Raw genomic sequence first — 72,089 nt, 5'->3', positions numbered from 1 at the left:
ACTCTAAGATGTTATTTGTACTCCTCCCAGCTACGGGAATAGATCAAAATATCATCAATGAAGACTATCAAGAACAAACAAGTAAGGCCTGAACACTCGATTCACCAAATACATAAAAGCTGATGGAGCATTTGTCAACCCGAATGACATCACCAAGAATTCATAATCCCCGTACCGAGTGCGAAAAGCTGTCTTAGGGACATTGGATGCCCTAATCCTCAACTGATGGTAGCCAAATCTCAAGTCAATATTCGAAAATACCTTGGTACCCTGAAGTTGATCAAACAAATCATCAATCCTCGTCAATGGATACTTATTCTTGATTGTAACCTTGTTCAACTGTCGGTAATCAATACACATTCTCATCGATCCATCCTTCTTCTTAACAAACAATATCGGCGCACCTGAAGGCGAAACACTCGGTCTAATTAAACCTTTCTCAAGCAAGTCTTGCAACTGCTCCTTCAACTCTTTCAACTCATGTGGGGCCATACGATACGACGAGATAGAAATGGGCTAGGTTCGTGGAGCCAAATCAATGCAAAAGTCAATATCCCTGTCTAGTGGCATACCCGGTAGGTCTAAAGGGAATACTACAGGAAACTCACGAACAATAGACACAGAATCAATAGAAAGAACTGCAGCACTAGAATCATGGACATAGGCCAAATAGGCCAAGCACCTCTTCTCGACCATGCGCCGAGCCTTCATATATGAGATAACACTACGGGTAGAATGACCAGGAGACCCTCTCCACTCTAAACGAGGTCAACCCAGCAAGGCTAAGGTCACAGTCTTGGCATGACAGTCCAAGATAGCGTGATAAGGTGATAACCAGTCCATCCCCAATATGACATTGAAATCAACCATGTCCATAAGAAGCAAATCTACACGAGTCTCAAGACCCCCAATCACAACTACACATGAACGATGGACTTGATCTACCACAATAAAATTACCCACCGCTGTAGACATATAAATAGGAGCACTCAAAAATCACTAGGAATGACCAGATATGGTACAAAATAAGATGAAACATAGGAGTACGTAGATATCGGATCAAATAAAACTGAGGCATCTCCGCTACAAACCAGAATAGTACCTATGATAACTGCATCGAAAGCCTCAGCCTCGGGCCTGGCTAGAAGAGCATAATATCGGGGTTGTGCCCCACCACCCTAAACTACATCTCTGGGATGGCTTGCTACTGGATGGCCTCCACCTCTAGCATCCTGAGCTCCACCTCTAATACCTCTATCTCCACCTCTAGCACTTCTACCCCCACCTCTAGCTGGCTGGGTGGGCTGTGGAACACTAGGTGCCTAAACCATGTCATAGAAACCCTAATGCTGAGAGCTACTCGGTGCCCGAGGGCAAAACCTAGCAATGTGACCCATATCACCATAAGTGTAACAAGCCCTTGGCTGCTAAGACTGCTGACCTTGACGACCTAAATGACCACCCCAAAAACTGTGAAGCGGCGGTGCACTGATAGGAGCTGGTGGTGCACTGTAGGACTACTGATCAGAATACTATATATAGGAACCACAACCACCTGAAGCACCATGAGAAACCTGAAGTGCTGACTGAAAAGGCCTAGGAGGATGACCTCTACCATACGAATCTCTGCCTCCAGATGAGGTACCACTGAATTGGCCTGAATGATGAGGCCTCTTATCAGACCCCTGAACACCTCCCTGCAATAGAACTATCTCAACTCTCCTGGCCACATTGGCCGTCTCCTGAAAAGAAATCTCACTCCCTATCTCCTTGGCCATCTGAAGCTGAATAGGCTGGATAAGTCCCTCAATGAACCTCCTCACCTTCTCTCTCTCGGTGGGAAGTATGATAAGAGCATGATGAGCCAAGTCGATAAATCTGGTCTCATACTGAGTAACAGTCATAGAACCCTACCGGAGACACTCAAACTGCCTCCGGTAGATCTCTCTCTGAGTGTTGGGAGAAACCTCTCCATAAATGACTAAGTAAACTGATCCCAAGTCAAAGATGATGACCTAGCTGGTCTAGACAATAATCTCTCCAACAAGTATTGGCAGATCCAGATGAGCGAAACGTAGCAAAGTCGACCCCATTGGTCTCCACTGTCCCCATGTTCCTGGGAACCTCGTGACAGCTGTCTAAATAATCCCGGGTATCCTCAGAAGATGCACCGCTGAATGTGGTAGTGAAGAGCTTGGTGAAACTTATCCAACCTCCATAAAGCCTCCGAAGACGTAGCTGATCTATCACCAGTCTGTGCTGCTGCTCAGCCGAAGAAGCGGTACGCTACCTCGCCATTTGCAAAAGGACAAGAGTAGAGGTTTGGATTTAGCATTGAGACAACAAAATCGCACGACAAAAAGAATAGATGTGAAGCTTTTTCCTAACTCAGTAGCCTCTGGGGATAAATACAGATGTCTCTGTATCGATCCCTCAGACTCTGCTAAGCTTGTCTGTGAACTGTGAGACTCATGTAACCTAGAGCTCTTATACCAACTTGTCACGACCCGGATTTTCCACCCTCGGGAGTTGTGATGGCACCTACTAATGTGAGCTAGGCAAACTGACTGTTTGGACAAATTACCTTTTTTACCAATTTATATTCCTTAACAATTATAAAGCAATAACGTGTAGACAACGGAAATTACAATAAGCGGAAGAAAGCAATAAATTATCTGAATATGTATCTAATACAATTGTTTGAGTATCGACTACCCAGAACTGGTGTCACAGTTTCACAGACAATCTAAGAATACTACATACAAAGTCTGAAAGATAAAAGATACATTGTCCCTGAACTAAAGAATTGAAACAAGAGTAAAGGGATAAAGGGAGACGCCAGGGCCTACGGACGCCTGTAGGACTACCTTGGATCTCCGCGTGGACTGAAGGCAGCCACCCAATCTATGGTCCAAAAGCTGCTGCTCCGGGATCTGCACACAATACAGAGTGTAGTATTAGCACAATCGACCCCATGTGCTGGTAAGTGCCTAGCCTAACCTCGGCGAAGTAGTGACGAGGCTAGGACCAGACTACCAAATAAACCTGTGCAATTTAGCTATATACAACGGAAAAGAAGAAAATAAATATACAGTCAAGTATGGGAGGGGTAACATGATGCGGGGGAACTATCAATTTAGAATAGAAAGACAACAGGTAATTGAAAGAAACAACATATCTCAGATATCAACAAAGAATCAGAAATCAATAAGTGCAAGGCATCACCCTTCGTGCTTTTACTCTCTTCCTCACCAAAACAATCAAGTAATGAAAATGTGCACGACATCACCCTTCGTGCTTGTACTCTCGTCCTCACCAAAACAATCAAGTAATGAAAATGTGCACGACATCATCCTTCGTGCTTTTACTCTCGTCCTCACTATATAATCAATATAATCGACACAGAATGATACATTGTGCGACACGGCATCACCCTTCGTGCTTTACACTCTTTCCTCATAAATCATACACGGCATTACCCTTTGTGCTTTAACACTCTTCCTCACCCAAACAATAATCATAGTTAATGGGGCAAGGGAATAAATGAAATTACAATAAGAATCCCGGAAATGGAACAATAGTTCTACAATCAAGTCAAGGCAAGGGAATAATATCAAAAGAAGCATCAACATCCCGGTTATGGAGATAACATTAAAAATAACAAATTCCCGGCAAGGGAGATAATATAATGATTCTCTTCTTTTTTTCACTTTTACTTCTCAACTCACTTCACAACTTGAGCCAATGCTCTAAAAGGATCAATTACCACTTATACTTTCATATTTCATTATACAACTTGAGCCAACACTCCTCAATATTCAAATGTCACAATTACTTCCACAAACTTTACCCAACAATCGAAATCATTATTAAAGCATGAATAATACTACGAAGTCATAATAATCACAATATACAACTCTCGAGCATGCTTGACACCAACGTATATATACTCATCACCATGCCTATACGTCGTACTCGACAAATACCTCATAGTAAATAGGACTCGACTCCTAATCCCTCAAGCTAAGGTTAGACCAAACACTTACCTCGATGCCACGAACATAATTCAAGTCTCTACTGTCGCTTTACCTCTTGATTCCACCATCAATTCACTCGTATCTAGCCACAAGTTACTTAATTACATCAATAAAATGCTAAATAAATCAATTCTAATGCATGAAAATAAGTTTTCCAAAGTTTTACCCACAAAGTCAAAAATCGCTTCAGGCCCACATGGTCAAAACCCAAGGTTCGAACCAAAATCCGATTAGTTGTTCCCTCACGAACCCAAATATATATTTGTTTTGAAATCGGACCTCAAATCGAGGTGTGAATCCCCAATTTTTGAAAAACCTAGGTTCTACCCAAAACACTCAATTTCCCCCATGAAAATCATTGATTTTGAGTTTAAATCATGTGAAAAATATTAATGATTGAAGGAAACGAGTTAAAATTGAGTTACAATTGATTTGGAAGAAGAGTTGTCTTTGAAAAAACGCCTTAGAATGTTTTGGTTTGGAAAGAGTGTGAAAAATGAAAGATTTTCGGCTAAGTTATAAAATTGCAGGTTGCAGATGTCGCAATTGCGAACCCAGACTTTGGCTAACTTCGCATTTGCGAACATGGGTTCGCATTTGCGAACCCTGAGAGATACCAGGCCTATTCGCATTTGCGACTATGCCTCCGCATTTGCGACCATTTCTTCGCATTTGCGAATAAGGCAGCCTAAGCCACTTCTTGCATTTGCGAAACAATGCTCGCATTTGCGAGCATGGCTTCGCAAATGTGCGAAGCATGCAGGCCTGCAACATACCAGCAAATTCCTAAGTGAAAGTTTCACTCCATGGTCTATCCAAAACTCACCCGAGCTCTCGAGGCTCCAAACCAAACATGCACCCTAACCTAAAAACATCATGCAGACTCGCTCGTGCAAATCACTAAAATAAAATCAACAACTATGAATTTAACATCAAACTCATGAAATTTCTTATGAACTTCAAATTTCCCAATTTCCTCAAATAAGGTCTGATTCATATCATTTCAAGTCCCTTTCTTACCAAATTTCACACACTTATCTTAAATCACATATAAGACCTGTACCGGACACCGAAAACAAAATACGGGCCTGATACCATCAACTTTTAAACACATTTTATTTCCAAAACTCATAAATAATTCCAGAAAATAATTTTCTTTAAAAATTCATTTCTCGGGTTTGGGACCTTGGAATTCGATTTTGGGCATATTCCCTAGTCCCATATTTTCCTGCGGACTTTTCGGGACTGTCAAATTACGGGTTCGGGTCCGTTTACCCAAAATGTTGAACGAAGTCAACTTAAATCCATTTTAAAGTCAAAATTTATCATTTTTCACAGATTTTTGCATAATGGCTTTCCGGCTATGCAGTCGGACTGCGCATGCAAATTGAGGTGATGTCGAAAGAAATTTTTTGAGGCCTCGGAATGCAAAATTTACTTTTAAAACACAATTCACTCTGACTGATTGAGTGCTAGAAGGTGTGGCACTTTAGTGGATACATATTGAAAGATTCAATTGTAGATTGTCTTTGAGGTTAGGCTGATCTAAAAGATACTCCAGAAATAAGAACAAAAAGAGGGGCCTACAAAATGAACCAATGAGTTAGTAACACATAGGATTCCACATAGGTCCATTAGCAAATTTGGAGGGGTTATGTATTTTGGTAGCAGTGTTTAAAATATTAGTAGTAGTGGGTGGTTGTGTTTTTTGCTATTGTCATCATTCATCACTTTTATAGAGACCTATTAGCCTTTTCTTCCAAATCTATTTAAGTACTATTTAATTTGGTTCTCATTTTAATGTAAATGGAAGAAGATCTTTGCACTTAGTCTTTCGCTTCATACAAGCCGTGCTAGTATTGACTGTTATGGGTGGGATCGAATTTAGTAATTTTAGTCCAAATTTAAGTATTAGTGGCTAAGTTTTATATTTGTTTAAAAATAAATTCATTAAACATATATAAAATGCATCTCACGAGATGATAAGCGTATTAAGTAATATTAGGTATTTGTTATAAATAGAATTCTCTTTAAGGTGAATATTTATATTTTAGACAGATATAGGGTTTGTTATTTGGTGGCTAAATTGCTTTTTCCCTATAAATAGAGGTGTTCTATTCCATTGTAAATCATCCCAAATCAATAAGAATTCTCTCTCTCTACTTTTCTCTGCAATATTCTTTTCTTCTTTATTGTTTTATAACACGTTATCAGCACGAGATTCTAACCAATTGAATAAAAGCTTTGAGAGTGACCATAATGATTGTGAATTGTTCCATGAACTTCCTTCATGATTAAATTCTGGATTTAAAGTAAGTATTTTACTTTATTTTTCTCTTTTAAATTCTTGAAATTCTATAATTTAATTTTAAATCCAAGAAAAGACAATAAATTTTGATTGTAACTCCAATGGAGTTTATAAGAAATTATAACTATCCAAAGTGGTAAAATTTCTATGTCTTGCAATGATCAAAGTCATGTATGATCGTGAGTACAAGAAGTGGAATCCTGTCCCATTGAATTTGTTTCATTCTCATTCCCTTAAGAGAATGTAAAAGCAATATATAATAAGTCTGAAAGAAGACAAAATTATTACCATGAAGGTAATGGATATGGACGTGGTAATAGACGAAATTATAATCGTCATCATTGTGGTAATGAGAATAATAAGGATTCTCAAAATAATCCTTCATTCTGTGAAAGTAATGTTTGTCATCGATTTGACATGAGATTTTGTAAAGCACATATAAATAATTATGACCCATTCACGATGTAAATGTGACAACATGTGATTTACGAATACATATTCATTTTTGGAAGAATATGAGTATGCTAGTAGTATATACCACACTCACCTCTAGAAGGAGGTTTGAGAGGAAATAAGAAAATAATGTCATTATTATGGCATACATAGTCATTGGTCACGTAATTATTGTACGCTAAAATATTTTGGCGTTATGATTATTAAAAAACAACGGTAATACAAGAAACAGATCTTGCATATAATTTTGACCATAACAATAATGGTATAACTTTCTCTTTAAATGAGATATTCACCATATGGATGTTGATGAATATGTGGTACTACAAAATTAATTGAGTGTTCTGGAAGAGCCAATTATACTATTTTGGAGAAACACAATTGATTACCAATAAGGCATTGTGTTGTAGTAAGTGTCAAAGAAACTTATTCAGTTTCCAATGTGTACACGAAAGCGGTTGATTATATTGAGACTATAAATAAAGGAAAGATTTAATATCTTCTATTACTACAACTTGTAACAGGATAATATATATGTGAAAAGCTACCCGCTTTATTCTCCAATTTATGCTACATAATTAAAAGAATGCCACAATAAAGTGGATGTTTATTGATATAAAAACTAATATCATAATAAACTTGGAGTTTATTGATATTGCACACGTCATGGTGTAAACCTGAAATTTATCTGTATTGATAATTTATTCAGTTTGCATAATTGTTTTAGTCATAATAATTTAAGTATGACGTGCAAAAATAAAAGAGAATTCACATGGGTATATATTAAAGAACTAGAATGTTCTTTACGAATTCTCTTACACTGCTTGTTCTTATTAATTAATAGACTAACTAAAATTGGGATTGAATCCCATGAATGCTGGAAATAACAAAAGTGAATATGGGACCATTCACCTGCCATTTATATCACATAAGATGCATCTATGAGATGGTTACTGTCACGACCAGGATTTTCCACCCTCGGGAGTCGTGATGGAGCCTACTAGTGAAAGCTAGGCAAGCCAATCATTCCAAATATTTTACCTTTTCTATTTTTAATCCTTTATCAGCTGTGAATTATTATATAAACAGCGGAAATAATAAAGCAGAAGAATGAAATGTAACAGTTTATTAATAATACTGATACCAATCCATAAACATAAGCTACCCAGAACTGGTGTCACAATCTCACATACTATCTAAGAATACTACAAATAGGGTCCGAACAAAATAGATACATGTCTGTCTCTAATATAATAAAGAACAGAAGAAAAACTAGATAGGAAGGAGTCGCCAAGGCCTGCGGACGCCTGCAGGACTACCTCGGGTCGCCTGATGGGTTGAAGGCAGCAACCTCACTGTGGTCCAAAGCTACAACACCGGGATCTGCACACAGTAGAGAATGTAGTATCAGCACAACCGACCACATGTGCTGGTAAGTGTCTAGCCTAATCTCATCGAAGTAGTGACGATGCTAGGGACAAGACTACCAAATAAACCTATGAAGTTATATCATATACAACAAGTAATAATGATCGAAACCAGCAGTTAAAGATGGGAAGGGGAAACATGCAGCGAGGAATACCATGTACAACCGAAATTTCAGTAAAGAAGTGAAAGGAATACGAAAATCCAACTGTAAGCAAGAATAAGAAAATCAATCACAAGTACATGACATCATCCTTCGTGCTTTTACTCTCGTCCTCGCCATAAGAATCAATATAATCGGCACGGCATCATCCTTCGTGCTTTTACCTCACATAATCATGGCACGGAATTATCCTTCGTGCATTTTCACTCATATTATGGCACAACATTGTACATTGTGCGGCACGACATCACCCTTCGTGCTTTTACCTCATAATATCGGTACAACATCACCCTTCATGCATTAACCCTCTCAGAATCATGCACGGCATCACCCTTTGTGCTTTACACTCTTCCTCACCCAAGCAACAATCACAAAGCAATTTGGGCAAGAGAATCAATAATATCACAATAAAATCCCGGCAAAGGGAACAATAGCATAAAAACAATAGCCCGGCAAGGAAAACAATATCATGAGTAATAACATCCCGGCAAGGGAGATAATATCAAAAACAATAACATTCCAGCAAGGGAGACAATATTATAAACCTCTTCTCTTTTCCACAATTACTTCACAACTAAATTCTCAACTTGAGCCAACACTCTACAATGTTCAATTACCAATAATAATTCCACAAGCCTCAACAATAGAATTTATCATATAAAGCATGAACAATATGAAATGGAGTCACATCAATCATAATTGTGATTACCTAAAAGGTCATCACTTGTTTTAAAAATAAATTCTATGTTCCGAGGCCTTAAAAACCTTTTTTTGTCTGACCTCAGTTTGTGTACGCAGTCCGGGCGTGTAGCCGGAAAGCCAATATGTGAAAATCTGTAAAAATGATGAATTTTAACTTTAAAATGAATTAAATTGACTTCGGTCAATATTTTGGGAAACTGAAGGGTTCGTAGGAAAATATGGGACTTGGGCATATGCCCGGAATCGAATCCTGAGGTCCCAAGCTTGAGAAATTAATTTTTGAAAGAAATTATTTTGCTGAATTTATTATGAACTAAATGTCACGACCCCGATTTCCCACCATCGGGTGTCGTGATGGCGCCTACTATCGGAGCTAGGCAAGCCAAATATTTAAAACACCTTTCCTGCTTTCTTTCAAACAATATAATGAACGAGACAAAATTTAAGCGGAAGACTTTAAATATAAAACAACTGAAAACCAAAAGTGCGGAAGTTTAATACACATCACTACCCAAGGTCTGGTGTCACTAGCTCATGGACTACTACAGAATACTACAAACCATGTCTGAAAGGAAATACATCATGTTTGTCTGATACAAGGTGCACAAACGAAAAACATGGAAAGGGACTTCGGCCTGCGAACGCCAGTTAGGCTACCTCGAGAGTCCCTGGACTGAAGATCGCTCCCAGAAGTCCTACTGCTGTGGTCCGTAAGCTGCTCCTTGATCTGTGCACAAAAATGCACAGAGGGTAGCATCAGCACAACCGACCCCATGTGCTGGTAAGTGTTTGGCCTAACCCGGCGAAGTAGTGACGAGGCTAGATAGGACCTACCACAATTAACCTGTACAGATATATATATACAAGTGCAAGAAAACAATAACAAGATAATACAAAGTAAAGCTAGGAGGGGACATGCTATCGGGGAGTAACAGATAAAAATGAAATATCAGAAATAAACAGAAGAAACTCCGGTTCCCATGATATATATATATATAGTGGACGACGTGCCACACGATCCCATAATATCATATATAAGTGGACGGCGTGCCACACGATCCCATAATATCATATATAAGTGGACGGCGTGCCACACGATCCCATAATATCATATATAAGTGGACGGTGTGCCACACGATCCCATAATATCATATATAAGTGGACGGCGTGCCACACGATCCCATAATATCATATATAAGTGGACGGCGTGCCACACGATCCCATTATATAATTCGAAACATCTGATTTTGTAAGGAGAGTCCCATTAGGGGAAATCAACACATATCACTCTAACCCGGCAAGGGTACAACTAACAGCCCAAAATATCTTGACAAGGGAGAGTATGTATATCGGTCTACACATCCCGGCAAGGGAGTAATCACAACACATTCTCTTTTTAAATCCCTTCTTCCTCAACTAACGCATTCATGTTCGAGCTAACGCTCCAAAAGTACACCAATCACAATTTTACCTCAACCGTTCACATTATATGAAACTCATCAAATAAACAAGGAGATTGTGTCACGTTATTCGAATTAAAAGCAATCAAGACGCACGGTCATGCTAGACTCCGGTGCATAGATAACCGTCCACATTAGCAAGTAGCAAATAACATCCTAATCCTATTCCCTCAAGCCAAAGTTAGAACATATATTTACCTCGAATGCTCCAAACTTAGTTAATAATTACTAAATGAATCACTCCCCATGAATGAAAATAAATTTTACAAGGTTTTTCCCAAAATGGTCAAAAACACCTCCGGACCCACGTGGTCGAAACTCGAGGTTCGGACCAAAATCCGGTTACCCATTCTCCCACGAATCTAAATATATGATTTGTTTTGAAATCGGACCTCAAATTGAAGTCCAACTTCTCAATTTGTAGAAAACCTAGGTTCTACCCAAAATACCCAATTTCCCCCATGAAAATATTTGATTCTAATTTGAAATCATGTTAAAAGATGTCAAGGAATAAAGAAATTAAGTTAGAAATCACTTACCAATCGCTTTGGAGAAGAAAAGTTGTTTGGAAAATCGCCTCTTAGGTTTTGGATTTTTGAAAAGTGGAAAAATGACTGAAATTCCCGAATTTATATATTTTTGCTGGGGGCTTGCGCTGACCGCGCAGAAATGCACCGCGACCGCATGGCTGCCAGCGCGGACCGCGCGAAAATGTACCGCGGCCGCGCTGAGGGAGGGAAGAAGTGGGCTCTCTGAACCCACCCAGCGCGGACCGTACTGATTTGGTGCGCGGCCGCGCTGGTCGACCTGGCTACCGACCCTCTGAACCCCCACCACGCAGATCGCACAGAAAAGCACCGCGGCCGCGTGGCTGCCAGCGCGGACCGCGCGGAAACGGCCGCGGCCGCGCTGGGCCTGCAACACCTGAACCTGCATTTTTTTTAAGTCTAAGAACTCCCGGGCCCCACTCAAAACTCACCCGAGCCCTCGGGTCTCCAAATCAAACATACATATGATCTTAAAAACATCTTACGGTCTCATTTGTGCGATCAAATAGCCAAAATAACATCATATACATAGAATCAAGCCTCAAAACACATGATTTTCTTTCAACTTTTATAAAACTCAAATTCCCCATTTTAAGTCCGAAATACGTCATATGATCTGTTTTCAGCCAAAATTTACAGATACTGCTTAAAACATATTTAAGACTCGTACCGGGCGTCGGAACCAAAATACGGGCCCGATACCACAGTTTTCTGATCAATTTCCTTCTTCATTTTCCTTAATTAATTTCAGAAACAAATTTCACACAAAAATTCATTTCTCGGGCTTGTGACCTCGGAATTTAATTCCGGACACACGCCCAAGTCCCATATTTTTCTACGGACCCTTCGGTACCCGTCGAATCACAGGTCCGGGTCCGTTTACCCAAAATGTTGACCGAAGTCAATATTATGCATATTAATATCAAAATCCATCAAATGTTTCACATAATTCACATATTCTAACATAAAAACTTTCCGGCTATGCGCCCGAACTGCGCGCGCAAATCGAGGCAACTAAAAGCGAGGTTTTCAAGGCCTCGGAAGCGTGGAACAAGGAAGAACTACGGTGATGACCCTTTTGGTCGTCACACTAAAGAAGAGAATTTATGTTTGAAACCATCGGTATTGGGCCCGTATTTTTGTTCCGGAGCCCGGTACAGGTCTTATATGTGATTTAAGATGATTATGTGAAATTTGGTAAGAAACGGACTTGAAACAACGTGAATTAGACCATATTTGAGAAAATTGAAAAATTTGAAGTTCTTAGGAAATTTCGTGATTTTGATGCTAAATTCATAGTTGTCGATATTATTTTGGAGATTTGAATGCACAAGCGAGTCTGTATGATCTTTTTTAAGATGGTGTGCATGTTTGGTTTGGAGCCCCGAGGGCTCGGGTGAGTTTTGGATAGGTCATGGAGTAGAATTGGACTTGGAAAAATTGCAGGTTTCAGTTGTTCAATTGCAGGCCTGCAGGCTTCGCATTTGCGAAGCATGGCTCGCAAAGGGCTGGGTCGCAAATGCAAACTAGCCCAGGCCAGCCTTCCCTCGCAAATGCGATGCCTCCCCCCCCCCCCAATTACTGCCATAGTCAAAAATGCGACTCATGTATCGCAAATGTGACTTCGCATTTGCGAGAGGTCTATCGCAAATCTGACTTCGCATTTGCGAGAGGTCTATCGCAAATGCGAAGAAGACAGAAAAATAGACTGGGTCACAAATGCGATATTTTGTTCGCAACTGCGAAGGTCTCAGAATTCTAAAGGGTTCGCAATTGCGAACCCTCGTCACAATTGCGACATCAGAGACCTGTAAATTTACACTTAGACGCATTTTCAACCACTTTTCACATCTTCTCAAAACATAAACTCTTTTGGGCGATTTTCCATAGAAAATTTCCCCTCCAAATCAATTGTAAGTCATTTCTAACTAGTTTTCTTCAATCTTTAACATCTTTTCACATGATTTCAACTCAAAATCAATGATACTTATGGGGAAATTGGGTGTTTTGGGTAGAACCTAGGTTTTTCAAAAATTGGGGATTTGGACCTCGATTTGAGGTTCGATTTCAAAACAAATTACATATTTGGGTTCGTGGGGGAATGAGTAATCCGGTTTTGGTTCAAACCTCGGGTTTTGACCATATGGGCCCAGGGTCAATTTTTGACTTTTTGGGAAAAACTTTAGAAAATCTATTTTCATGCATTGGAATCGATTCATTTAGCATTTATTAATGTAATTAAGTAAGTTGTGGCTAGATACGAGCGAATTGGTGGTAGAATCAAGGGGTAAAGTGATAGTTGAGACTTGAATTGTGTTCGTGGCATCGAGTCAAGTATTTGGTCTAACCTTAGCTTGAGGGATTAAGAGTCGTGTCTTATTTGCTACGTGTTAATTGTGGAGTCCGACATATAGACATGGTGACGAGTATCTATACGTCGGTGTCAAGCATGCCCGTGAGTCTTGTATTGTAATTGTTATGACTCCGTTGTGGTTTATTGCGCTTCATATGAGGATTATCATAATTTTTCCCTTGCTGGGACGTTATTATCATTATTGTTCCCTTGCCGGGATGTTATTATCATTATTGTTCCCTTTATGGGATGTTATTATCATTATTGTTCCCTTGTCGGGATATTATTATCATTATTGTTCCCTTGTCGGGATGTTATTGTCATATTATTGTTCCCTTGTCAGGATGTTTGTTTTGATATTATTGTTCCCTTGCCGGGACCCTTTTATGATTGGTGTTGATAAAAGAAATGGGAGTGGGTTTCACGCCTGCAACGGTAATATGTGAAATAGGAGTGGGTTGCACGCCTGCAACGGTAATATGTGAAATGTGAGCGGGTTGCACGCCTGCAATGGCAATATAATAAATGGGAGCGGGTTGGACGCCTGCAATGGTATCATATGAAATAGAATCGGGTTACACGCCTGTAATGGTATACGTGTGTACCTGTTTCTTCTATTTCCTTATTTTTGCTGGTAATTGATTTATGGCATTCGTTATGTTTCTCAATTGTCGTTCTGTTGCTACATGTTACTCCCCGCAACATGTTTCCCCCACCCAATTTTAATTGTAATTATCTACTTCTATTTCCGTTGTATATGATTTAACTGCACAAGTTTATTTGGTAGTCTGGCCTAGCCTCGTCACTACTTCGCCGAGGTTAGGCTAGGCACTTACCAGCACATGGGGTCGGTTGTGCTGATATTACACTCTACACTGTGTGCAAATACTGATACCGGAGTGCTTGGACAGCAGTGAGGGTGCTGTTTTCAGTCCAACAAGCGATCCGAGATAGTCCTGCAGACGTCCGCGGGCCTTGGCGTCACCTCCTATCTTTCCACTTTCTGTTTTTACTTATTCAGAGACAGACTTATGTATTTCATTCAGACATTGTTTGTAGTGTTCTTAGACTGTCTGTGAAGCTGTTACTCCAGTCCTGGGTAGTATTGTACTTCAAATTATGTAGCAGCGTTCGGTTGGAATATTAAGTTTCGGCTTCCGCATTTTCCGCTTGTTTAATCTTATTCCGTTGTTTAACTACTTAGTATTTTACATTGTTTAATATGTTTAAATAAAATGGGAGATAAATTCGCAATATTCGGCTTGCCTAGCTTCCACGAGTAGGCGCCATCACGACTCCCGATAGTGGAAAATCCGGGTCGTGAAAAGTTGGTATCAGATCTCTAGGTTACATAGGTCTCACAGTTCACAGACAAGTTTACGTCGTACTCAACAATTAACACTTAGCAAATAAGACACAACTCTTAATCCCTCAAGCTAAGGTTAGACCAAACACTTACCTCAATGTCTCGAACGCAATTCAAGCCTCAACTACCATTTTACCTCTTGTTTCCACCATTAATTCGCTTGTATCTAGCCACAATTTACATAACGATATCAATAAATTCTAAATGAATCAATTCTAATGCATGAAAATAAGTTTTCTAAATATTTTCCCAAAAAGTAAAAAATTGACCCCGGGCCCACATGGTCATAACCCGAGGTTTAAACCAAAACCCGATTACCCATTCACCCACGAACTCAAATATATAATTTGTTTGAAATCGAACCTCAAATCGATGTCCAAGTCCCCAAAAATTGAAAATCCTAAGTTCTACCCAAAAACACCCAATTTCCCCAATAATAATCCTTGATTTTGAGTTGAAAGCATGTAAAAAGATGTTATGGATTGAATAAAACGAGTTAGAAATAACTTACAATTGATTTGGAGAAGAATTATTCTTTAGAAAATCGTCCAAGAGAGCTTAGGGTTTGAGAGAGTTTGAAAAATGAAGAAAAGTGTGTCTAAGTCCTAATTCACTGGTCGCAGATGTCGCAATTGCGACCAACGTTCGCAATTGCGAACCCCTTCAGGACCTGTTGCCTTCGCTTTTGCGAGAAATCAGTCGCATGTGTGACATCGCATTTTTGATAGAAGTGTCGCATTTGCGACCAAGGCCTGCCCAGGCTAGGTTCACATTTTCGACAACCGGGTCGCAATTCCCATGCCTGAGGACTTCGCAATTGCGAAGCCTGATCTCGCAATTGCGAGATCAAAGGCTTAGGCAAAATATTAGATACCAGCAACTTTTTCCTAAGTCCAATTTCACCCCGTGGCTTATCCAAAACTCACCCGAGCCCTTGGGGCTCCAAACCAAAGATGCACGCAAGTCCAAAAACATCATACGGACTTGCTCGTGCGACCAAATCATCATAATAACATCAACAACTATGAATTAAACTTCAAATTCATGAAATCACTCAAGAACATCAAAATTTTCAATTTCTCTAATAAAGGTCCGATTTATAATAAACGAACTCCGATTCTTACCAAACTTCACAGATTCAACTTAATTATTATATAAGACATGTACTGGGCTCCGCAACGAAAATACAGGCCCGATACCATCAATTTCAAACATCTTTTTCATTTCCAAAAACTTTTACAATTTCAGTTAAATAATTTCTTTCAAAATTTTATTTCTCGGGCATGGGACCTCAGAATTCGATTCCAGGCATACGCCCAAGTCCCAAATTTTACTGCGGACCCTACCAGATTGTTGAATTACAGGTCCGGGTCCGTTTACCAAGAATATTGACCAAAGTCAACTTTATTAAATTTTAAAAGCCAATTTTCTTATTTTACTTTGTTTTCACATAATCTTTCCGGAAACGCGCCCGGACTGCGCATGCAAATCGAGGTGAGACAAAAAGAGGTTTTTAAGGCCTCGGAATATAGAATTTACTTGTAAGGGTCATCACATTCTCCACCTCTAAAACAACCGTTCGTCCTCGAAAGGACATAGAAAAGAATTACCTAAGTCGGAGAAAAGATGGGGATATCGGCTCCGCATATCGAACTCGGACTCCCAGGTCGCTGCCTCAATAGGCTAACCTCTCCACTGAATACGAACAGAAGGGAAACTCTTCAATCTTAACTGATGAACCTGTCGATGTAGAATAGCTATCGGCTCGTCCTCATAGGACAAGTCCTTGTCCAACTGGACAGTGCTGAAGTCTAACACGTGGGATGGATCGCTGTGATACTTTTGAAGCATGGACACATGAAACACTGGATGCACTGCTGATAAACTCGGCGGCAATGCAAGTCTTTAAGTCACCTCTCCCACTCGATCAAGAATCTCAAACGAGCCATTGAATCTAGGGCTAAGCTTGCCCCTCTTCCCAAATCTCATCACGCCCTTCATAGGGGACACCCGAAGCAACACCCGCTCGCCGACCATGAAGGCCACATCTCAAACCTTACGGTCGGCATAACTCCTTTGCCTGGACTGAGTTGTACGAAACATATCCTAGATGATCTTAACCTTGTCCAAGGCATCCTGTACTAGATATGCACCCAACAACCGAGCCTCTGCCAGCTCAAACCATCCAACTGGCGACCGCCACCGCCTACCATATAAAGCCTCATAAGGAGCCATCTAGATGCTCGACTGGTAGCTGTTGTTGTAGGCAAACTCTGCTAAAGGCAAGAACTGATTCCACAAGCCTCCAAAGTTAATGACACAAGCTCAAAGCATATCCTCCAAAATCGGAATAGTACGCTCGGACTACCTGTCCATATGAGGATGAAATGTTGTGCTCAACTCGGCCCGTGTGCCCAACTCCCACCGAACTGCCCTCCAGAAATGTGAGGTAAACTGCATACCTCGGTCTGAAATGATAGACACAAGCACACCATGAAGACGAATAATCTCTCGGATATAGATCTTAGCTAACCTCTCAAAAGAATAGAAAACTGCCATAGGAATGAAATGTGCTAACTTAGTCAGCCTATCAACAATAACCCACACTACATCGAACCTCCTCTGAGTCTGTAGGAGTCCAACAACGAAGTCCATAGTGATACACTCTCACTTCCACTTAGGATTCTCAATCTTCTGGAACAAACCACCATGTCTCTAATACTCGTACTTTACCTACTGACAATTCAAACACCGAGCCACAAATGCAACAATATCCTTCTTCATCCTCCTCCACCAATAATGCTACCGCAAATCCTGATACATCTTAGCGGTGCCCAGATGAATAGAGTACCGAGAACTATGGGCCTCAACTAAAATCAAATCTTGAAGTCCATCCACATTAGGCACACAAAATCGACCCTGCAGCCTCAAAACTCCATCATCTGCCAATGTAACATGCTTGGCATCATCGTGCCGCACTGTGTCCCTAAGGACATACAAATGAAGATCATCATACTGCCGATCTCGGATACGCACAAATAATGCAAAACGAGCGACTGTGCAAGCTAACACACGGCTGGGCTTAGAAACATCCAACCTCACGAACTAATTGGCCAAAGCCTGAACATCCAAAGCAATCGGTCTCTCACCGACCGGAATATACGTAAGACTGCCCATAATGGCTGACTTCCTACTTAAAGCATTGGCCACCACATTGACCTTTCCCGAATGATATAAGATGGTGATATCATAGTCTTTAAATATCTCCAACTACCTTCTCTGCCTCAAATTTAGCTCCTTCTGCTTGAACAAATACCGTAGACTCTTGTGATCTGCGAACACCTCACATACCACGCCATACAAATAATGCCTCAAAATTTTCAATGCATGAACAATGGCTGCTAACTCCAAATCATGAAATGGATAATTATTCTCATGAATCTTTAACTGTCGCAAAGCATAAGCAATGACCTTGCCATCGTGCATCAACACCGCACCAAGTCCAATACGAGATGCGTCACAATAAACTACATATGGCCCTAAACCTGTGGGCAAAACCAACACCAGTATTGTAGTCAAAGTTGTCTTGAGCTTCTGAAAGCTAGCCTCACACTTATCCGACCACTTGAACTGGGCACCCTTCTGGGTCAACCTGGTCATCGGAGCTGCAATAGAAGAAAACCCCTCCACAAACCGACGGTAATAGCCTGCCAAACCAAAGAAACTCCAGATCTCTATAGCTAACGTGGTCTAGGCCAGTTCTTGACTGCCTCTATCATCTCCGAATTCACCTGAATACCCTCTACTAAAACAACATGAACCAAGAATGCAACCGAACTCAACCAGAACTCACACTCCAAAAACTTAGCATACAACTAACTATCTCTCAAAGTCTGAAGAACAACTCTCAGATGTTGCTCATGCTCCTCTCGGCTACGGGAATAAATAGAAATATCATCAATGAAGACTATCACGAACGAATCCAAGTAAGGATTGAACACTTGGTTCATCAAATCCATGAAAGCTTCTGGGGCATTTGTCAATCCGAATGACATCACCAAGAACTCATAATGCCTGTACCGAGTGCGGAAAGCTATCTTAGGACATCGGATGCCCTAATCCTCAACTGATGGTAGCTAGATCATAAGTCAATCTTTGAAAATACCTTGGCACCCTGAAGCTGGTAAAACAAATCATCAATCCTTGGCAATGGATAATTATTCTTAATTGTAATCTTGTTCAACTACCAATAATCTATACACATTCTCATCGATCCATCCTTCTTCTTAACTAACAACACGACGCATCCCAAGGCGAGACACTAGGTCTAATAAAGCCTTTATTAAGCAAGTCTTGCAACTGGTCCTTCAATTCTTTCAACTCAGGCAGGGCCATACGATATGGCGGGATATAAATGGGATGAGTGCCTGGAGCCAAATCAATGCAGAAGTCAATATCCCTGTCGGGTGGCATACCCTGCAGGTCTGAAGGAAATACCCCAGGAAACTCAAGAACAATAGGCACATAATCCATAGAATAAACCTCAGCACTAGAATCACGAACATATGCCAAATAGGCCAAGCACCCCTTTTCGACCATACGCCGAGCCTTCATATATGAGATAACCCTACGGGTAGAATGACCAGGAGTCCCTCTCCACCCTAAACGAAGTAAACCCGGCAAGACTAATGTTACACCCTATATTTTCGTACGTAAAGGTACGCCATCAGTAAATTGACGGAAGCTCGAAAAATGAGATATTACATTCTGCATGTTCCGTACGTTAATGTTTCGTCGTAAGTTAATCAACGTAAGTTCGGGAATGGGATTATTTTGAGATTATAAGCATTATGCTAATTCAAACAAGTAAAAAGTAAATTCGTGAATGTGAGAGGGGAAGCAAGTCAAAGCAAACAAATTTTCGTCCAAGTTTGGCATTTGGGGTAAAATACGGGTCGAGCGATAATACCCGATAATTATGAATTAGTATCATGCAAGGTATCATATGACCACAATAGTACGATGTATAAAATATATTAAAAATAAATAGAGTTTTAAGTAATTTGGGGAATTTTTTAAATTATGCAGGTAATTGATTAATTACCGGGTAACAGGACATTACCCAATTAACTAATAAATGGATAAAAATTTATAAAATATACTCATCTAAAATGTGGCAGAAAAACCACCATGACAAAAATGACTCATTAGTCATCATGTCATGTGACAATGTAAGGACATTTGTTATGCCATGTGGCTACTTAGAGTCATATTAAAAATCTTACTAACATAAGACTTATTTTCTCCATTCCTTCTTAGGTTCAAGTACATGGAAAGATCAGAAATATTTTTCTTCATAAAAGATGGGAAAAAATGTTAGAATACTTTGAAAGTCTCAAATCAACCAAGAATAGTAGCCATTTCAATAGAAACACTTTCATATCCTGGTTCAAGGTCTCAAGAACAATAACTATTTGAATCTAGTTCATACAATTTTAAGTTCAATCCAACGTGCAGCAACACGGTTCCAACGCGAATTTGGTAGAATCGTAGCAACGTAAAATTTACGATCCTAAAGGAGTACGTGCAATCTTCTCCAAGAGTATTATACGGAGTTTTCTCTACTCCAAGTATATTCTATCCCTTCTTTCTTTTTGGCATTATCCATACGATACGAACGAAACGTGCAAATGCACAAATTCCATGAATGACTGTATTCATAGAAGTATTAAAGATATCTTTGTTCTTGAATTTTCGTCTGTCATAATATTTTATCATCTGTTCATGGGTATCAGAAAAATACGAAAATTGAAAAGAGTTTACTTTATGATATTACTCAAAGGCAAAATGGTCTTATGAAGCTCCGAAAGATTTTATTAACGTACTTTTCATGCATTGCATTCATGTGCATTGACCCATGACCAGATGGCGTTATATACACGTATATATGTATGTATATAGGATAGGGAAAAAAGGTTACGGCGTTATATATGCACCACCACCTGATCAACTGGTATATGATGATGATGTTTCCCACAGTGGCTGAAATATGACTCAGACAGCGTTATATACGTGTATATATGTATGTATATGTATATGGGATATGGGAAAAGGTTATGGCATTATATACGCAACACCACTTGATCAGTTGGTATATATTGATGATTTTGCCCACAGTGGCCGATATGATATGATGGGATGCCCTCAGAGGCTGATGATGTTGTGAAATATGTACCTATGTACGACATGACATTCATACGCATATGCATGACGCTAAAAGTAATTTATGATTTACAGAGTTATCTAGACTTACAGGTTAAGTCAATTACTCTATATTTCTTTCATGTTTGTTATGTACTAATTTATGCGCCTTACATACTCAGTACATTTTTTGTACTGACGTCCCTTTTGCTTGGGGATGCTGCATTTCATGCCTGCAGGTCCCGATAGACAGGTCGAGAGCCCTCCAAGTAGGTTATCAGCTCTACGGAAGATGTTGGTGCGCTCCATTTGCTTCAGAGTTACTTGTTTGGTTAGTATGATTTAGACGGGTATTGTTTGGTATGACGGGACTTTATCCCGACCTTTATGATATTTATGTACTCTTAGAGGCTTGTAGACATATGTCGTATACACGAAAGATTGTATGGCCTTGTCGGCCTATGTTTTGAGTTTATAAATGATTATGTTGGCCTATTAGGCTCGTATGTCACGTGTATATGATGATGTAATAATAAAAATATGTTATGTTGGTGCTCGGTTGAGTAAGGTACCAGGTGCCCGTCGCGGCCCATCGGTTTGGGTTGTAACAAAAGTGGTATTAGAGCAGTTCTGTCCTTGGGAGTCTACAAGATATATCTAGTAGAGTCTTATTTATGGGTGTGTCATTCACCACACTTATAAGCAAGAGGCCACAGGGAATTTAGGATTATCACTCTTTCTTCTACTCTAGATCGTGTGGTAGAGCTCACTTATAAGAATTCAAATTCCGAAATTCTATTTTATTCATAATAAAACGATACCTACATCCAAAAAGAAGGCTGGAAAGAGAGATAGTTGTTGAAGAGCTGAGTCAGAGGAATTGAATTTTTGTATAATGCCTATGATAAGTAAATGTGAGGTCTTTAGCAGATCATGGGTATACTGAAAGGTATAAGCTTCCTGACAAGAAGCCATAAGGCAAGAATGCCTATCCATCTTTATAGTGAAAGATAACGAGAGATTAAGAAGATAAATACAAGTTTCAACAAGTAAATGAAGCAAGATAAAAAAGGGTACGAGGCGCCTAGTAAATGAAGGTTAACAACATTTATAATGAGGCAGAAGAATATAAGATTTTCGAGTTATATTCAACAGTAATAGAGGTATATACAATTGGTTGCACCCGTTCCAGATATGCCCTATGGGTATTAACAGAAGTAGTATAAGAAGATATGATGGATGAATTGTTTGCGTCAATTGACACTTCCAAAGGATATTGCAAATATGCTAATAGATCTCTTTATGAGACATCAAATGGTGCACTCTGAAAAAGTGCAGCCAGATATGAGTACTACAAAGACATGCACTATAAGCCTTGAAGGGATAAATATTACCTTAGTGTAGCTCGCGTCCCTAGTAAAGCGAGAACGTTAAGCAACTTGAAGAGCCATTAGATAGAGCAAAGGGAAGCTAAGAGCAAAAGAATGTCTTGTTCAAGTTTTCAGAATAAAGTGATCGGCATAAATATTAGAGGGAAATAAGAAAAGAGTTAATAAAGCATTACGAGTAAGATGTGATACATGGATGACAACGGTATATCAAAAGATGACAATATTACAAAATCTATGGTCAAGTGAAGGAAGAAACGAGAAGTGATAGGCCTTAGGACAATAAAAGAGTATAGGCCATACAATCATGTCCTCATTCCAAGAAATAAATTCGCAACTCTAGTGTGATTAACAAGAGGAAAAGTTAGATCCCAGAGTAATAGAACCAGTATGGATTGGTGAACAAGATAAACTAAACATGAATTAGGGACTAAGTGACTGGTGATAGTCGCCATCATAAGAACTTCATATTTTGTTTCGCTAATACTAGAATGGACGACAAAAGAAGATTCATGAGAAATTCAGAGAATGATCATTCAGGAAGATGCTTCCCTATAGCAACCAATGTGAGCAAACTTTAGCTTAAGGGACTGTATGTGCCACACTACAGGAAAATAGGTCTTTAGCAATGGAAAATTCGGTCGTTAAAACTCCAAATCCAATCGTTATCAGTCAATTACGATGGGATAAAAACCGGTCGTCGCAGGTAATTAGTGCCTCCATCGTTAAAGATAAACAACCGGATTTTGATCCCGTCGTAAAAACTCTTTTAATGATGGCAAGGAATCTAGCCGTTATAGCAAGATTAGCGAGGGGATTTTCCGGTCATTATATGTCGTCCCAGTCGTTAAAACCTTCACTAACGGTAACTAATTTTCAGTAGTTGTTAGTGTATGGCGACCGGAATTCCATTGGCTAATTGTATGTACTTTTAATGACATACTTTTTAAAAACCAAAATTTTCCTTTGTGAATGTGAACTTTTAAGTAATAAATATATTACATGCATTCGAAATCATACAAAGAATGAATTTAATATTGACATAAAATATCTTTTTTAATTATAGATAGACAACTAATCAAAGTAGCACTAATATTACATCTAAATTGCATGATCCATGTTTTCAATTCCTTAAATAAAACAACAAAATTAAAGAGAAAGTAAAATAGTAGTTTGTACGAATGACGACTACAACTCCTAATAAAATATAATAAATTTTCCTTGTTCTTCAACAATTCTAGCTGCTTCAACTTGCTCGGAACTATCTTTATGGAAGATTCTTCAAACTTCAGGCCTTTTATCTGATTTGTTAAAAAAGGTTCATATTAGTTGAGTAAGAAAACAAGATTTAAGACTGATAAGTTGCTACAACACAGTAAAATGTAAAACCACGAAGCGCAGAGCATCTCAAAATGCTATGAACAATCAGTGCTTCTTACAACTACATTACTAAAATCCACCTTTTTTACAATTACATTTTCTATCAATCAATATGCATATGTAATGAGAATGAGCATTCACCCTCTAAATTGAAGTCTTCTCTTTCCTGTATCTATGAATGTCTGCAGAGTCGACCAAGAGACACATATAAATTGTAGTATGAGCTGTCAGCAATAGCTTGTATATGGGTACTATTTCTGCATTTCAATAAACTAGCAGACAATAGACAACTGAAGATCCTATAAAACTCTACTTTTGATTCAATGACAGAAGTGGATCTCAACCAGAATCACTAAAAGGGTCAACATTGGGCATTGAAGTAGGGCAATTAAGGAAGTATCACCATCATTTCTGTGTTGTAGCCTCATATCACCATTATCCTTACTACCCATTTCCAAGAATTGAAAGATCTACAAATTTTATTGGGACTCAGTTCGTGTGCACCTTCAAAAAGGCAACACCAATGCAATGGAGATTAAGAAATCTTCATTGCGGAGATTCTGATGCATTTAAGTGAGGCTGCTTCATCTTCTTAATTACTTGAAGTAACTACATGCACTTCTCAAAGTGTATCCTAGTCCATACATATTTCCTCCACCCAGATCCTGAACTTCTATGATATTAGTGTTCCGTGCCTTTTTTATGACCTTTACTGAGCTGCATTCATTCCATTCTCTAGTGCATCAATACCTGCAACTAGTTTAAATTCCTACTGGATCAAACCGGTTATGTGGTATAGATTTGACAGAAAATTGTGGTTGAGCCGCATCCATATCTTGTGCATGTTTTTCCACTCTATTTAGTGTAGTAGTAATGATTACTTCTAATTTATCAAAGCTTGTTGTTGTTCTTAAGAATACTTAGTGAACAATATGAAGGGCATAAGGGGTCTGGAAAATGAAGAAAAATAGGGCTTCTATAAACAAAGGTAGAAAAAAAGTTGCACACAAAGTATTGATCAAAATATAACAAAAGAAGAGAGTACTTTTACACTTCCTTCCATTTCCAATGAGTTGTCATGTTGGGGTATGTTCTTTTTGGAAGTTTATTTCATGCAATTAGAAGAAAATGGAGTCCTCTTTTTACGACAACAGTTTTGTTCCCCCCCCCCCTCCAACCCAATAAAATGACTCCTGAATATTAAGCTTTATCAGATTATACCAGTTCTTGTATTACAGTATGGGGAGAGTTACACTAGCATTTAATGAACTCAATTTGGATAGTCAGTTCTGTATCTGTTACTCTGCTTGGCTAAGCATCACCACTGAACAATGTTGGGCAGAAAACTTGCTATACAGTATTTGACAATATAATATTAGCACATTGGATACAAAGTGGAATAAATACCAATGCAACATGCTATTACACCAAACCAATATGGAATACAGGCAAAGGTTTCAAGGGGAAGCAGAGAGATGACACACAAAAATGATCGCAAATATAGTGTACTGTTTCGTTGTTGTACGGTAAACTTACTCAACAGTATGTAGCGCAGAACTATTCTTTCTTACATATGCAAGAACTACTGGGAGGAAAAATGGAGCAGCAGGAATGGAAAGCCAATAGAAATGACATTAAAATCTCAACGAAGGGAGTTTCATGAGTTTGCTCTTTAAGTCATCTCTGCCTTAAGTAAGATTATTTTTGCACAAAATGTGTTCCAATGAATTTGTTATAATTGCATCTTGTGGGTGCAACAATTTTTACTGGTTATTGAGTCTGTCATGAATAGCTTGTAGACCTCGTTTTGAGTTTTGATGACCAATTACTTTTCAATTAAAACCTTCTGGAGTTATCTTTTGCATTTTTCTCTTATGTATTTTGCAGTCTCTCATTTGTCTGCATTGCACCTAACTATAACAGCTAATGAGATGTTTTGAGTATCTATGTCACAGTCACTTAGGAGGGAAAGAGTTATACGTACTTTCAAATAAAGTACTGGACATGACGATCATGCTATAATATTTTTGGATGACTACTTTAGTCAGGTTGGTGGCTTGACGTTTACTTTCTGTAAAGTATCACATGATTTCATAACTTCATACACCCTTCCTTTACCTCTCCGCAAAGTGCGTTTCATAATTTTCCTCCTTGTTTTCTTGTTATTGCCTATTTTCTGGTGTAGTTTCTCAAAAAAACTTTAATTTCTAAGTACCCTTTCACCCTGCACATCAGTGCCACCCAGATGTTTAACTATTTCATTGTCACTAACCTGCACATTGATCAACATTTTGCAAAAAGTATTTGGCTATCCGTGCAAGCAACGGAAAACAGATCTGGACCTCAAATCTCAAATAATGTTATACGTTCAAACAATGAATCTGAGATGCACATATCTAATTAGATTTCAATATTAGAGTAATTGTACATATGTCAAGGTCAGTACATTATTTCTGGTGATTCTTTTGCTTTTTTAGTTGCATTTAGCTCGGTCTGTTGTGATTTTTTTTCTTTTCGAACTGCATTCAGCTCAGTCAGTATTGCAGCCTTTGAGGAGCTACCGCCTTTTAACTTCTTAGTGGTTATACCACCCCCTAATCCAACCACATGACTCTTGTTTTGAGGTCCGAAGCATCTTTCTACTACCTCAATATTCGTAAGAGATGGCTCAGACTGTACCAGTTCTTATATCTCAGCCTATAAAATATAAGAAAAATTAAAATAATATAATACATCAAAATAAAATGAAGGATGTAAAATGAAGTTCATCAATAAACATACATATTTTTCACCAGCTTCAGGTTCTACAAGCGTATCATTTTTCTTGTGAGTCTCAAAGAAGATAGTCACCATGTTCGGTGGATTACCATCTTTGCCTCCCGTCACATTTAAATAAACAAGTCAAACAAAGACGAGATTTATTTTATAGGATTGCACTGTGCACTTACCAATTCGTAAATAATTTCTCTAATCGGCTTGCTACCCATACGATGAGGCATTCTCAACTTAGACCTATTGATCGAGTTTCTAATACTTGTTTCCTATATTAAGAACAAACCATTGAAATCATGAGATATTACTTACAATAATAAAAAGTTACTTACAATAATAAGAAGTTAAAAGTAGTTATGAAGTCTTACCTTAAATTTTTCACTTAAAAAATGTTCCTGACCAACCATTCCCAATCACTCTTGTCTACCTCATCCAGGACATCTTTTAGTGCTTCATGCAATGGCTTAAACTTCTCATACTTATGCAATGATCCTCTCTACTTGGTCCATAACTTTCTCATATGATTTAACACATGATCTCTTTGATGATTCATGTCATCACTGTCAAATTTGTCCTAGATATTTTGCAAAATCATTAATCAAGAAAGTAAAAAATTCATGTAAACTAAAGATAGTTTTTACTGTTTCAAACAAAATGTGTCTATTTTCAGTTACATTGCTTAAGACCTAGGATCTTCAGCATTCACAAAGATTCATAAGTAAAGCATTTTCTAAATTACGTAGAGCTTAGAGACTTCAGAGCAGCAACATGCCTTAGAAACTACACGCCAATAATATATACAAAAAATGACTTATTGTGATCAAACATTCTATAAGAGGCAACAGAAAAGTCAACAGCCAATAAGCTCTAGTACTTTACAGTGCTATAAACCTAGCTTCCAGTATGCAAATTCTTGGATTTCAAGAAGAAATAACAAATATGTCCCAAGTAATCAAATGTAGCATTCTCTTCCCTTTTTAGCCTAACCCTTATAAGTCATAACATTATTTGAAGCAGTAACTTATAATCAAATCCTATGCAAAGAATCAAACTAATTCCCCTCCACACCCAAATACCCCGTGCAGAAGGGTAATGTAGAAGCAGGTGTCACTGTGCTAGGTACACATTGAGAAACTATGGAGAGCCTTCATGTTAGTCACTTAACAAATGTAATCAAGTAGAAGTTTTGACATTGAATGTGACCTTACAGACTAAGAGATACACAAAAAACTTGCAATAAAGGCTGCAGCTTTACAACATAACATTACAATATCTGTAATAATTCACTAACCCTCATAAGTCACAACATTATTTGAAGCAGTAACTTATAATCAAATCATACGCAGAGAATCAAACTAATTTCCCTCCACACCCAAATACCCCATGCAGAAGGGTAATGTAGAAGCAGGTGTTACTGTGCTAGGTACACATTGAGAAACTATGGAGAGCCTTCATGTTAGTCACTTAACAAATGTAATCAAGTAGAAGTTTTGACATTAAATGTGACCTTACAGACTAAGAGATATACAAAAAAACCTACACTAAAGGCTGCAGCTTTACAACAAAATATTACAATATGTGTAATAATTCACTAACAACATTATTGTGAGAAGACTATAGAGGTGCTTGCTATACTACCTGTTACCTACATTATGGGAAGTCCAAGAAGTTATTACGATTAGTTATTGCAAAATACTACGGATGGTGTCATTAACAAAAAACCAATATTTAAAATTAGGAGTGGAAGTGCTGAACCATTTTCCATGAGATCTGGAACATGTAATTAGGGCAAGGAACACTAAAATCTCCAACAGTTTTGCTTCCTATAGAGTTTTATCTAGAGAATAAGAAACATGCTCCTTGACTAGCACCTTAGATTTTTCCTTCTTATTGATTCTTTAAAATTGGATCATTAGAAATTTGCCAAAAGGGGAATGTGCCTCTGGAAAATGTAATTGGATTTGTACTTGTAGGCAAGATTGGGATAAGGTTAGATTGGATGGGAGACTGAAGATAGCCCTTGGAGCAGCCCGAAGTTCGCAGTATCTTCATGACCTTGTTAATCCTCATATCATACACAAAGACATCAAGTCCAACAACATCTTGCTGGATGAACGCCTAAACGCAAAAGTTGCTGATTTTGGTTTGTCCAAGCTTCTAAGTGACTCTGAAAGGGCTCACATTACCACTCAGCTCAAAGGAACAATAGTGAGTAAAGATTCTCTTCATGCCTGCCCAAACTTGTTTTATTTGGAATATTGTATTCTTATATCCTAGCATTTTCTGATGTCCACAAGTTTAGAAATTGTATTGTCTTGATAATTTCTAGTACAGTAGGAACCATTTGGGAATTTTTAAGGGAGAAACATCTGCACTTAGGGGCATCATACCTTTGTGTCAATAAGACATAAGGGGCATCATACCATTGTGTCAATAAAATGCAGCTTAACTCTCACACCAGAAGAATTATTCAACAAGAACAACTACTGCCAAGTGCTGAATGATCAGCTATGACATGGGATTTTGGTGTTCGAAAATGGGATCGATGAGTACATTCTAGACTAAAATCTCAGTGCAATTCATTATCCCCATATACCAGGAAGGCTACCGAACAAAGTTGGTCTCAGAATTTTGCTCGAACTCATAAGAGATCTGCAGTAAACTATGCAAACTCACTCATGCGCACAATTGCTGGTATAAAGATGTCATATTTTACAGAGCAGCTGCAATGGATCACAAGGTGCTACAGCTGGTACAATGCATTTGCATTAATCATATACAACACAAAGGATATAATGAACGTGGCTTCTTCAGCTCATCACCACAAATCAGGATAATGCAAGATGCAAAAATTGCTTACTCACAAACTCAAGGAAAATGCAGATACAGGTTTGGACATTAATTTGGAAGATTCCCCGGATTCATTATGTTCAAAGCTGGGGCAACAATGGTGATACAAAAAGATCTATTTGAGGTTTTTCTAAAATTCTAACTAACATCTTAGTTAGATAACACTTCATAGTCACAGAATACACTGTCTAAGTTAGACCTAGAGATTCAAGAAGTGATCCTGACAAGGGATGCAGTGAAACTAATTGAATATAAAATGCAACAGATCATTTGTGGAATTAGCATTGATTAGAACTACTTTAACAAAAATTTCCATCCACCATCAGCATATCTAATATAGACCATAAATAGAGTTGGAACGGTAACAAAAATTTCAAGTACTTTCAATTAAAATATTGCTTTATAGTGCTTTAGATTCTTACCGTAACAGCTCGCCACATGTGTTCCAGCTTATCTTCTCTGATGTCCTTCCATGAATGTACTTGCAATGGACATATATTACGATCACGAACTAATATACCCAAGTGTCTCGAAAATGAGGCTTGATGCTTCCCAACAACCCGATTGTGGTAAAAGTTGACTCTAAACTTTTCTCCAGATTTGAGTACCGCAACATCTTTATTCCTATTCTTTCCTCTCACCTTTTTTGGGTTCTCAGATTAACATAGATCTGCAAATTTTAATTTTTATCATAAATTAAATTCCAATCTTATAACAAAAAAAATATTAAACTTGATACCTTGCATCATTTCATCTTCTTGAGCGAGAGAAACATCGTCTTTCATCGGATCGAAACTAGGAGGCATAAGATTATTACTATTATGTGCTAGCTTATTCTGCTCAGAAGCTGCTGAGTTGTGATTTTTACTTTCCCTAACAACATTTCTCTTTCCAACGATTCCTTTTACCGAGCCCACAAATCTAACGTTTTGCCCGCGTCCCCTTGCTAAACCACCAGGTTGATTGTAAGTGTCTCGTACATTCTTCGAAGTAGCTATAGTTTCTGCAGATTTTGATTAGAGTAAAGCATAAAATAACTTCTACTCTTATAACAAACAAAAAAGAATAATTAAAGCTTGAGACCCCGCATCATTTGAGCTTCTTGAGTGAATGGAATATCTTCTTCCATCATATCAAAACCAGGAGGCATAAGATTATTACTATTATGTGCTAGCTTATTCTGCTCACAAACTGTTGAGTTGTGATTTTTACTTTCCCCAACAAGATTTCTCTTTACAACGCTTCCTCCTTTTGACGAGCCCACAGATCTAACATTTTGCCCGCGTCCCCTTGCTAAAGCACCAGGTTGACTGCAAATGTCTCGTACATTCTTCGAAGTAGCTCCAACTTCTGCAGATTTTAATTTGAGTAAAGCATAAAATAACTTCCAGTCTTATAACAAACAAAAAAGATAATTAAAACTTGAGACCATGCATCATTTCAGCTTCTTGACTGAAGAGAATATCTTCTTCCATCATATCAAAACTAGGAGGCATAAGATTATTACTATTATGTGCTAGCTTATTCTGCTTAGAAGCCCCTGAGTTGTAATTTTTAATCTCTCCAAACAGATTTTTTGTGCCAACATTTACTTTTGCAGAGCCCAAAGATCGAAAGCTTTGCCCTCGTCCCCTTGCTAAAGACGTAGGTTGAATGTATGCAAGATTTACATTCTTCAAAGCTCCTCCTGTTTCTGCAAATTTTGATTTATGTGAAACATTAAACCAATACTGGTTCAATAAGAAACAAAAAAAAATTATAACTTAAGAGACCTTGCTTCGCTTCTGAGTCTTGATCAAGGGGAGCATCGTCTTCCATCGAAGCGAAACCAGAGGGAACAAGATTATTAGTATGTGCAAGCTTATTCTGCTCAAAAGCTGTTGAGTTGTGATTTTTACTTTCGCCAATAAGAGTTCTCTTTCCAATACTTGTTGTTATAGATCCCAAAGATCCAAAGTTGTGTCCTCTTCCTCTTGCTAAAGCACCAGGTTGAATATATGCATGATGTACATTCTTTGAAGTTGCTCCCATTTCAGACTTTGATGGATTCATGTCAACCTAAAATAAATAAAAGTATGGAGTAACTGTTAGCTGAGAAGAAAAGTCAAAGCAAATAGTAGATCTCTTTTACATACACAGGCACCATTCAAAAATTCTATCTTGTTAAGTTTCCTGATATACCCAAAACAGACTACTATATGAACCTGAAGTCAAAACCCCAGTTATTATACAATCATAAATAGTATCACATATTGAAGTAAATATAAAAACTTTACCCAATATTTTCCTTTTACACGTACATAACCATTAGCAGAAAACTAACCACATGCATTCAATATTCAATAAGCAGAGAATTTGAATAGTGCAACAAAACATTAGCAACATGTCAAAGTTACTCCATAGGCTATTCCAACTACAACAAGCTACTTTTAAGGTAGGTTTTTCACCATATTGCCTTCTAGCGATCTAACTGCATTGTTTTCTAAAACAGGATTGGAGTAGAAAGATTTTCATTTTCACCAAAAATCGACCAATCTCATTATATGGCCCAGATTAGCGAAAATTAGCAAAAAGCATCAGTACTACATAGAATTAGAGCAAGTATCTAACTTTCGTGATTTACTCTCAAGCAGATGAAAATTATGAAAAATCTGACCCCAAAATTTTTTTTTAGACGGGATTAGAACATGCAACAAGAAAGCATCCTAATAAAATGCTGAAAATTTGAATAGTGCAACAACACATTTGTTATTACATGTAATTCCTCGAACACAATAATTGCAACACATTAATACCAACTTCAATACCCCTATTTGCTTATTTTCACTTTCTATTTTCCCTTGCAAGTCGATCGAAGGGACTACTTTACAATTGAATCCACTCAAAGCAGAAGACATATCACATCCAGTAGCCAAAATTTATGACAATAAAGCAAAAGGAGAAAACTCAATTGTCACTCACCAGAGAAGGCAAGAAAGGTGGAGCCTCAATGAGTGATGTCTTCTTGTGGAACACCTAGCAATTCTTAGCCTGATATTGGAAATCGTTTTGCTATGAATAAATAGAATTAACAACACTAAATCTAATAGAAAAAGCTTACCGAGCTTCAGCCTATGAATTTTGACTGTCTATTTGTCATCTAGACCAGATAGAGGACTAGAGCTTCACCCAAATCTATTGCTTTTTCTATATAAAAGAAATTGACATTCGAATGCTATCAGGTTTAGGATTTTGTCACGACCCCAGTTCGCCCCCGTGAACCATCGTGATGACACCTAGTCTCTACGATTAGGTAAGCCTAATTTGCGGAAGAAGAACCAAAATTTGCGGAAGTAAATAATTTAAAACAGAAGTAAAGCAGTAATAGTGTTTAAATGTGTCGTTCGGAAAATACCATGTTTAACTCTCAATACCAAACACAAATCCAAGACCTGGAAATCCATGAAACATAATCTAAGATCAATACTACATAGCTCGAACTCCGGAATGTCTAATAAGAACAGGAAGGTACAAAACGGCTAAATACTAAAAGAAGGAATAGAAAGGGACTTCTCGGTCTGCGGACGCGGCAGATGTACCTTGAAGTCTCTAGAGAGGTCGCCTCCCTCAAGGATAGTAGACCTGATCAGCGGTACCTGGATCTGCACATGAAAAACATGCGAAGAAGAGGCATGAGTACACCACAGCGGTACTCAGTAAGTGCCAAGCCTAACCTCGATTGGGTAGTGACGAGGAAGGTCAAGGCCCTACTAAGATTAAATAAATATAAAGATGACAGGATAAGATAAGCAGTACAATTGAAAATCTACAGTAAGAATATACACAGGATAATAAGAGTACAATAATGGAAACAGAGATGAAGGGAAACCACAAGGAAGTAACCGGGGATCTCACAGTATCAGGAGGATATCTTAGTACCCTCAATATATGCCAGGGATCTCTTGGTATCCCGAGAATCTCTCGGTATCCTCAATATATACTAGGGATCTCTTGGTATCCCGAGGATCTCTCAATATCCTCAATATATGCTAGGGATATCTTGGTATCCCAAGGATCTTTTGGTATCCTCAATAAACGTGCCAGGGATCTCATGGTATCCCGCACCTCAGTCCAAATCATAAATACGTACAGAGGATCTCCTGGGATGCCGTCTCGTAGTCCCAAATTAAAAATACATAGAAGCAATACAAGAATACTCAATTAAATGCAAAATTTTGTACCAAGTAAATAGTTAATTCTAGGCTAACATACTTCACACAATGCAATTAAGGCAATTTAAGCAAATAAACAATTAAATCAACTAAACATGCTTTTCTTAACTACAACAGGTTAAATTCGCAAGTAGAATAAAGCAAGAAAAAGGTACTCAATTGAAATACTTAAAGTAAAATCGGGTTTTCAACAATTAGTTCACGTACGCACTCGTCACCTCACGTACAAGGCATTTCAATTACCAAATATATCATATCCTAAGGGGAAGGTCCCCCGCACAAGGTTAAACAAGCCACTTACCTCGAACCGACTCAAAATCAACCCAACACCACGTCTTTTCCACGAGTACTCGACTCCAAATGGCCCAAATCTATTCATTTCAATTGTATAATGTAAATAACACTTCAAGTAACTGATTCTACAATTAAATTCTAAGCTAATACACAATATTATGTGAAATGACAAAACGCCCCTCAGGCCCGTGTCTCGGAATCGGGTAAAATTTATAGTTTCAAAATCCTCACACTCTCACGAGTCTAACCATACCAAAATTATCCAAATTTGATGTCAAATCCCCAACTAAAACTCAATTTCTTGGCCTAAGAACTTTTCCCAAATTTTCATACAAATTCTGAAATTAAAGGATGAATTCATGTTTAGATTAATGGGTTATAAGAATAAATGAGTTAAGAATCGTTACCCAATCGATACCTCTGAAAATCCCTCAAAATCTCGCTCAAATCCGAGCTCCCAAGCTTAAGTTTTGATAAAAATGGCTAAACCCTCGATTTTGAAATCTTATATCTGCCCAGAAAATTCCTTCTTCGCGAACGCGGTAAAAGCCTCGCATTCGCGAAGCATAAAATAACTTTGACCATTTTTCCTTCTTCGCGAACGCGTCCCTCACTCCGCGAACGCGATGCCTTGCACAAACGAACTTTCGCGAACGCATTCCTCTCATCGCGAATGCGATGAGTAAATTCTACTAGGCCAATTTTCCTCCTACGCGAAGCCCAATCGCGAATGCGGTTCACAAGTTTCCAGCCATTCGCGAACGCGGAGTCTTCCTCGCGAACGCGAAGAGTAAATATCTGCAAAAGCTAAACCTACAATTCTGCAACTTTTTAACAACTAAAAATGATTCGTCGAGATTCGAAACACACTCGAGGCCCCGGGACCTCAACTAAATGCATCAACATATCCTAAAACTCAAACCTTTACCAATCTTGAAAACACCTCAAACGACATCAAATCAACCAAAACACATCAGATTCAAGCCTAAGTTTTCCAAAATCTTCCGAATTACGCTTTTGATCAAAAACCCAATCAAACCACCTCCGAATGACCTGAAATTTTGCACACACATCCCAAATGACATATAGAACTACTACAACTCTCGAAATTCCATTTTGACCCTAGGATCAAAATCTCACTATCGAATCGGAAACTTAAAATATTCAACTTCCGCCATTTCAAACCTAAATTAGCTACGGACCTCCAAAACACACTCCGAACATGCTTCTAACCCACAAAATCACCCAACGGAACTAACGGATCCATCGAATTTCCATTCCGAGGCCGTCTTCTCACTGTTATAACTATGGTAAACTTTCCAACGCTTAAGCTCTCTTTTAGGAACTAAGTTTCTCAAAACTCTCCGAAAGTCAAAACCGAACATCCTGGCAAATCAAAATAGCAGAAATAAACTTGGGAAAAGCAATTAATAGGGGATCGGGCATTAATTCTTAAGACGACCTGCCGGTTCATCCCATCCTCTTACACTTAAACATTCATTCGTCCTCGAACGAGTATAAAGACATACCTGAAGTAGTGAAAGATGAGGGTAACGACTACACATATCCTGCTCGGTCTCCCAGGTCGCCTCCTTGACCTGCAGACCCCGCCATTGGTTTGACCTCAACTTTTTAACATGTATGTCCAATATTGCCACTGGCTCCTCAATATAAGATAGATCCTTGTCCAGCTGGACTGAACTGAAATCCAACACATGCGACAGATCGCCGTGATACCTCCGAAGCATCGAAACATGAAATACCGGATGAACTCCTGTCAAGCTGGGAGGTAAGGCAAGCTCATAAGCAACCTCCCCAACATGCCTCAATATCTCAAAAGGGCCAATAAACCTCGGACTCAACTTCCCTTTCTAACCGAATCTCATAATGCCCTTTATAGGCGCAACCCGAAGCAGAACCCGCTCTCCAACCATATAGGAAACATCACGAACCTTTCGGTATGTATAGCTCTTCTGTATGGACTGGGTTGTACGGATTCTATCCTGAATCACCTTAACCTTCTCCAAAACATCCTGAACCAAATCTGTGCCCAATAGTCTAGCCTCACCCGGCTCAAACCAACCTACCAGAGATCTACACTGCCTACCATATAAAGCCGCATAAGTGCCATCTGAATGCTGGACTGATAGCTATTGTTGTAAGCAAACTCCGCCAATGGCAAAAACTGATCCCAAGACCCTCCAAACTCAATCACACACGCACGGAGCATATCCTCAAGAATCTGAATAGTGTGCTCGGACTATCCATCTGTCTGAGGGTGAAATGTTGTACTCAACTCTACCCGAGTACCTAACTCATGCTGAACAACTCTCCAAAACCGTGATGTGAACTAGGTACCTCTATCTGAAATGATGGAAACCGGAATACCATGCAGACGAACAATCTCCCAAATATAAATCTCTGCCAACCGCTCCGAAGAATAAGTAATACACACAAAAATAAAGTGAGCGGACTTGGTCAGCCGATCCACAATTACCCAAATAGCATCAAACTTCCTCAACATCCATGGGAGCCCAACTACAAAGTCCATGGTGATCCGCTCCCACTTCCACTCTGGAATCTTTATCTGCTAAAGCAACCCACCCGGTCTCTAGTGCTCATACTTTACCTGCTGACAGTTGAGACACCGAGCTACGAATCCAACTATATCTTTCTTCATCCACCTCCACCAATAGTGCTGTCTCAAATCCTGATACATCTTCGTGGCACCCAGATAATTGGAATACCACGAGATACGGGCCTCTTCTAAAATCGACTCTCGAAGCTCATCAATATTGGGTACACAAATCCGACCCTACATCCTCAATACCCAATCATCACCAATAGTCACCTTTCTAGCATCACTATGCTAAATCTTGTCCTTGAGGACAAAAAAATGAGGGTCATCATACTGCCGCTCCCTGATACGATCAAATAAAGACAACCGAGAAACCACGCAAGCTAGAACCCGACTGGGCTTCGAAAGATTCAATCTCACAAACTGGCTGGCTAAGGCCTAAACATCCATCGCCATAGGCCTCTCTGATGCTGGTAAATAAGCCAAACTCCCCAAACTCTCTGCCCGGCAACTCAAAGAATCGGCCACCACAATAGCCTTGCCCGAGTAATACAAAATAGTGATATCATAGCCATTTAGCAACTCTAACCACCTCCTCTAGCGCAAATTTAGATACTTTTGCTTGAACAAGTGCTGCAAGCTCCGATGGTCAGTATAAATCTCATAAGGAACCCAGTATAAATAATAGTGCCAAATCTTCACGGCGTGAATAATGGCAGCTAACTCAACGTCGTAAACAAGGTAGTTCTTCTCATGTATCTTCAACTGTCTGGACGAGTAGGCAATCACCCTACAGTCCTACATCAACACCGCTCTGAGACCAACCCTCGAGGCATCACAATAGACCGTATAAGACCCCAAACCTGTAGGTAGTATCAAAATTGAGGTTGTGGTCAAAGCTGTCTTGGGCTTCTGAAAGCTCGCCTTACACTCTTCCATCCACTGAAATAGAGCACCTTTCTGGGTCAACCTGGTCATAGGGGCTGCAATCGACGAAAACCCCTCCATAAAATGACGGTAGTAACCCGCCAAACCAAGGAAACTGTGGATCTCTGTAGCTGAGGATGGTCTGGGCCAACACTGCACGACCTCTATCTTCTTCGGATCCACCTGAATACCCTCACTCGATACCAAGTGGCCTAAAAATGCCATTGAATCCAACCAAAACTCACATTTCGAGAACTTAGCATATAACTTCTTCTCTCTCAGAGTATGAATCACAGTCCTCAGGTGCTGCTCATGATCTTCCAGACTCCGGGAATACACCAGAATATCATCAATAAAGACAACGACGAATGAGTCAAGATACGGCCGGAACACACTGTACATCAAATGCATAAAGACTGCTGGGGCATTGGTCAGCCCAAATGACATAACAAGGAACTCGTAATGACCATACCAAGTCCTGAAAGCAGTCTTCGGGATATCTGGCTCCCAAATCTTCAACTGATGGTAACCTGAGCGCAAATAAATCTTAGAAAACACCTGTGCGCCCTGAAGCTGGTCAAATAAATCATCAATATGAGGTAAAGGATAACGGTTCTTCACTGTAACCTTGTTCAACTGACTATAATCAATACACATATGCATAGAACCATCATTTTTCTTCACAAACAAGACAGAAGCACCCCTAGGTAATACACTGGGTCGAATAAAACCCTTATCAAGCAATTCCTGTAACTGATCCTTCAACTCCTTCAACTCAGCAGGAGCCATACGATACGGAGGAATAGAAATGGGCTGAGTGCCCGGCAATAGATCAATGCCAAAATCAATATCTCTATCAGGCGGCATTCCTAGAAGATCAGCTGCAAATACATCGGGAAAATCCCGTACTATTGGAACTGAATCAACTGAAGAAGTATCAATACTGACATCTCTCACATAAGCTTAATACGCATCACACTCCTTCTCAACCATATGCTGAGCTTAAAGAAAAGAAATAACTCTACTGGGAGTGTGATATAAAGTACCTTTCCACTCAACACACGGTATACCTGGCATAGCCAGCGTCACAATTTTGGCGTGACAATCAAGAATATCATAATGGGGCGACAACTAGTCCATGCCCAAGATAATATCAAAATCAACCTTGCTGAGTAATAATAGATCGGGTCTAGTTTGAAAACCACTAAAAGCAACCAAACATGACTAATAAATGCGGTCCACAACAAAAGAATCTCCCACATGAGTAGAAGCACAAATAGGGGAACTCAAAGGATTCCTAGATACACCCAAATGGCAGAGTAAAATAAGAAGACACATAAGAGTTAGTAGATCCTGGATCGATAGAACCGATGCATCTCTATGACAAACCATGACAATACCTATGATGATAGAATCAGAGGCAACAACCTCGGTACGAGCAGGAAGGGCATAGTATCTAACTTAGCCTCCTCCTCGATGGCGAGCTCTACCTCCCCGACCTCCATGTCTAGCGGGCTGAGCAGGTGGGGTAGCAACTGGAGCTGTAATCATAGCCTGAGAACTCTGGAGGCACGTTATGGCTGAGAAGTCTGTAGAGGTGCACTGCTCCCAAGCATAGGGCAATCCCTCACCACGTGGCATGTGTCACCATATTCAAAACAAGCCCTAGGAGGACGCGGTGACTGTGACTGGCTAGTGCCAAGTCTGCTGGACTGACCTCTGAAAGCACCCCGCGTAGAAGGCGCACTAGAAACCGGAGGTGCATAATAAGGCTCCTAAGGCCTAGGAGGAGCTGGAGCACTAATGGCTACTGGAAGAGCTGAATGAATAGGGCGACTCATATAACCCCTACCATGACGACCTACAGCTAGGGTACGGGCACCAGAATAATAGCCCGACTCTCGAGACGTCTTGGCCTCCCTCTCCTCTCTCTCCCTAGCATGCATACCCTTAATCCTCATAGCAATGATCACCACCTGCTGATAGGAAATATCCATCTCCAACTCACGAGCCATGCTAGATCTGATACTGGGAATAAGGCCCTCAATAAACTGGCGAACCCTCTTGCGGACAGTCGAAACCAAAGTTGGTGTATGCCTAGCCAAACTAGTGTAACAGACAGCATCCTCTGAGGAAGTCATAGCACCCTGGTGCAAATGCTCAAACTCAGCGCGCCATGTATCCCTGAGGCTCTGAGAGACATAATCCCTTAGGAACAGATCTGAAAACTAAGCCCAAGTCAGTGAAGCAACCTCATCTAGACTGTCTAACTCATAGGTGCGCCATCGCTCATAGGTGGCTCCTCGAAGATGGAAGGTAGTGAAGGAAACCCCGCTCGATCCTGAGATACCCATGGTACGGAGAATGCGGTAACACACATCAAAAAACCCCAGAGCATCCTCCGATGATAGAACACTAAATACGGGGGGCTTGTACTTCTTGAACCTCTCAAGCCTTAACTGCTCATCCTCGAAAGCCGCTGCCTTGTCCTCGGGCTGAACTGGCACTGCAGGCGGTCCATGAATAATCTCAAGGACCTGCTCAACATGCACTCACTGCTCAGGAGTGCGGGCGGCGGGAGTCTGTGCTCCTCCCTCGGCCTAGGATGTGGCTGTAGCAAGGGGAAGCAAACCTGCCTGAGCCAAAGTGGTGTACATGCTCATGAACAATGCCAACGTCTCCTAAAGAGCTGGAGTAGTAGTAGCAGTAGGCATGTTAGGTTCCTGGACTCAGGCTGGATCCGATGGTGGTACCACAGCAGCAGCTCGCATAGGTGCTCTGGCTGCACCACGTGCGCATCCTCGGCCTCTACCCCGGCCCCAGCCTTTGACGGCTGTAGTACAGGGCATGTTTGCCTGATCATCTCGGGTAGCACGTGTTCTCACCATCTATGAGAGAATAGAAGACAGAAGTTTAGAATAGTGATGTCAAAATATCGCACGACAAGGAATCAAATGAAGTGGAAATTTTCCAAAGAGTTACATAGCCTCTCATAGATAAGTACAGATGTCTCCGTACCGATCAGCGAGACTGTAATAAACCGGCTTATGATCCATGACTCCTATGAACCTATAGCTCTAATACCAACTTGTCACAACCCCGGTTCGCCCTCCGTGAACCATCGTGATGTCACCTAGTCCCTACGACTAGATAAGTCTAATTTGCGGAAGAAAAATCAAAATTTGCAGAAGTAAATAATTTAAAACAGAAGTTAAGTAGTAACACTATTTAAATGTGCCACTCGGCATACACCATGTTTAACTCTCAATTCAAAAAACAAATCTAAGACCCGGAAATCCATGAATCACAAGCTAAGATCAATACTACATAGCTCTAACTCCGGAATGTCTAATAAGAACAGGAAGGTACAGAAGTGCTAAATACTAAAAGCAAGAATAGGAAGGGACTTCTCGGTCTGTGGACGCGGCAGATGTACCTCGAAGTCTCTAGAGCGGTCGCCTCCCTCAAGGATAGTAGACCTGATCAACGGTACCTAGATCTACACATGAAAAACATATGCAGAAGAGGCATGAGTACACCACAGTGGTACTTAGTAAGTGTCAAGCCTAACCTCGGTTGGGTAGTTACAAGGAATGTCAAGGCCCTACTGAGATTAAATAAATATAACGATGACAGGATAAGATAAACAGTAAAATTGAAAATCTACAGTAAGAATATACATAAGATAATAAGAGTACAATAACGGAAACAGAGATAAAGGCAAAACACAAGGAAGTAACCGAGGATCACATAATATCACGAGGATCTCTTAGTACCCTCAATATATTCCATGGATCTCTTGGTATCCCAAGGATCTCTCGGTATCCTTAATATATGCTAGGGATCTCTTGGTATCCCGAGGATCTCTCGGTATCCTCAATATATGGTGTGGATCTCTTGGTATCCCGAGGATCTCTCGGTATCCTCAATATATGCTAGGGATCTCTTGGTATCCTGAGAATCTCTTGGTATCCTCAATATACGTGCCAGGGATCTCTTGGTATCCTGCACCTCAGTCCAAATCATAAATACGTATAGGGGATCTCCGGGGATGTCGTCCCATAGTCCCAAATTAAAAACACATAGAAGCAACACAAGAATACTCAATTAAATGCAAAATTTTGTATCAAGTAAATAGTTAATTCTAGCCTAACATGCTTCACATAATGTAATTAAGGCAATTTAAGCAAATAGGCAATTAAATCAACTAAACATGCTTTTCTAAACTACAACCGCCTAAATTCGCAAGTAGAATAATGCATTAAAAGGGAACTCAATTGAAATACTTAAAGTAAAACTGGATTTTCAACAATTAGCTCAAGTATGTACTCGTCACCTCACGTACAACGCATTTCAATTACCAAATATATCATATCCTAAGGGAAAGGTCCCCCGCACAAGGTTAGACAAGCCACTTACCTTGAACCGGCTCAAAATAAACCCAACACCACGTCTTTGCCACGAGTACTCGACTCCAAATGGCCCAAATCTATTCAATTCGATTGCATAATGTAAATAACACTTCAAGTAACTGATTCTACAATTAAATTCTAAGCTAATACGCGAAATTATGTGAAATGACCAAAACGCCCCTCGGGCCCGAGTCTCGGAATCGGGTAAAATTTATAGTTTCAGAATCCTCACACTCTCATGAGTCTAACCATACTAAAATTATCCAAATTCGATGTCAAATCCCCAACAAAAACTCAATTTCTTGGCCTAAGAACATTTCCCTAATTTTCATACAAATTCCGAAATTAAAGGATGATTTCATGTTTAGATTAACGAGTTACAAGCAAAAATGAGTTAAGAATCGTTACCCAATCGATACCTTTGAAAATCTCTCAAAATCTCGCTCAAATCCGAGCTCCTAATCTTAAGTTTTGATAAAAATGGCTAAACACTCGATTTTGAAATCTTATATCTGCCTAGAAAATTCCTTCTTCGCGAACGCGGTCAAAGCCTCGCGTTCGAGAAGCATAAAATAACTTTAACCATTTTTCCATCTTCGAAAATGCGTCCCTCACTCCGTGAATGCGATGCCTTGCACAGACAAACCTTCGCGAACGCGTTCCTCGCATCGCGAACGCGATGAGTAAATTCTACTGGGCCAATTTTCCTCTTACGCGAACGCGAAGCCCAATCGCGAACGCGGTTCACAAGTTTCCAGCCCTTCGCGAACGCGGAGCCTTCCTCACGAACGCGAAGGCTAAAATTTCACTAACCTCCACTGAATCTTTGCGAATGCGAGGGTCCACTCGCGAACGCAAAGAGTAAATATCTGCAACAACTGAACCTGCAATTCTACAATTAACAACTAAAAATGATCCGTCGAGCATCCAAAACACACCCGAGGCACCTGGGACCTCAACCAAAGACATCGAAATATCCTAAAACCTTATTCAAACTTGTATCAATCTTCAAAATACCTCAAACAACATCAAATCAACTAAAACACATCGGATTCAAGCCTAAGTTTTCCAAAAAGTTTCGAATTACGCTTTTGATCAAAAATATAACCAAACCACCTCCAAATGACCTAAAATTTTCTACACACATCCCAAATGACATAACGGAACTACTGCAACTCTCGGAATTTTATTTCGACCCTCAGATCAAAATCTCACTATCGAACCGGAAACTTCAAAAATTCAACTTCCGACATTCAAGCCTAAATTAGCTACGGACTTCCAAAAAACACTCCGACCACGCTTCTAACCCCGAAATCACCCAACGGAGCTAACGAAACCATCGAATTTCCATTCTGAGGTTGTCTTCATATTGTTCGGACTACGGTCAACTTTCCAGCACTTAAGCTCTCATTTAGGGACTAAGTGTCCCAAAACTCTCCGAAACTCAAAATCGAACATCCTGGCAAATCGAAATAGCATAAATAAACTTGGGGAAAGTAGTTAATCGGGGATCGGAGCGTTAATTCTTAAGACAACCGGCCAGATCGTCACAAATTTAAATGAGGTGTGTTGATAAAACTACTTCTTTGTTTATTGGGTAAAAGGGAAAAACACATGTTTTACAGTCATTGACATTACATCCTAAGTCTAAAGTATGAGTTTAATCTGAATTGACAATTCAAAACTACCCATGCTCGTACACCCAAACTCTCATTTCTATTTAAACTGTACGTCTACTATGTTGACACAAATATATTTAAAATACATGTCACTGCAACAAAGAAAAAAATGCTCTGGAACCACAAAAAAGGCCACTAAAAGTTGCCATAATTTGTTAAAAGCAAAATTATTTTCATACTCCTGAGTTAGCAAAAGATAAAATCTACAGAACTATTTTAAAAAACCTCAACTACATCCTTGAGATATGAGGAGAAGAAAAATTTAACCTCAAAATAACACACATGAGAGGGGAAAAGGCAATTTTCACAACGTACAAGGCGAAGAAACTCGGAATGTAGGCTATATCTCGTATGGTCACCAGCTATTTAAGCTAAGCTTATCTTTATGCTATTATCACCCTATGCAGAAGTTCAGTCATTGTACATGAATACAATCCAAGAGCTAAATATGATAGAATAGAAGAAATCTCTCAATTAAATGAACTTGTAAAAGAAATTTGATGGAACCACATTTTCCATCAACTCTTAAGCGAAAAGGAGGCAAATTCTTCCTCTTTTGGCTTGGAAATAGGTCTCGAAGAAGCAAAATCAAAACAAATGATTCAGTGACTTTAAGATATAGAAATTTATAATAGAATCATGAAGAAAGACCATCGCCTGCAATGGATCCCTTCAAATGAATCACAAGGAGGAATATTTTTCACAGAGAAAGTATATTTCTAAGTGCAATGCATAAGAAATCAAAAGAAATTCAAGCTTGTAATATTCCAATTCCAAAGGATAAAGAAAAAGGTCGATGGGAGTCTATTATATCATCAGTAATTTTTACAGTATTTTCAGTATCAAGATGTTCCTCATATTTTCTCAGGTGAGTAATTAAGTCTATAAGAACAAAAAAGGGATAGTGCGCAAACCGGCCATTAATACTACACTGGATTATTTGTGTAATCTTACTGTTCTGCAATTTCAAAGGAATCAGGTAGAACAACCTACCAAACAAAGAAAAAAAATAATATCAATAACATGTAACTAACAATCATACCCTACATATTTAGTGTGTGGAAGATGGTAACAGTCATATGGTTACTCAAGTCCATAAATTGGCCCCAGAGTGCTCAAAGAAAGATAATACTTTCTTCTAAAAGAGTCCATGCTCAGACGCTCCTAGAGATTTCACTATTGTACCCCAAATAGGAGGAGGACAACATAATACTCCAAATAATATGACATAGACATATCATCAAACACATGAGTGCAAAGTCCACTTCAAAATTACAATCACTTTTGATACCTTAAGAAAAAATTCATCAAAGCGACAATGAGTGTGTAAATCGGGTACAATTATTAGTGTAAATCAGGTACAATTACTAATATGTACCGAAATTTAGCTAAAACTATATTCAAAACAACTACTGATAGCAATAAAGCAAGACCATGAAAACGCAAGCAATGCTCACCGGAGTTGTCCAGAATCTTGGAGGTGTGACCTACAAGCTTAGACCAATTTTTGACAAACAACATGCAACAAATCCTCTTCATTTTAGAGAGAAAGGTAATAGAGAAGATATGAAGATGTAGGTGAGATAGAGGAAGGAAAAGAAAGAGAAACCATAAAGTTAGAATGAAGACATGTCTCTACAGCAATAAGATTCTTTAGAGAATCAACATTAAAATTGCTAGTACAGAATACACACAGAATAAAGCTCTCCATTATGCAGTCAACAAGTCAGCGAAAGATAAAAATCCTAATGAAAGCTTTCAGAAAGGGCATACAAACAACACTCACATTACAAGCCAAATATTAAAAATGCATACCAAGTAAAAGTGATGCATAAAAACTAAATCAGAAAACTTCTTTTCTCAAGTTATTAGCCAAATTTTGACGTACTGTAAACGTGTTATGCCTAGAAAAGTAAGAAATAAGAGGCCGAATGAAATAAATATTAACAGCAACCACTATAAAGGTTAAAAACCTTCATGAGTTCTTTTCCTTTTCATTTGTGTAGAATTCTATAAATTCTCCAAATCATCATTCTTTTCTTGCAAAATGTCAAATGTATCACGAGAAAAAACTTTTCTTACAACATGTCAGCCTTTATTTGAAGGATCATCGACATAAAATACTTGTAATGCTTGGTTTGCTAATACAAATGGTTCATTAGTTTTCAATAATCGCTGAGCATTAACACTCACAAAGCCATATTCATCCATTTTAACTCCCTTTTCTTGGTCATACACATCAAACCACATACATTTAAACAAGATCACTCTTTTTCCTCTAATAAATTGCAATTCAATAATCTCAGTGAGTTCTCCATAATAATCAATATTTTTATTCTCTTCATCTGTCTCACCAACTACAACCACATCGCAATTTTGAGTTCTCAAACCCCTGTCATAGTCTTCCACATGAAACCTATATCCCTTAATAATGTAACCTTTGAGACGTTTCACATATGGCAGGAGACCACGTGACAAAGTGAGCAAATCTTTCATTTTCTTACTGTTATCACATTTGTACAATTCTACAACCTATAAAAATCAATTATATAATTTAATTAGCAAATACTATATAAAAAATTATGTTTTAAAAAATAGCAATAGTATATAACTAGTACTAACCTTTTTTTAACCAACTAATGAACTCCCTATCTGAATGTTTTTGAGAGGTATCACCTGGAATTTCCGAAAACTCTCTACAAAAATTAAAGAATAAAATGTCATTTTAATTGAAATCATGGATAAAGTATATGTGAATTATTATGTCGAATCAATACTTACTCGAGAAATTATTGAATTTCATCAAAGTTCTTCAAAATATAAATATGTACTTGCTCTAATTCATCTGGATTAAGTTTGTCCAATTTTCCATCTCATAATTCTTTTCCAGGTTGTGAAAAAATTGTTATACCTCCATCAGATTCAATAACACCACCATCATAATTCCGCTCAAGGAGATTAAACTTTGTTTCCATTGTATGCAAGTACCTTGAGCATAGAGTCAAACATTCAGTTGCCAAATATCCCTCCGCGATAGAACCTTCTGGGAAAGCCCTATTGCCAACTAAAGATTTCAAAAAGTATAGTCATCGCTCCACTGGATACATCCATCAATATTGAATAGATCCAACAATCATAGCATCATTGGCTAAATGAATCGGTAAGTGAACCATTACATCAAAAAATGAAGGAGGGAATGCCTTTTCTAATTTGCACAGAGTTATAGGAATTTGAGTTACTATATGTTCTAACTCATCCATTCTTAAACATTTTGCTCCAAGCAAGTTGAAATATAAAGACAACTCAATAAGAGGTTCACATACAGATTTGCAAAGCATACCACGTATAGCAAATGGAAGTAAATATTGTAGAAAAACATGGCAATCATGACTTTTTAGGCCTGAAATTTTGCGATCTTTAGTGTTGACGCCCTGAGATGTATTTGATGAATATCCATCTGGGACCTTTAAGTTCTTTAGGAATCTGAGAAATTTATTTTTCTCTTCACGGAGATAATGTGTAACATGTTGTTGGTAGCTCATATTTATCCCCATTTTTAATTGGATGCAATTCTTTCCTTATGTTCATTGCTTGCAAATCCAATCGAGCTTTTGTGGTATCTTTGGTTTTTCCTTTGACATTTAAGATTGTCCCCAAAATATTGTCACATACATTTTTCTCAATATGCATCACATCTAAATTATGCTGCAACAATAGAGTTTTCCAATAGGGAAGATTAAAGAAAATACTCTTCTTATTCGAATTATCCCCCCTACTCTCATGTGATATTTTAATCTTTTTCTTTGGATCCTTTGTTAGTGGTAAATCATCTAAATCAGCCACTTGATCAAGTATATCTTCACCAAATAAAATTTCGGGTGGTAGTCTTCGCTTCTTAGTGTAGCAAATAACTCTTTATCATTCCTCCATTTGTGATTAAGAGGAAGAAAGCGCCTATCACCCATATAACACTACTTTTTACCATTTTCTAACCTAATTGAGAATGTTTCTTTATTGCAACATGGGCAAGCCAATTTTCCTTTTGTACTCCATCCAGATAAGTTTGCATAAGTCGGAAAGTCATTAATTGGCCCATAATAAAGATGCATGCAACATAAAGTTCTGTTTAGTTGACGCATCAAAGGTCTCCACTCCAGTTTCCTATAATTCCTTTAATTCATCCATCAAAGGCTGAAGAAAAACATCAATTGCGTCTCCTGGACTTTTAGGACTAGGAATAAGCATTGACAAAATAAAATTCTCTTGCTTCATACATAGCCAAGGTGGTAAATTATAAGGAATAAGTACAACATGCCAAATGCTATACGGAGTTCTAGAACTTCCAAATGGTTAAAAACCATCACTAAAAATCCAAGTCGAACATTACGAGGTTCATCGGCGAAAGATTGGTGAAGTTCATCAAACTTTTTCCATGCCATTGAGTCAGTTGAGTGCCTCATTATTCTATCATCAACTCTTTTGTCATGATTCCATGTCATTAAAGATGGTATCTTTGAGGACATAAACAACCTTTGGAGTCTTGGCTTTAAGGGAATATAATGTAAAATCTTGTGCGCTATCTTTTTCCCACTCTTAAATTTAGTTTCTCCACTATGTTTATCCTCTTTCCATCTAGACGCTCCACAAACTTTGCAAGATTCAAGAAACTTGTCATCTTTCTAATATAACATACAATTATTCTTACAAGCATCAATCTTCCTATAAGAAAGTCCAAGATCCCGAATTATCTTCTTTGCCTCGTAATATGAATCTGACAAGTTTGGTTCGTCGGGTAATAGATCTTCCTTCAACATCTTCAATAACATTGTAAATGACTCATGACTCCAACGCCCAATACTTTTGATATGAAGTAATTTAACCATAGTAGAAAGTTTAGAAACTTTTGAATTTTCGTACAATAGTTGCTCAAAATCCTTTAAAAGCCTATAGAATTGTTTTACTTCAAGATTTGGTTCCACCTCAAGAAAATCATCACCATCAGTATTCGTATTGTCTGCATCAAAATCAGGGTATAAATCTCTTAGGATCCCATGTATTTCATCCTTACTGTCAGCTTCTTCAATGTCATCATCTTCTGGAGTTGATTGTGGCTCACCTAACTTTTCCCCGTGGTGATACCAAAAAGTATAATTTTGAATTATTCCATGTTCTATTAAATGTGACTTAACAATCTCACGTGTTCCCAAAGATGTGTTACAACATTTGATACATGGACATCATATTACACGCGCTTCACTTAATCTTGTAAAAGCAAAATCCAAAAAGCTCTCCACCCCAAGCTTGTAAAAATTACCAAGTTGGTCATGGACAAGTTCCATCCATTTTCTTATCAGATGCCATAATCTGGTGCATGTGTAATATATATGTATATATGTTAAAAGAACTTATGGATCATCAATAACTCCTATATTACGGGAAAATTTATCAAATAATTATATTATATTTAAAACAAAAAACCTCTTAGTAAAACATTTTTTATTTTTTTACCCTTTACAAATTTATTTTACACTAGACATGATTATAATATATTTAATTTTTTAGTATTGAGACAACCCACAAACACAATATTTTAAAATATTATAAAAATTTATATAGTATTTTGTATTAGTTAAAGAACAAGAACAAGTTGCATTTGCTCGCCAGAATGAAAAAAAAAAAAGAATCTCGTGAGTTAGCTGACATGTTGTGTCTTCTAGAATGAACTTATGAATACATTTGAACATATAACTCTTCAAGAATGTTTTTCGAAAAAGCTCTTAAATCTTCAAAGGCTGCGTGTTCTAACTAAAACTAAAAAGGAAGCATGATAATTTGTAATGTCTAAGCAATAAATGATTAAACTGAGATAAATTTCAAGTTGAATATATTAACTGAGATAACTTATTACCTTTTGTGAGGTAAAGTTTCTTTCTTTATTGAGTTAGTTAAATAGGATCGACATTTGTAATTTTCAGGAGTTTACATTTTCTCCTTAACTTTTATTTCTTAGTCAAACACAATTTTTCATATAATATTTGTGTACTTTTTCAAATAATTTGTTTTCTTTTAGATAGGATTCACGCGCAACGCACGTATCCTAAAACTAGTTATACTAAAAGTACGAAGCTCCTAACGTCAAACTTGATTTACCAAAATGCCCATAAAAAATTGAATACCCATTTTATCCTCAATCAAAAACATTATATATTTTATAACGAAATGCTACCATAATAAATTTATAAGCTACTAAACTTCTTTTCATGTGTAACGTATATGAGTATTGAAAATGAAAATAGTAACAGAACTGCGTGGGTAACATTGATTCAAGCAATCTTGAAGGATATATAGTTACTATTTATTTATTGTGATTAGTGATGGTAAGTCATATAAAAAGTAATTTTAAACTCTATATAATAAGGAAATAAAATATATTGACGGGCTCAGAGTCTCTTCTCCTCCTCCATTCTTAGAATTACTACGTTCAATGACGACAATCTCATTTTACAAGTTATCTGAATATTGGATTGGTCTATATGGAGTGAAGAAAAGCTAGTAATTAGTGAAAGAGACACTACTTGGGAGCAATATGCGCTATGATTTTGGCGTTGATTCATGGCTCATGAAAATGGATCAAACAACAATTCAGAGCATGCTGAGACTAATGATGAGCCACTTTCAGTAGGTAAAACTAATGATGTTTAGAGGTCAACTGATGAAAAGTAAGTTCTGATCTAGTGAAATTTAGAATAGAAAAGAATAAAGTTAATGGCTGATATGCTTCGTGAGGAATCTGGATTGTTATTTGCATAACTAAAGGAGCCATCTAGCTTTAAGTTTTATCCAATTACATGTTCTTCTAGATTCTGGCCAGCTTCCATGTGCTATGTTTGTTATCTTTTATCAAACTCTATTGCTTTTACTAGTAAGAAGACTTATTTTTCCACTAAAACTTCCAGGGATACTGATAAAAAGAAGAAAAAGAAAAAGAACAAGAAAAATCAACATAATGGAAAAGCAGTTACAGAGGTTGAACAAAATAAAAAGAATGAATTACACGAGGTGGAGGAAAATGAAGTAACTAAGTCTTCTCAATTGAGGACCTATGGAAATGGATTGGTCATAAAGGAGTTGGCAATGGGCAAGCCGGAAGGAAAAAGATCTTTCCTAGGAAGTAAGGTATAGTTTTCTTTTTTTGACTCCATGTGATAAATTGTTCTCTCACTCTACCATGAAAAGTAATAAAATCTTGGTAGTCACAATTAAGTCAACCAGGATTTAAGTTTTTCAATCTTTGAGTTCTCTTTGATGAACATGTACGGAGCACACTTATTATTAATAATGATTTTCTGCCACTGAATAGGTTGGTGTACGCTATATAGGCAAACTGAAGAAGAATGAAAAAATATTCGATTCCAACAGTGGGAAAAGAACACCTTTTGAAACAAATATGATTTTACTCTTTTTTTTTCATGCAGGCAATGCAGAGCCACATGTAATCAAATAATTTAATTGAATTTGCTACGCCGAAAAATTATAATGTGCAAATAGGAGACAAATTTTTTGTACATATATAAAAGTTTGAATTATGTGTAAATTATGAATCCCCTTATAAGAATTACTAGCTGCAACTCGTATAGGACCTCTCTCACAAACTATAACAGATTAAGAATCCAAAAAGTTTACCTATCGTCCATTATAATAAGAAGCATAAAATGGCAGAGAAAGCAGAAGATGAGGAAAACAACAACTTTTATGGAAAGCAGTTGGTTCTGTGCATTGAAATATTGCATGAAATATACTGGAAACAGAACAATTATCATATAAATCTGGAAGGCGTCGACTTGAAAAGTAGAGAGATAACAAAAAGCCCAATTTCACAATAATTACGACTATAGATTTAGTGACTTGAGTTTACCTTGACGAGAAAGCACAACAAGAAGACCAAATCGTATAAGCTGCGTTGACAGAACCCACAAATCAAGTATACGCACAACAAATAACAGAACCCAGCTCTTAGCATTGACACCCAGCTATAAGCGTTGACACCCAGATATTAGCGTTGACACAGATTCACCACAAAGCACACAAATTATAAGTTGCGTACAGCAAAAGGACAAAATCATTTTGTGATTTTTCGTTAAGTTTTGCTCTGTATATATATAGTGTTAAATCGATCGCTAGAACTTGCCGATGAAGTAGCAGGCAGTTGCAGTGAGGGCCTATTTGTTCGTGATTCTATGCATCCTCTTTGCTGAATCTGGTGTACGCGTTTTGGGATAACATTGGATTGAGAGATTTTAGGGTTTTTTTATTAATTTGGGGGATATGGGTGGAGTTGTTGAGGAAAAAAAGGAGGGAATAATTACCGCATAAATTTTCATTTTATTCAGATTTATAACGAGGGGATTGACATAATTTGAAAGACCGGAAATTATTCCCTCGTAAAAAATATAGTAAAAATGACTTTAATGATCGGAATAAATATTGGCCGCTATAAGCATACATATAACGACTGTATTAATTTCCTTTCGTAAAAAAGTGGTCGTTAAAGACCTCTTTTCCTATAGTGTCAGTTATATTAAATTTCACCCTCGTGAGTAAGGGATTTTTCTATCCTTGGTACGGAAGGATTACCACAAGGCAAGTAAGAGTCATCGATGATGTGAAATGATGACAAAGATGAAAAAGTGAAACATATATAGGCAGGTCGCCATAGCTCCAACTCTTAGTACTCCCCTAAAGGGGGGAATATGGATTAATAAAAGGAAGAATGTGATAAAAATGAGAAAGGGATGAGATTGCACTTATCCAAATGCTACAGATACGCTACGATTCCAGAACATTATGCAAACGCGACGTCAAGGAGAAGAAGTAAGGGTTCCTGCCCAAGATGTTATTGATAATTAAGGAGCCAGTGCGAGACGTAAGTTAAGACCAAGGAAATAACCCAAGAAAGATTTTGTGGAATATTGACATGAGGATGGGCTAACGAGTAGTTAGTAGTTGATTCCGAACGAGTCTAGCTATGGCTAGTCAAGAGGATACAGAACAAGACAGCAGGTCGTGCAAGATAAAGATAGTAAAACCCAATATAGTGAATTTCAACCTCGGAGAATATCATTATAATAATTGAGAAATATTTAAATAGGAGTTGGGGTAGTTAAAGGTATCGTATGAGTGTTACGGAAGTAAAAGACAATTCCACTGGGAAGACAGTCAAAACTTCAGTTCAGAAGCAGCCGTATGAGCAGATGAGTATGGAGGTAAGTAACTAAGGATAATTACAAGTGAGCACGAACATCAAAAATTCTATCGAGAATACGGTATAATAAGCTCGCATCTTTACACGAGTCAGAGGGTCTTCCCTAAGTACTACGACGAAAGACTAGCTGAGAAAATAAGGAGGAAAGCTTCAACCTCAGTACAATGACCTAAAGAGAAAATGGTCATATGACAACAGTCTCAAAACAACATTGTATGCACTCCCTAAGAAAGTGGAACCTACAATGGCTAATGAACAGGGAGTAAAATCAGAAGTGATATTCCGGATCATATGAGTTGTATGGAATTTTAATATATATGGGCACTAAGATAAGCTAAGTATGGATGCAACAAGGGGGTAGAAAGATCAGGAAAAGTAATAGCTTACGTTTAAAGAAAGCTAAGATAGAAAAAAGAAATTATTTGATCAATGATCCAGAGTTGGTTGCGTTAAGAACTCACTTAAGGGTTTGGAGTTTTATATATGCAGCATATATAGCCGTAGAAGGTTCTGGTATACGTTAAAAAAGAATTGAGCCCAGATCATAAACGAAGGATGAAATTGTTAAAGGATTGTATCATGCATATTCCTCAGTGCCCATGAAAGGCTATACAGAATAAATAATAACATGAGCCACAGATCGGAAGATAGCTTAAGCCGACGTAAAGGTTGATCAGAAGAAGGAGGAAACTAAAGAGTTACATCACCCAAGTAAATCAGGAGCTTGATTATTGGACCCAGAAAAATAAAAATATCGTGATCGAGAACATTGCAGGATCTCCCTTAAAATCAGAGGTACGAAAGAGATAGAAGATGTGATGTGAGGCTTTAAGGAAAGTAAGATAAAGGTAAACAATGTACGAGATACTCAAAAGAAGAAGGTTGTGGATATTCCACACTTGGGATAGAAGGCTAGAAGCGCGAGGATTTAATATCCAGGAAATATAGTGGCATCGTCAGTGGCATATCTTCTAGTCAGTGATTTTTGGGTATTGAGAGGTCTAGTTAAGAAAGTAAAGAAGAGTTAGAGATGATGTGATGTCTTGCTAGATGTTCTAAAATAACACAAGGAAATTCAAGCAAGTTGAAGGAAGGTTACGAGTAATATAAATAGATATGTATAGGTCGCAAGCTAAAGTATAGTAAAGCGACAAAGTTTTATGACAAGATGTAAGAACGAGAAAAGGCGAGTGAGAAGGTAACGAGAATGGATTAGTTTTAGGATTAGGTCCATGAAACAAGGGAGCTAATGGATTCTCTATGTTATACAAAGCTCACTATAGTCTTAATGAACTCAAAGGAGTTTAAGATTAATAGCATTTAGAAGGAATGAAATGCTAACCTGGCAATAAAATGAGGATATAATTGTGACAGATAAAGGATGACGTTTGAGCCTTCGTTTGAATAATTATTTGAAAAAGAAAAAAAAGAGAAGGAGAAAAGATTTCGCTGCTGGCACGAAATTAGGATACCCCCATAAGGTGAATCACATTGAGACTCTATGAAATACGATTATGGGAACCACTTCGAATATTCCTTGAGGTAACGTAAGCCCTAGGGGAAAAGTATTACGTAAGAAGTTTCAAGTTATCAGTTGTATATTGTAGATCAATATTGAGGTGAATCAACAATGGATGGACAAAAGTCACAAAGTATGAGATGAGATTAGGCCGTCATTCTAAAGATGAGCAGTAATGAGGAAGCATTAAAGGACTTAAATTTATACATATGAAATAAGCAACGAGAGTAAGCTGGGATTTGGTAGCAGACCTCAGCAACGATAAATTAAAGTAAGAGTTATGGCAGTAAATTCATACGGATGGCTAAATGGACCTATGCGATAAAATATAGCAATATTCGTGAATTCAACAAAGTACCAAGTGAAGAACTTCAGTATACTCATATATTCCCAGAGAAACATCTTGTCAAACTTTGTATATGTTTACAAAGTAAGACCTAGAGATTGGCTAAAAGATGGAGGGAAAAGGAGAGAAGAGTCCCATAGGCGCACTTCCAAAGTTAGAGTCATAAATGTTGCATGACAGAAGGTAGCAATAGTTACGAGAATGGAAAGATTCGACAACAAGTTGTGGTATGAGTATACATAGAACAGTTGCCTAGATGGTAAGGCGAGTACTAAAGTATTTGCAAGAGCCATAAGTTATGAAAATGATAAGTGCATCAGTCAATATTCGATGATGAATGTTCCAAAGAGGGGAATAATGTTATACCCTATATTTTCGTACATGAAGGTACGCCATCAGTAATTTGACGGAAGCTCAAAAAATGAGATATTACATTCCGCATTTTCTGTACGTTAAAGTTTCATCGTAAGTTAATCGACGTAAGTTCAGGAATGTGATTATTTTGAGATTATAAGCATTATGCTATTTCAAACAAGTAAAAAGTAAATTCGTGAAGGTGAGAGGGGATGCAAGTCAAAGCAAATGAATTTTCGTCCAAGTTTGGCATTTGGAGTAAAATACGGGTCGAGCGATAATATACGATAATTATGAATTAGTACCATGCAAGGTACCATATGACCACAGTAGTACGATGTATAAAATATATCAAAAATAAATAGAATTTTAAGTAATTTGGGGAAAATTATAAATTATGCAGGTAATTAATTAATTACCAAGTAACAGGATATTACCCAGTTAACTAATAAGTGGATAAAAATTTATATAATATACCCATCAAAAATGTGGCAAAATGTGATGATCCAGCCAGCCGTCTCATGAGTTACCGCCCCATTTCCCCCATTTCAGCTTCTTTATGCTTCGTTATCCATGTTTTTGTGGTATCGAGTTGGTCGGATTGAGTCCGAAATGAGTTTGGTGAAGTTTAAGACACTTAGTATCTTTTAAGAAGGCTTAAGTTGGAAAAGTCAATCGGATGTTGACTTATGTGTTAGAATGCTCGGAAGTGAGTTCCGATGGTTCAGTTAGCTTCAGAAGGTGATTTGTGACTTAGAAGCGCGATCAGAATGGGTATTGGAGTTGTAGAGAAGATTTAGGCTTAAATTGGCGAAGTTGATATTTTGGCGGTTCCATTTGATAGGCGAGATTTTGATATAGGGGTCAGAATGGAGTTCCGAGAGTGGCAGTAGCTTCGTTGTCTTATTTGGGATGTGTGTGCAAAATTTTAGGTCATTCGGACGAGATTTGATAGACTTTTTGATCTAAAGCATAATTTAAGAGTTCTTGGAGTTCTTAGGATTGAATCCTATTTTAAATTGGTGATTGATGTTGTTGTGAGCGTTCCAAAGTTTGGAACAAGTTTGAACGATGTCATGGGATGTGTTGGTACAATTGGTTTGAAGTTCTGGGTAGGTTCCGGGATATTTTAGGCCGAAAATCATAACTGTAGCAGGTCCAAAAGGGTTGCAGGCCTCGGAAGCCACCCGCGCGGTCCGCACAAAATGAAGTGCGGCCGTGGTAGGTGCTGTGCGAACCGCACAAAATGCAGTGAGGTCGCGGTGGGGAACATTTCACCGGTCCTACTTCAGAAGCTCATATTGTTTGATCTACAAGGAATTTTTAGATGATTCAAAAACGAAAATTGTAGCCCTTTGTGTCTAGTTTCCCCAAAGCTAAAGATATCGCAATTTGGACATCTTTAGCGAAAGTTATGGCCAAAATACTAAAGCCTGTCACTGTAGAGGAAAGCCTGTGTGGCCGCGGTCATTTTTGTGCGGCCCGCGGTCGATTTTGTGCTGTCCGCGGAGGTGGAAATCTGTGGGGTACTCTATAAATACGAGATTTTGGGTTTTATTTGATATTTTGACCAAGAGAGCTCGGATTTTGGCGATCTTTCGAAGGTTTTTCAAGAAATTCATTGGGGTAAGTGATTCTAACTCAGATTTGTCTAGAGTACATGAATCTATCATTAAATCCATCATTTTATTTCGTGATTTGGGATGGAATTTGGGAAGAAAAATTGTGGAATCTTCCAAAAATGTAAAATGTTGATTTGAAGGACATAATGGTACTAGAATTGGATAATTTTTGTATGGTTAGACTCGTGAGGGTATAAGGATTCTAATTTTGTGAATTTTGTCAAATTCCGAGATGTGGGCCCGGGGGTCGGGTTTGACCAATTTCTGGAATTTTGTGGTAAATCGATTTTTTTTGCTTGGGCTTTGTTCCCTTAGCATATTGTGACGTATTTGTTATGATTTTGGATAGATCCGATATGCGTGGAGGCCGATTCGAGGGGCAAAGGCGTCGCGAGTTAGAGATTTAGCCGGTTCAAGGTGAGTAATGATTGTAAATGATGCTCTGAGGGTTTGAAACCCCGAATTTGCACATCGTAGTGCTATATTGAGGTGAGACACATGCTCGTTGACGAGCGTGGGGTCGTGCACTATTGGGGATTGTGACTTGGTCCATCCCGATTGATGATTTTACCCCGTATTTGACTAAAACTTATTTGCTATCATCATGATTTGGGTTGATTGCCATATTTGGGCTTTGTGCCAACTATTTGAAACTTTCAGGGATTTTTATTACTATTTCCTCACTGTTTTGACTTATTACTTGAACTCAGTCATGTTATTTTCCACTGTTTTAATACTCAGCCATCTTTACTCAGTTTTAAGACTTAAATGATGTTTTGGGCTGTGAAATACTATTTTACTATTGCCCGAGAGGCTTGTGATAATTTTTGGACTGAGTAAGGCCGAGGGCCTAGTTGTGAGGAGACATTAATACTGATATGAGGCCGAGAGCCTGAGATACATAAATATGCCACGAGGTGGCTTGATTGATATGAGGCCGAGGGCCTAGATTTCATGCCACGAGATGGCTTGATATTGCGCTTGGGCTGTAAGGGGCCCCTCCGGAGTCTGTACATCCCCAGTGAGCGCGGGTACCCATTGTGATGTGAGATTGAGCCTGAGGGGCTGATATCATTCTGGGATTGAGCCCGAGAGGCTGGTACTATTATGAGATGTTGCCGAGCGGCTGATTTGTTGATACTATGCTCGAGGGGCGAACTTCTATTTGTTTACATACCTATCAATTGCTTGTTTTACTTGTTAAAAAGGGATTTACTTGACTCTTCACTGTTTTACTATTTTTAAGTGATTTTTACTACTTCAGTATAGAATGCCTTGTGTTTTACGTGTTTTCTTACTTTCAGTCATTATTTACATTTGTTACTCACTGAGTTGGAGTACTCACTTTACTCCCTGCACCTTGTGTGCAGATTCAGGCATAACTGGTACTGCTCCTGAGTGCTGATTCCTCCAGTTCCAAGCGATTTTTTGGAGACTACGAGGTAGTTGTTGACGTCCGCATCCTCGTATCTCTACTTCTCTATCATTTCTGTTTCCTTTCAAACAGTTGTAGTAGTTTATTACTTTAGCAGACTAGTAATATGGTTTAGAGATGCTCGTGACTTGTGACTCCCCGGTTAGGGCTATGTCGGGTTGGACTTTCCGCATTGTTCTCGATATTTCCGCTATTTAGTATTGTTTAAATCATGTTTAGACTATTTTTATGTTGATTAACCACTTTAAAAGTTGAGTTGGGTTGAACTGGCTGGCATTGTCTTCACAAGAGGCGCCATCACGATCGTGTTCGGGGTTAGGGTCGTGACAAGTTAGTATCAGAGCCTAGGTTACATAGGTCTCATGAGTCCTCGAGAGGCTGCAAAAACTTTAGGAAAAACTTCATATTCTTGAAATTACTATCATGCGAACTTGTTGATCTGAGTACTGAACTTCCGTTATTCTATTCTCTCATAGATGGTGAGCACACGAGCTACCAGATGGGGGGGACGACTACCAGTGCCACCAGCGGAGGCCACCAGAGGCCATGGACGCGTTCGTGGTCGTGGCAGAGGCAGAGCAACAAGGGCAGCACCTCTAGACCCACCAGCCACCTTAGCTTAGGATCAGGCTCCAGCTATGGATGCTCCAGCAGCACCAGTTCAGGCACCAGTTGTGCCCATCGTAATTCTGGGTCTTTAGGAGTCCTTGGCATAGATCTTATCAGTTTGCACTGGCCTGGCTCAGGCAGTTTCAGTCACTACAACAGTAGCTACTTTACAGGCCGGGGGAGGCAATCAGACTCCCGCCACTTGTACACCTAAGTAGGTAATGCTAGGACCTCAGACGCCGGGGGCACATCCAGCCCAACCAGTCGCAGTTGTGTAGGACTATGTGGTTCCTGTCATGCCAGAGGATGAGTAGCGTAGATTGGAGAGGTTTGGTAGATTACAGCCTCCAAGCATTAGTGGCGTAGAGGGCGAGGATGCCTAGGGCTTTTTGGATAAGTTTTAGAGGATGCTTCGTACTACCGGTATTCTGGAGACCAGCGGGGTCGCTTTTACCACCTTTAGTTTTCAGCAGATGCCTTTACTTGGTAGGAGGCGTGTGAGAGGCATAGGCCAGTTGGTGCAGTGCCCCTTACTTGGCAGCAGTTCTCCATTCTCTTCCTGGAGAAGTATGTACTGTAGTCCTACAGAGAGGAGCTGCGTAGACAGTTTGAGTGGTTACGACAGGGGGATATGACTGTGTCACAATATGAGTCGAGGTTTTCTGAGTTGGCTCGTCATACCATCTGGATGGTTCCGACAGATCGAGAGAGGATCAGGAGGTTTGTTAATGGTCTTACTTATCAACTCCGTATTCTTATGACCAGAGAGAGAGTGATGGGTGCTACCTTCAAGGATGTTGTTGATATCGCCCTGGATATTAAGGATATTAGCCGTCAAGAGCGAGAGGAGAGAGAGGCTAAGAGGCCTCGAGGATCTGGCAGCTATATTGGTGCTCCTTCGAGGGGCCAGTTCCAGCACAGCAGAGGCTACTCATTCAGGCCTGCTTAGTCAGCTCGCCCAGGTTATCGAGGGGTATCTTCGGGTCATGGTTATCATAGATCTTAGTAGGGCCGATTCTCACTCAGCGCCCTTCCAGCTCAGAGTGCATCTCATGCTCCATCGGCTCAGGGTTCTTCTATACCGAGCGCATCTGCTAGTCACTCTGGTACGAGGGGTTCCCTTCAGTCCCCTTCTCCAGCACCTGAGAGTTGTTATGAGTGTGGCGAGATAGGCCACATATGGAGGCAGTGTCCTCGTCGTGTTGCTAGTTCGTCCCAGCAGAGGGGTAAGTCTTCAGCTTCAGCACCAGTTTCTTCACCACCACCCACTCAGCCAACTAGGGGTGGAGGTCAGTCAGCCAGGGGTCACCCCAGAGGGGGAGGTCGATTATGGGGTGATCAGGCACGTTTCTATTCACTCCCAAGCAGACCCGATGCTATTGCCTCAGATGTTGTGGATCACAAGTATTGTTTTAGTCTATCACAGAGATGCCTCTGTATTATTTGATCCCGGTTCCACCTTTTCTTATGTGTCATCATATTTTTCTCATTATTTGGGTACGCCCTATATGTTTCTTGATGTACCTGTTCATGTATCTACTCCGATGGGCGATACTGGTTTTGTAGAACGTGTGTAGCGGTCATATGTGGTGACTATTGGGGGTCTGGAGACCCGAGTGGATCTATTACTATTGAGCATAGTGTATTTTGATGTCATTTTGGGCATGGATTGGTTATCTCTGTGTCATGCTATTCTGGACTATCATGCTAAGACAGTCACAATGGCTATGTTGGGTCTGCCACGGATTGAGTGGTGAGGTGTTACTGATTACGTTCCTAGTAGAGTGATCTCTTTCTTTAGAGCCCAACATATGGTTGGGAAGGGTTGTCTTTCATACCTAGCATTTGCGAGGGATGTTGGAGCTAAGACTCCCAGTATTGATTCTCTTCCAGTTGTGAGGGATTTTCCTCATGTGTTTTCTATAGACCTGTTGGGCATGCCATCGGATAGGGATATTGATTTTGGTATTGATCTGGTGCCGGGCACTCAGCCCATTTCTATTCCGCCATATCGTATGGCATCAACGGAGTTGAAGGAATTGAAGGAGCAACTTCAGGAGCTCCTAGATAAGGGGTTCAGTCGGCCTAGTGTGTCACCTTGGGGTGCGCCGGTTCTGTTTGTGAAGAAGAAGGATGAACATTGAGAATGTGCATTAATTATAGGCAATTGAACAAGGTAACAATTAAGAACAAGTATCCTTTGCCTCGCATTGATGATTTATTTGACCAACTTCAGGGAGCGAGGGTGTTCTCCAAGATTGATCTCCGTTCAGGTTATCACCAGTTGAAGATAAGGGACTCAGATACTCTTAAGTCGGCTTTCAGGACCCGATATGGTCATTATGAGTTCTTGGTGATATCTTTTGGTCTGACCAACGCCCCAGCAGCGTTCATGCATTTGATGAACAACGTGTTCCAGCCGTATCTCGATTCATTCACCATAGTCTTCATTGATGATATTCTGGTGTATTTGCGTAGTCAGGAGTAGCACGCAGAGCATTTGAGAGTTGTATTGTAGAGATTGAGGGAGGAGAAACTTTATGCAAAATTCTCCAAGTGTGAGTTTTGGTTCAATTCAGTGGCTTTCTTGGGGCACGTGGTGTCCAACGAGGGTATTCAGGTTGATCCGAAGAAGATAGAGGTGGTTCAGAGTTGGCCCATATCGTCCTTAGCCACAGAGATTCGCAGTTTTCTTGGTTTGGCAGGCTATTATCGCCCGTTTGTTTAGGGATTCTCATCTATCGCATCGCCCTTGACCAAGTTGACTCAGAAGGGTGCTACATTTGTATGGTCGGATGAGTGTGAGGAGAGCTTTCAAAAGCTCAAGACAACTTTGACCACAACTCTAGTGTTGGTTTTGCCATCCGCTTCAGGTTCATATACTGTGTATTGTGATGCTTCGAGAGTTGGGATTGGTTGTGTGTTGATGCAGGAGGGTAGAGTTATAGCATATGCTTCTCGTTGGTTGAATCCCCATGAGAACAACTACCCCGTTCATGATTTAGAGTTGGCTGCCATAGTTCACGCATTGAAGATTTGGAGGCATTACCTGTATGGCGTATCTTGTGAGCTGTTCACTAATCATTGCAGTATTCAGTATTTGTTCAAGCAAAAGGATCTTAATTTGAGGAAACGGAGATGGTTGGAGTTGCTTAAGTATTATGATATCACTATATTATACCATCCGTGAAAGGCCAATGTGGTGGCTGATGCTTTAAGCCGAAAGGTAATGAGTATGGGGAGTTTGGCATGTATTCCAGTTAGGGAGAGACCTCTTGCAGTTGATGTTCAGGCCTTGGCCAATCGTTTTGTGAGATTAGACATTTCGGAGCCCAGTCGGGTATTGGTATGTGTGGTTTCTCGGTCTTCATTATATGACCGCATCAGAGAGAACCAATATGATTATCCGCATTTGCTTGTCCTTAAGGACAGAGTTCAGCATGATGATGCTAGAGATGTGACCATCGGTGATGATGGGGTGCTGAGGATGTAGGGCCGGATTTGCGTGCCCAATGTGGTTGGGCTTCGGGAGTTGATTCTGGAGGAGGTCCATTGCTCGCGATATTCCATTCATCTAGGTGCCGCGACGATGTATCAGGATTTGAAGCAGCACTATTGGTGGAGAAGAATGAAGAAAGATATTGTGGGATTTGTAGCTCGGTGTCTCAATTGTCAGTAGGTGAAATATGAGCATCAGAGACCGGGTGACTTGCTAGAACAGATGGATATTCTTGAGTGGAAGTAGGAGAGAATCACTATGGACTTTGTTGTTGGAGTTCCACAAACTTTGAGGAAGCTCGATGCTATTTGGGTAATTGTGGATCGGCTGACCAAGTCCGCGTACTTCATTCCTGTGTGTACTACCTATTCTTCAGAGCGGTTGGCAGGGATTTATATCCGGGAGATTGTTCATTTGCATGGCGTTCCGCTTTCCATCATTTCAGATAGAGGTACTCAGTGTACTTCGCAGTTTTGGAGAGCCGTGCAAAGAGAGTTGGGTACTCAAGTTGAGTTGAGCACAACTTTTCATCCTCAGACGGACGGGCAGTCTGAGCGTACTATTCTGATATTGGAGGAAATGTTGCGTGCTTGTGTTATTGATTTAGGAGGGTCATGGGATGAGTTCCTACCGCTTGCATAGTTTGCTTATAACAACAACTACCAGTCGAGTATTCAGATGGCTCTATATGAGGCTTTGTATGGGAGGCGGTTCAGATATCCAGTTGGTTGATTCGAGCCCGGTGATGTCAAGCTATTGGGGACTGATTTGGTACAGGATGCTTTGGAGAAGGTGAAGGTTATTCAGGAGAGGCTTCGTACAGAGCAGTCGAGGCAAAAGAGTTATGCTGATAGGAAGGTTCGAGATGTGTCCTACATATTTGGCGAGAAGGTTCTGTTGAAGGTTTCACCCATAAATTATGTTATGAGATTTGGGAAGAAAGGTAAATTGAGTCCTCAGTTCATTGGGCCTTTTGAGGTGCTTCGGAAGATTGAGGAGGTGGCTTATGAGCTTGCTTTGCCACCCAGCTTGTCGAGTGTGCATCCGGTATTTCATGTTTCTATACTCCGGAAGTATATTGAGGATCCGTCTCATGTTTTGGATTTCAGCACGGTTCAGTTAGATGATGATCTGACCTATGATGTGGAGCCTGTAGCTATTTTGGGTCGTCAGGTTCGGAAGTTGAGGTCAAAGGATATAGCTTCAGTGAAAGTGCAGTGGAGAGGTCGGCCTGTGGAGGAGGCTACCTGGGAGACCGAGCGGGAGATGCGGAGCATATATCCTCACATGTTTGAGACTTCAGGTATGTTTATTGACTCGTTCAAGGACAAACGTTTGTTTAAGTTAGGGAGGATGTGATGACCCGGCCAGTCGTCTCATAAGTTACCGCTCTGTGTCCCTCATTTCAGCTTATTTATGCTTCATTATCCGAGTTTTTGTAGTATCAGGCTGGTCGGATATAGTCCAGAATGAGTTTGGTGAAGTTTGAGACACTTAGTCTCTTTTAAGAAGGGTTTAGTTGGAAAAGTCAACCGGATGTTAACTTATGTGTTAGAAGGCTCGGAAGTGAGTTCCGATGGTTCGGTTAGCTTCGGGAGGTGATTTGTGACTTAGGAGCGCGATCGGAATGGGTTTTGGAGTTGTAGAGAAGATTTAGGCTTAAATAGGCGAAGTTGATATTTTGGCGGTTCCGGTTGATAGACGAGATTTTGATATAGGGTTCGGAATGGAATTCCGATAGTGGAAGTAGCTTCGTTGTGTCATTTGGGATGTGTGTGCAAAATTTTAGGTCATTCGGACGAGATTTGATAGAGTTTTTAATCGAAAGCATAATTTAAGAATTCTTGGAGTTCTTAGGCTTGAATCCTATGTTAAATTGGTGATTAATGTTGTTGTGAGCGTTCCGAAGTTTTGAACAAGTTTGAAAAATGTCATGGGATGTGTTGGTACAATTGGTTTGAACTTCCGGGAGTTCCGGGTAGGTTCTGGGTAGGTTCCGAGATGTTTTAGGCCGAAAATCATAACTGTAGCAGGTCCAGAAGGGTTGTAGGCCTTGGAACCCACCCACGCGGTCCGCACAAAAATAAGTGTGGCGGCGGTATGTGTTGTGCGGACAGCACAAAATGAAGTGCGACCGCGGTAGGTGTTGTGCGGACCGCACAAAATGTAGTGCGGCCGCGGTGGGGAACATTTCACTGGTCCTACTTCAGAAGCTCATATCTTTTGATCTACAAGGAATTTTGAGATAATTCAAAAATGAAAGTTGTAGACCTTCGTGTCTAGTTTCCAAAAGGTAAAGATATTGCAATTTGGACATCCGTAGCAAAAGTTATGGCCAAAATACTAAAGCCTGTCACTGCAGAGGAAAGCTTGTGCGTCCGCGATCGTTTTTGTGCGGATCGCACTGGTTTTGTGCGGACCGCGGAGGTGGAAATCTGTGGGGTACTCTATAAATATGAGGTTTTGGGTTTTATTTGATATTTTGACCTAGAGAGCTCGGATTTTGGCGATTTTTCGAAGGTTTTTCAAGAAATTCATCGGGGTAAGTGATTCTAACTCAGATATGGCTAGGGTACGTGAATCTATCATTGAATCCATCATTTAATTCGTGATTTGGGATGGAATTTGGGAAGAAAAATTGTGGAATCTTCCAAAAATGTAAAATGATGATTTGAAGGACCAAATGGTACCGGAATTGGATAATTTTTGTATGGATAGACTCGGGAGGGTATAAGGATTCTAGTTTTGTGAATTTTGTCAAATTCCAAGATGTGGGCCCGGGGGTCGGGTTTGACCAGTTTCTGGAATTTTGTGGTAATTCGATTGTTTTCGCTTGGGCTTTGTTCCCTTAGCATATTGTGACGTATTCGTTCTGATTTTGGATAGATTCGACGCGCTTAGAGGCCGATTCGAGGGGCAAAGGCGTCGCGAGTTAGAGATTTAGCCGGTTCGAGGTGAGTAATGATTGTAAATGATGCTCTGAGGGTTTGAAACCCCGGATTTGCACATTGTAGTGCTATATTGAGGTAAAACACATGCTCGATGACGAGCGTGGGGTCGTGCACTATTCGGGATTGTGATTTGGTCCATCCCGATTGATGATTTTACCCGTATTTGACTGAAACTTATTTGCTATCATCATGATTTGGGCTGATTGCCATATTTGGGCGTTGTGCCAACTATTTGAACCCTTCGGGGATTTTTATTACTATTTCCTTTCTGTTGTGACTTATTACTTGAACTTAGTCATGTTATTTTCCACTGTTTTACTACTCAGCCATCTTTACTCAGTTTTGAGACTTAAATGATATTTTTAAATGATGTTTTGGGCTGCGAAATACTGTTTTACTATTGCCCCAGGGTCTTGTGATGATTTTTGGACTGAGTAAGGCCGAGGGCCTAGTTGTGAGGATACATTGAAACTGATATGAGGCCGAGAGCCTGAGATACATATATATGCCACGAGGTGGCTTGATTGATATGAGGCCGAGGGCCTAGATTTGATGCCACGAGATGGCTTGATATTGCGCTTGGGCCGTAAGGGCCCCCTCCCGGAGTCTGTACACCCCCAGTGAGCGCGAGTACCCATTGTGATGTGAGATTGAGCCCGAGGGGCTGGTGCTATTCTACGATGTTGCCGAGGGACGAATTTGTTGATACTGTGCCCGAAGGGCAAACTTCTATTTGTTTACTTACCTGTCAATTACTTGTTTTACTTGTTAAAAAGGGATTTACTTGACTCTTCACTGTTTTACTGTTTTTAAGTGATTTTTACTACTTCAATATAGAATGCCTTGTGTTTTATGTATTTTCTTACTTTCAGTCATTATTTACATTTGTTATTCACTGAGTTGGAGTACTCACTTTACTCCTTGCACCCTGTGTGTTGATTCAGGCGTAGCCGGTACCGCTCATGAGTGTTGATTCCTCCAGTTCCAAGCGATTTTCTGGATACTACGAGGTAGCTGTTGATGTTCGCAGCCCCGTGTCTCTACTTCTTTATCATTTCTGTTTCCTTTCAAACACTTGTAGTAGTTTATGACTTTAGCAGACTAGTATTATGGTTTAGAGATGCTTGTGACTTCTGACACCCCGGTTAGGGCTGTGTCGGGTTGGATTTTCCGCATTGTTATCGATATTTACGCTATTTAGTATTGTTTAAATCATGTTTAGACTAGTTTTATATTGATTAACCGCTTTAAAAGTTTAGTTGGGTTGAACTGGCTGGCCTTGTCTTCACGAGAGGCGTCATCACGACCAAGTTCGGGGTTAGGGTCGTGACACAAAAAAGCCACCATGACAAAAATGACTCATTAGTCATCATGTCATGTGGCAATGTAAGGACATTTATTATGCCATGTGGCTACTTAGAGTCATATTAAAAATCTTACTAACATAATACATGAATAAGTCTTATCTCCATTCCTTCTTAGGTTCAAGTACATGGAAAGATCAGAAGCATTTTCCTTCATAAAAGATGGGAAAAAATGTTAGAATACTTTCAAAGTCTCAAATCAACCAAGAATAGTAGCCATTTCAATAGAAACACTTTCATATCCTGGTTCAAGTTCTCAAGAACAGTAACTATTTGAATCCAGTTCTTGCAATTTTAAGTTCAATCCAACGTGCAGCAACAAGGTTCCATTGAGAATTTGGTAGAATCGTAGAAACGTAAAATTTACGATCCTAAAGGAGTACTTGCAATCTTCTCCAAGAATATTATACAGAGTTTTCTCTACTCCAGGTATATTAAGGCTATCCCTTCTTTCTTTTTGGCATGATCCATACGATACGAACGAAACGTGCAAATGCACAAATTCCATAAATGACTCTATCCATAGAAGTATTAAAGATATCTTTGTTCTTGAATTTCCGCGTGTCATAATATTTTATCATCTGTTCATGGGTCTCAGAAAAATACGAAAGTTGAAAAGAGTTTACTTTATGATATTACTCAAAGGAAAAATGGTATTATGAAGCTCCGAAAGATTTTATTAACGTACTTTTCAATGCATTTATGTGCATTGACCTATATATATATATATATATATATGGGATATGGGAAAGATTATGGCGTTATATACGCACCACCACCTGATCAGCTGGTATATGACGATGATGTTGCCCACAATGGTTGTATGTCAAACGGCATTATATATGCGTATATATGTATGTATATATATGTATATGGGATATGGGAAAGGTTATGGCGTTATATACGCACCACCACCTGATCAGCTGGTATACGATGATGATTTTGCCCACAGTGGCCGATATGATATGATGGGATGCCCTCAGAGGCTGATGATGTTATGAAACATGTACCTATGCACGACATGACATTCATACGCATATGCATGACGCTAAAAGTAATTTATGATTTACAAAGTTATTCAGACTTACAGGTTGAGTCATGTACTCTATATTTCTTCCATGTCTGTTATGTACTTATTTATGCACCTTACATACTCGGTATATTTTTCATATTGTCGTCCTTTTTGCCTAGGGACACTGTGTTTCATGCCCGCAGGTCCCGATAGACAGGTCGAGAGCCCTCCAAGTAGGCTACCAGCTCAGCGGAAGATGTTGTTGCGCTCCATTTGCTTCGGAGTTGCTTGTTTGGTTAGTATGATTTAGACGTGTATTGTATGGTATGGCGGGACTCTGTCCCGACCTTTATGATATGTATGTACTCATAGAGGCTTGTAGACATATGGCATATATGCGAAAGATTGTACGGCCTTGTCGGCCTATGTTTTGAGTTTATAAATGATTATGTTGGCCTATTAGGCTCATATGTCACGTGTATATGATAATGTAATAAGAAAAATACGTTACGTTGGTGCTCGGTTGAGTAAGGTATCGGGTGCCCATCGCGGCCCATCGGTTTGGGTCGTGATAACTAAGGTCACAGTCTTGGCATGGCGGTCCAAGATAGCATGGTAAGGTGATAACCAGTCCATCCCCAATATGACATCAAAATCAACCATATCCAAAAGTAACAAATCTACTCGAGTCTCAAGACCCCCAATAACAACTATACATGAACGATGGACATGATCTACCATAATAGAATTACCCACTGATGTAGACACATATACAGGAGCACTTAAGGAATCACTAGGCATGACTAAATATGGTGCAAAATAAGATGACACATAGGAGTACATAGATCCTGGATCAAATAGAATCGAAGCATATCTACCACAAACCAAAACAATACCTGTGATAACTGCATCAAAGGCCTCAACCTCAAGCTTGGCTGGAAGATCATAACATTGAGGCTGGGGCCCACCACTCTGAACTACATCTCTGGGACGACCTCCTGCTGGCTGGCCTCCACCTCTAGAGGCCTAACCTCTACATCTAATACCTCTACCTCCACCTCTACCACCTCTACCTCCACCTCTAGCTGGCTGAGCGGGCAGTAGAACACTCGGTGCCTGAACCATGGCACGGGAACCTTGATGCTGAGAGCTGCTCGACGCTCGAGGGCAAAATCTAGCAATATGCCTCGTATTGCCACAAGTATAATAAGCCCTCAACTGCTGAGACTGCTGACCCTGACGGCCTGAATAACCACTCTGAAAACTCTAGAGCGGAGGTGCACTGATAGGAGCTAGTGGTGCACTGTAGGGAAATTGATCTGAATACTGCATATAAGAACCACGACCACCTGGAGCACCACGGCCTAGGAGGATGGACCCTGCCAAAGGAATCCCTGCCTCTAGATGAGGCACCACTGTACTTGCCCAAATGACTAGGCCTCTTGTCAGACACCTGACCACCCCACTATGATAGATCCATCTCAACTTTCCTGGCCACATTGGTCGCATCCTGAAAAGAAATCTCGCTCCCCGTCTCTTTAGCCATCTGCAATTGAATAGGCTGAATGAGTCCCTTAATGAACCTCTCTCTCTCTCTCTCTCTCTCTCTCTGGGAAGTATAAGAAGATCATGATAGTATAAGAACCCTACTGGAGATGCTCAAACTGCCTCTGATAGTTCTCCCTCTGAGTGATAGGAAGAAACTTCTCCAGAAATAGCTGAGAGAACTAATCCCAAGTCAAAGCCGGTGACCCAGCTAGTCTAGCCAAACAATAATCTCTACATCAAGTCTTGGCGGAACCACACAAATGAAAAGCAACAAAGTTGACCCTATTGGTCTCCATTATCCCCATGTTCCTATGAACCTCATGACAGCTGTCCAAGTAATCCTAGGGATCCTCAGAAGATGTACCACCGAAAGTAGTAGTAAAAAGCTTGGTGAACCTATCCAACCTCCACAAGGCATCTCAAGATGTAGTTGATCCATCACTGGTTTGAGCTGCCGCTCGGGTAAAAAAGCGGTACGTGACCTCGCCATTCGCGAAAGAACAAGAGTAGAGGGTTCAATTTAGCAGTGAGAGAACAAAATCGCACTCTAGAGAAGAATAGATGTGAAGTTTTTCCTAACTCTATAGCCTCTTGGGATAAATACAAACGTCTCCGTACCGATCCCTCAGACTATACTAAGCTTGTCCGTGAATTGTGAGACCTAAGCAACCTAGTGCTCTGATACCAACTTTTCACGACCCGGATTTTCCACCCTTGGGAGTCGTGATGGCGCCTACTAGTGAAAGCTAGGCAACCCAATCATTCCAAATATTTTACCTTTTCCATTTTTAATCCTTTGACAGTTGTGAATTATCATTATATAAACATCGTAAATAATAAAGCGAAAGAATAAAATGTAACAGTTTAATAATAATAATACTGATACCAATCCATAAACATAAGCTACCCAAAACTGGTGTCACAATCTTACAGACTATCTAAGAATACTACAAACATGGTCCGAACAAAATAAATACATGTATGTCTCTGACATAATAAAGAACAGAAGAAAAACTAGATAGGAAGGGGACGCCAAGGCCTGCGGATGCCTCCAAGACTACCTCGGGTCGCCTGATGGACTGAAGGCAGCAACCTCACTGTGGTCCAAAAGCTGCAATACCGGGATCTGCACACAGCGGAGAGTGTAGTATCAGCACAACCGACCCCATATGCTGGTAAGTGTCTATCTTAACCTCATCAAATTAGTGACGTGGCTAGGACAAGACTACCAAATAAACTTGTGTAGTTATATCATATACAACAAGTAATAATGATCGAAACTAGCAGTTAAAAATGGGAAGGGGAAACATGTTGCGGGGAATACCATGTACAACCAAAATTTCAGTAAAGAAGTGAAAGGAATATGAAAATCCAACTGTAAGCAAGAATAAGGAAATCAATGACAAGTGCACGACATCACCCTTCGTGCTTTTTCTCTCGTCCTCACCATAAGAATCAATATAATCCGTACAGCATCACCCTTCGTGCTTTTACCTTACATAATCATGGCACGGAATTATCCTTCATGCATTTTCACTCATATTATGACATGGCATTATACATCGTGCGACACGGCATCACCCTTCGTGCTTTTACCTCACAATATCGGCACAACATTACCCTTCATGCATTAACACTCTCAAAATCATGCACGACATTACCTTCGTGCTTTACACTCTTCCTCACCCAAGCAACAATCACAAAGCAATTTGGGCAAGGGAATCAATAATATCACAATAAAATCCCAGCAAGGGAACAATAGCATAACAATAATATCCCGGCAAGGGAAACAATATCATGAGTAATAACATCCTGGCAAGGGAGATAATATCAAAAGCAATAACATCCCGGCAAGGGAGACAATATCATAAACCTCTTCTCTTTTCCACAATTACTTCACAACTCAATTCTCAATTTGAGCCAACACTCTATAGTGTTCAATTACCAATAATACTTCCACAATCCTTGTTCACTAGTAGAATTCATCATATAAAGCATGAACACTACGAAACAGAGTCACATCAATCATAATACAAGACTCACAGGCATGCTTGACACCGACGTATAGATACTCGTCACCACACCTATACGTTGTACTCAACAATTAACACTTAGAAAATAAGACACAACTCCTAATCCCTCAAGCTAATGTTAGACCAAACACCTATCTCAATGCCTCGAACACAATTCAAGCCTCAACTACTGCTTTACCTCTTGTTTCCACCACCAACTCGCTTGTATCTAGCCAGAATTTACTTAACAATACCAATAAATGCTAAATGAATCAATTCTAATGAATGAAAATAAGTTTTCTAAAGATTTCCCCAAAAAGTCAAAAATTGACCCTGGGCCCACATGGTCAAAACTCGAGGTTCGAACAAAAATCCGATTACCCATTCACCCACGAATTCAATTTATTTTGAAATCGGACCTCAAATCGAGGTCCAAATCCCCAAAAACTGAAAATCTTAAGTTCTATTACCCCCATGAAAACCCTTTATTTTGAGTTGAAATTATGTAAAGAGATGTTATGGATTGAAGAAAACGAGTTAGAAATGACTTACAATTGATTTGGAGAAGAATTATTCTTTAGAAAATCGCCCACGAGAGCTTAGGGTTTGAGAGTGTTTGAAAAATGAAGAAATATGCGTCTAAATCCTAATTCACTGGTCGTAGATGTCGCAATTGCGACCAGGGTTCGCAATTGCGAACCCCTTTAGGACCTGTTGCCTTCGCATTTGCGAGAAATCAGTCGCACTTGCGACATCACATTTGCGATAGAAGTGTCACATTTGCGACCAAGGCCTGCCTAGGCTAGGTTCGCATTTGCGACACCTAGGTTGCAATTCCCATGCTTGAGGACTTCGCAATTGCGAAGCCTGATCTCATAATTGCGAGATCAGAGGCCTGGGCAAAATATAAGATACCAGCAACTTTTTTCTAAATCCAATTTCACTCAGTGGCCTATCCAAAACTCACCCGAGCCCTCGAGTCTCCAAATCAAACATGCACAAAAGTCCGAAAATATCATACGGACTTGCTCGTGCGATCAAATCATCAA

At 39.4% G+C, this 72,089-nt stretch overlaps 1 protein-coding gene and 1 long non-coding RNA gene across 2 annotated transcripts; both read right to left on the bottom strand.

Moving 5' to 3' along the window:
- Nucleotides 1-26,121: 26,121 nt before the first annotated feature.
- On the bottom strand, nt 26,122-40,862 carry LOC107830668 (uncharacterized). Its single transcript, XM_075250710.1, has 11 exons — nt 40,853-40,862; nt 33,919-33,988; nt 32,985-33,047; nt 31,179-31,464; nt 30,914-31,099; nt 30,568-30,756; nt 30,146-30,409; nt 29,829-30,076; nt 26,925-27,130; nt 26,733-26,825; nt 26,122-26,481 (listed from the first exon to the last, which is right to left on the bottom strand). The coding sequence occupies exons 4-8, from the start codon at nt 31,456-31,458 to the stop codon at nt 30,066-30,068; spliced, it is 930 nt and encodes a 309-aa protein (XP_075106811.1). The 5' UTR covers nt 31,459-31,464; nt 32,985-33,047; nt 33,919-33,988; nt 40,853-40,862; the 3' UTR covers nt 26,122-26,481; nt 26,733-26,825; nt 26,925-27,130; nt 29,829-30,065.
- A 7,447-nt stretch (nt 40,863-48,309) lies between these two features.
- LOC142179830 (uncharacterized) lies at nt 48,310-51,904 on the bottom strand. The gene is made up of 2 exons (XR_012708307.1): nt 51,423-51,904; nt 48,310-48,521 (listed from the first exon to the last, which is right to left on the bottom strand). It is a non-coding gene; the product is annotated as an uncharacterized LOC142179830 (long non-coding RNA).
- Between the last annotated feature and the right edge of the window lie 20,185 nt (nt 51,905-72,089).

This window comes from Nicotiana tabacum, chromosome 1 (assembly GCF_000715075.1).
Source record: "Nicotiana tabacum cultivar K326 chromosome 1, ASM71507v2, whole genome shotgun sequence".
NCBI lineage: Eukaryota > Viridiplantae > Streptophyta > Magnoliopsida > Solanales > Solanaceae > Nicotiana > Nicotiana tabacum.
The sequence above is the reverse complement of the archived record's forward strand: the minus strand, read 5'-3'. Positions and strand labels throughout refer to the sequence as shown.

What these genes read in the sequence shown, in the direction of transcription:
- LOC107830668 (XM_075250710.1), bottom strand. Translation starts at nt 31,458, where the DNA reads ATGAATCCATCAAAGTCTGAAATGGGAGCAACTTCAAAGAATGTACAT. An exon ending in AGACTCAGAAGCGAAGCAAG is followed by an intron (nt 31,100 to 31,178) that starts GTCTCTTAAGTT and finishes CAAAATTTGCAG; the next exon opens with AAACAGGAGGAGCTTTGAAG. An exon ending in GAATAAGCTAGCACATAATA is followed by an intron (nt 30,410 to 30,567) that starts GTAATAATCTTA and finishes CAAAATCTGCAG; the next exon opens with AAACTATAGCTACTTCGAAG.